The 72,089-nt window shown below is 44.2% G+C and overlaps 1 protein-coding gene and 1 long non-coding RNA gene across 2 annotated transcripts in view; both read left to right on the forward strand.

Moving 5' to 3' along the window:
* The first annotated feature begins 21,422 nt into the window (after positions 1-21,422).
* Positions 21,423-38,132, forward strand: LOC128340126 (uncharacterized). Its single transcript, XR_008313479.1, has 4 exons — positions 21,423-21,505; positions 29,584-29,717; positions 31,295-31,346; positions 38,105-38,132. It is a non-coding gene; the product is annotated as an uncharacterized LOC128340126 (long non-coding RNA).
* A 31,995-nt stretch (positions 38,133-70,127) lies between these two features.
* The window catches only part of LOC128345967 (uncharacterized), a 6,777-nt gene continuing 4,815 nt past the window's right edge, over positions 70,128-72,089 (forward strand). The window contains exon 1 of the mRNA XM_053298755.1: positions 70,128-71,225. Within this exon, the coding sequence (XP_053154730.1) occupies positions 70,781-71,225 (445 nt within the window). The 5' untranslated portion in view covers positions 70,128-70,780. The remainder of the gene's footprint in view (positions 71,226-72,089) is intronic.

A 72,089-nucleotide genomic window follows, 5' to 3' on the forward strand; every position in this document is an offset into this window, starting at 1 on the left:
AACCCTGTGGAATTGGCCTGTATCTCAAACAACAGAATTATGATGCAATGATGATACACACCACAGTATACTTAGGTTTTTCCTCACAAGCAACAACCCTGTGGAGTTGGCCTGTATCTCAAACAACAGAATTATGATGCAATGATTGATGATACACACCACATTATACTTAGGTTTTTCCTCACAAGCAAGAGACAATCTCCAAAGGTCCTGGCATATAACCCCCTCCCCCATTTTTCTTGCCAAACTTTGTGTCTTTAGCAGGATACCACAGGCACTTGTTAAAGCTAACACTGCAGGTTTTTCTGAGATGGAGCTGTTATAGGAGCACTTCAGCGTAAACTGAGATCACAAGGCAAGCTTTCACAGTGCAAAAACGAGCATGCCAGCAAGCAGAACTCATGGTAAAACTCTCTTGAAACACCTTGTAACAATGCACAGGCAGCTATGTTACACTGCTTGAGTCAACTCACACTGCTGTACTACCCAGGCTGTGGGAATTGACTCTCAGTTCCATATACATGCATGCATTTAAGATTGAGTGCCAAAGAATCTTTATGATTGTTTTTCTTTCTTTTGGGGCGGAGAGAGGAGCGTATAATGCAAACATTAACACCTGTTAGGCACCTGAGACCATAGTTGGGCAGCTAAAAAGCCTGATTCTTTAATATGTTTTTTTTCCACATGTGGCTTCTGTAGTTTTTGCAACTCATTCTCACCCTGACACTTGGTCTGCTGCTTCCACCTGCCCGCCGCCGAATCCTTTCTTCCGTGCCGGGTGTCCGTGTGTGTCCTTGTCATCCTGCCTGCGCCTGCTGCAGTGCAGCCCTAGCCCCAGCAATGACGCTTTCCTCCGTGACGGCAACCGCGCCACCACGTGCAGGCGAACAGAGGAGGATGGATGCACCGCACGCATGCGCAGCGCGACTCAGCACGCTGGCCGAGTCGCGCGTGCGTGCGTCACTGACTAGAGACCCTCTGGCTGGCAAGCCACTAGAGGGCCTCTTTCTGGCTGTTCCAGACTAAGCGAGCGACAGAGCGAGTGAGCCTCAGCCAAGGGCAGGCGCAGTGAGCAGCATGAAAGGCGCCTGCCACAGCGCCTGCTGCCAAGCCAGGCCACTGACTGGCCGCAAGCAAAGCAATGGGGGGGCACGGGCGGGCAGGCGCAGTGAGCAGCATTAAAGGTGCCCGCCACGCCGCACGCCGCCGCCAAGCCAGGCCACTGACTGGCCACCAGCAAAGCAATGGGGGGGGGGGGTGCGCGGGCGGTGCGGAAGGGGCCGCTCATGGGGGAGGGGGTGCCGACGTGCTCCCTTGACTGCTGCAGCGCTGCTGCACTGAGCAGGAGAAATTTGTATTAATTTTTTTAAAAAAAAAAAATTGGTCATGGTGGCGCCCCCCACGTGACCCGAAAAGATGGCGCCCGGGGCACGTGCCCCCCCTGCCCCCCTATAGTTACGCCTCTGGACTACAGCATGCTGACATCATAGAACCTGTTCATTCTTCAAAATGAGTCTCTCCCATTGTTCTTTTATGAAAATAAAACAGGATTATTTGGAACTCCAAAATGTTAGTGAATTGTCACCCATTAGCCAATATCAATGAAATGCTGCTTACTCTGAAAGAGGCCTCTGTGTTCACAAGTTTGGACTTGTCTTTGGCTTATCATAAATTCCCTCTGCTCAAAGATTCTCGCAAATAAGAACAGCCTGGCTGGATCAGCCCCAAGGTCTATCTAGTCCATTATCCTGTTTCACATAGAGGCCCACCAGATGCCCCCAAGAAAGCCGACAGGCAGGGGGTGAGGGCTTGCCCTCGTGCTGTTGCAACTGGTATTTAGCGGCAACTTGCCTCAGGCTGGAGGTGGCCTATAGCCACCAGACTAGTAGCCATTATACAAGACCTGTTCTTGTAGACCTGCTCTCCATGACTTTGCCTAAACACCTTTTAAAGTCATTCAAGCTAGTGGTCATTAGGGGTGTGCACGGAACCGGCTAGTTCGGTTTGGTTCGAGTCTGAACTGGACCCAAACTGGACCGGGCCAGTTCAGTCCAGCACGCCCCTCAACCCCTGCCCTGCGGTTTGGTTTGGTTGAGAGTGGGTTCATGAATTATTATTTTTTTAAAAAAATGTTTACACTTATCCCCTCTGGGGGAGTTGTCCAAGGCGGTGGGGGTGGGGGTGTCCACAGAGGTTCCCCCTCTCCCGCTGGCCTCCCTTATTCCATTAATCGGTCGTTCGGCTGCTCCTTGGCTGGTTTTCGGGCTTCCGCCCTGTGCAATAGGTCTCTGCATGGCCTGGGTCCATGTGTGGTGGTTCAGTTCAATCCTAAACAGTTGAACCAAACTGGTTGAATGTTGAACACATTCGACGTTGAACCTGTTTGCACATCCCTGTTTACATATCCTAGTGGCCATCACCACATCCTGTGGCAGAGAATTCCATTATGCACTGTGTGAAAAAGTACTTACTTTTGTAGGTTCTGAATTTCCCAACCTTCAGTTTCATGGGATGACCCCTGGTTCTAGTGTTGTGAGAGAGGGTGAAAAGTTCCTCTCTGTCCACTCTTTCTATTCCATGCATAATTTTATACACCGCTATCATTTCTCCCCATAGTCGCCTCTTTTCCAAACTAATGAGCCCCAGATGCTATAGCCTTGCCTCATAAGGATGATGCTTCAGGCCCTGATCATCTTCATTGCCCTTTTCTGCACCTTTTATAGTTCTACAAAGATATGGAGACCAGAACTGTACATAGTACTCCAAATGTGGTTGCACCATAGATTTGTATAAGGATATTATAATACTAGCATTTTTATTTTCATTCCCCTTCCTAATGATCCCTAGCATGGAATATGCCTTTTTTATAGCTACCACGCACTGTCCTGACACTTTCAACAAACTGTGCAGCACAACTCCAAGATCTCTCTCCTGGTCAGTCACCAACAGCTCAGATCCTATCAGCATATATGTGAAGTTGGGGTTCCCCCCACCAAAAGCTCTTTACACTTGCTTACATTGAACCACATTTGCCATTTCAATGAAATACTGCATACTATGAAAGAGGCCTTTGTGTTCACAACTTTGAACTTGTCTTCATCCTATCAAATTCCTGTGTTCAAAAGTTTCTTGTAAATATACAGCCTTCATTACCCTGAGGGTCTTTTTTCAATTAAAAAGACTGCCCTTTGGATTAGCTTCTGCAGCTTTGGTATTTCAAAGAATGATGCACGCAATTTTTGGGACTACAGATGGCATCACTTACTTTCAGGATGACATTTTAGTGTATGGCAAAAGCATTGAGGAGCATGATGCTAAGCTGACAGAAGTTTTCGGAAAACTCGGACAACATGGACTTACTATCTCTGCAGGAAAATGTCAATTTTGCATATACTCAGTAATGTACTTGGGACACACAGAGTGGCATACATCCCAAAACAGACTCAGTGAAAGCTATTCAGGAAGCACCAGAGCCACACAGAAGAATGCACTTCACTCATTTTTAGGACTCTGTGAATATTACTCTAAATTGGATAGACAATTTGCCTCCACAATTGCTCTGTTGCATGTTCTTTTTAAAAAAGAATGTAGCATTTAACTGAGATGCATCCTGCATGGCTAGTTTTCAGACTATCAAACCAGCCATTGCTGAAATACCTGCTCTCTCTTCTTCTTCTTCTTCTTCTTCTTCTTCTTCTTCTTCTTCTTAACATTTATATCCCTCTCTTCCTCCAAGGAACCCAGAGCGGTGTACTACATACTTGAGTTTCTGCTCACAACAACCCTGTGAAGTAGGTTATGCTGAGAGAGAAGTAACTGGCCCAGAGTCACCCAGCTAGTATCATGGCTGAATGGGGATTTGAACTCGGGTCTCCCTGGTCCTAGTCCACCACTCTTTTGACACCAACAGGTGCACTAGTAACCACTGATGCTTCTGTATATGGTTTGGGTGCTGTCTTGACCCAGCAAGAAGGGGACAGTTGCTTTTCCTTCCAGAGTGCTCATTGCATCTGATGATATGTATTCTCTCATTGAAAAAGAAGATCTAGCATGTTTCTGGGTGGTGAGACATTTCAGGAATTATTTGTGGGGCAGGAAATTCACTTTATGGTCAGACCATAAATCCTTTTCTGCTTTATTTACTACTTGGGAATCGAGTCGAGTGACCCGAAGAATAGCCAAATAGATCACCAGACTTATGTACTTTAATTTCCAGATGGAATATTTGCCAGATATTCAGAATACAACTGCAGATTGTTTAGCTCAAATTCCAGGCCAAGAGGAGATCCCAGAAGAACAGGATGAAGGAGTCATAATTGCACAAATAGCTTCATCTACTCATGGAATGATCACGTCTTCTGAATAGAAAGTAGCCCCCATTGCTAATCAAGAGCTTACTGAACTTAAATCTTACATAACTAATGGATGCCCCTGAAAAACCAGGGTATCTGGCCAGATATTACCTGGAACCATTAAAGGCGGTTGTTCAAAGTACCTGGCTAAGCCTCAGAGAAAAGGGGAGGGGGTTAATGGCACCCATGTCCTCCTTCTTTGGAAGGCTCTAGTCATGAGCTGGCTTCTCCCCGGGAGACCACAGCCCACTCTCTCTTTTGTTCTGCCCCTCATCATGGGCTGGGCCAGTTCAAGGCGGCTTCGCAAGCCAGGTACCCCAACCCCATCCTTCCTGCTTTTGCCTCCATCCTCTTTATTAAGCCCCTCAATTCAGCTCCCTCCCTTCCTTTTCCTTTCTCTCCTCTCCTTACTGCTCCCAACTCCCCCTCTTGGGCAACCACCACTTCCGTTAGCTGCGTTGCCCTGCTGATCTAATCAGCAGGCCCTGCCTGGCCTGTTGGGCTGTTTGCTAGAGTCCGGCCACCCCTGCTGCTCCTGACTGGCCCAGGGATGCCACCGGGTCCATCTGGCCTCTTGTCTGGCTTCCCGTCCAGCCTCCCTATGCTTGCTCCATCTCCTCCTCGCATTTGGTAAGCTGGGGTGGTGGTATCGGAACACAGGGTACCTGGACATCTTCAACCACACATGCACATAGAGAGTGAGATGCCCCTTCCCAATGAGCTGGTGCTGAGAACTGATGGTTTGGTGGTGCCAACCTCCTTACTATCAAAAGTGATCAAAATTGCCCATGAACATCACCTAGGCATGAGTTTGACTAAAAGGCAAATCAGAGAAGGTTTTGGGTGGCCAGGTATGTACAAACACATTGAAAATGTAACCAGGCACTGTATGGCTTGTGTGGTATGTGACAAACCACAGAAGACTTTTACTACCTCTTTGACTCCAGTAGAGTATCTCAATGGTCCCTGGGAAAAACTTGCTCTGGATTTTATGGGGCCTATTAATAACCAACTCACAAAACAAAGGTTTGTTATAGTGATGGTGGATTACTATTCCAGGTGGCCAGAAGTTTCATTTGCTGACAACATTACTACAAACAAGGTGATACAGTTCATGGCTGCAGTTTTTGCAAGAGGAAGTCTTCTTAAAGAACTAGTGACTGACAATGGAACACAGATTACCTCATTTGAAATGGAGCAATATTTGCATAACCATGGGATAAAACACAAGACCCTCCCCCCAAGGAAGGACTGAAGCCACTCCAAAGCAGTGCCTCCAATCCCTATTCTCGAGAGGTCATCTAGGAGGATACCTTGGTCAATGGTACTGAATGCTGCTGAGGAGTCCAGCAGAATCAACAAGGACACATTCCTCTTGTCAAGCTCTTGGTCTAGGTCATCCACTAGACCTATCAAGGCAGTTTCAGTCCCATATCCAAGATGGAAGCCAGGTTGAAAAGGGTCTAGATAATCTGTATCATCCAAAACCCTCTGCAGCTGGGATGCCACCACATGCTCTATCACCTTGCCCAAAAAGGAAAGGTTAGAAACTAGTCTATAGTTGTCTAGGTTGGGGGAACCAAGAGAGAGCTTGGTTCTCATAATGGTCTCACAATCTCCTCGTCAGTAAAGAGGCACCTCTTTAACTAGGCAAAGAGGCACCTTTTAACCGTGGTGATTCTCTTTATTTAGCAGGGGGAGAATAACTGGCCTCATCCACCCCAGTACAGTACTTCCAGTGACTGTTGCTGGTGTCTGTCTTATGTTTCTGTTTAGATTGTAAGCCGTTTTGAGCCATCTTATTTATTATTTTTCTATGAAAACTGCTTTGGAAATTTTTGTTGAAAAGTGGTATATAAATATTTGTTGTTATTGTTATCAAAACCCTGGAGTCCAGATCAGCATGGATGCAAGCATGATCTGCAAAGTGACATGCAAACTGATCACAATGGACTGTAGATGGTTCCTCCCCAATTACCTGGGGGGATATGTGGAGTAATTCCTTTGCTACACAGTTCTGTTGGTCTGCAATGAGCAGCTGTAATGGAGGTAGATAAAAAGCATTTCTTCGCCGCCCCCACTGCCACAGAGTAGTCCATAAAATGTGCTCTAGCCCGTGTTTGGTCAGATTCATCATGACTCTTCTTCCAGTGTTGTTCCAGCCATTGTCCAAGTTGACGCCCTAAACTCCGAGGAAAAACAAGGAGCAGAATGGGCTTCACCAAGCTGGAGAGGTCATTTAGGAGAGACTGTGTCAATAGCCCGGGCTGCCTCCACATTCCAGAGATTCACCAGGGCCTTGACAGAGTCACCAGCTCTGGACACTGGAAACTCCCTGAGGGCTGCCTGGAAACTGAGCGGATCCATAAGCCTCTGGGGGCAGACCATTTTAATTGGTCCACCACCCCTGCAGAGGGTAGATGAAGCAGTCAAATTAAACCCCACCAGATGATGGGGACCAAGACTATAAGCTTGGGGAAACCCAAATCCACCTCCGAGACCATCCCCTCCAGCTCAGGTTGGGAGACTGAAGTGCAGAGGCGTGGTCAGTACACCAACAGAATCCTCAGTTCATCTTGGTGGCCTACCCTCAAGGACAAACACTCAACATTCTGAGATTGCCTAACCAGGCACCTGGAAAGGAGAAAGGTCTCATGATAGATGACTGCAATGTCCCCTCTTCGACCCTCAAGGCGGGGCTGCTGCAGGATCAGGAAACCTGGAGGACAAAGCTGAGAAAGACCAACCCCACCCAGCTCACCCAACCAGGTCTCCATCACACATCCCAAGTAAGCATGCTCATCCACAATCAGATCATATAATCCACAAACATAAGATTACTTTGTTTTTATGAGAGAAGAAGCTATAAAACACTAAGGTTTTTCACATGACCAGGCGGGGCGGTGGATGGGTGGGGGAGAACGCTGGTTAAACTTACCTTCCCACCCCCCACCCCCCGACGAGTGCTGGTTTGTTGCTGGGAGCATGGACCACACTCCCAGATGATCAGCACCGCATCTTGGCCTCCAGATATTCCACAGTGCACCGTGTGACATGTGTGATGCATTCAGGGATTCCCACAGGAGATGGGCACTCTAGGCGCCTGTCTCTGTGTCTGCTGGGGCTGAACATAGCCCCAGCAAGCACACAATACTTGCTTGAGCCCTTAACCCCAGCTAAGAGTGGGTTTAAAAGTGGGGCTAGGCTGTGCTGCCCCGATCCTGACGGTTCTCGCACACAGCCTAACCCAGGCTGTGCTTGCCTAGCCTGGGTTACGGTGTACATCATGAGAATAGCCTCACTATCTTTTACTCTCTCATCCATTTTATTTCTGTAGAAGTAAGTCTTAAGTGAGAAGTAAGTAGTAAGTAAGTAAGTGTAGAAGTAAGAAGTAACCATGGCCACAGTTACATGTTTATGGTCCATAGCTGAGTCCCCACACACAATTGCTTCCCCAGACTGCAGTGACCCATGGCAGAAGATGGCGGAATACATATCTCAAGGATTTTCTTTATTCTTCATTAGATGAATTAGCAAGGAAGTTCCATTCTAGTCAGGCGGGCAGGGAGGCTGGCGACGGCCTGTTTTTGACTGCCGCTTCAGCCCCCTGGCCCCGCCCCTATGTCTGCCATCAGACGCAGGGGGCCGGCTGGCCATGCCCCCACGTCTGACAGACGCGGGTGTGTGGTCTCCCTCCCTAATGGGGCCATGTGGCCCTGATTGGGAGGGAGATCAGCCCCGCTGTGTTGGCAGCAAGGCCAGGAGCAGCTCTCCCTGCCTTTAAAAACTCCCCCTGACATCACACTTGCGAGGGGTGTCTGGGTCCATGCCTGCGGCCCCTGGGGGCAGCAGCGTGGGTTCTTTGAACCTGTTCACCCAATGATGGCTGCGCCCCTGGTTCTAGTAATCCACAACATCTGATCTCTAGAGAGCCCCTCTGACAAAGAAGAGTACTGGAACAGCCCTGAAGGGTCAAGTGAAGAATCCAGGACACTGTTTCCCATGGATCAGTGTACTGGATTCTAGTGGGCGCTACTGTATAACATGGAACAGGAATACTAATTCTACAAACATGGGTCTGTGTATGGCAACAAAGCAGATTACTGTGTGGTGGAATGGAACGACTTTCCAGTATATTTGCTTTTTGTGTGCTCCAAGCTTGGCCTACTACAAAATCCTTTCTTGCCCTTTGATTTGGCAACCTTTTTGTGTGTGTGTGTGTGTGAAACGCACAGACCTAATGGCAGCAGTGAGAAAGCACCCCCCTCATATATATGTGTGTATGTGTATGTGTCTCTGTGTGTCTGTATGTCACTTCTCATTGTTCTCATGAGAAACCTATACACAGGATAGGAAGCCACAGCTAGGGATGTGCACGAATTGATTTTTTTGTTTCAATTTGTACCCAAATTTAATCACCCTGATTTGTTTTGGGTCTGAATCTGCCACCCACCGAATCACCCCAGATTTGATTTGTACCCAAATTTTCCGAATCCAAATCCAAATCAATTTTGGGGGGGGGAGGGTCCTGGGGCAAAAGAGTGAGGTGGGTGATAGTGCCCAATGGGTGCCCCCCCACCAGGGAGTTATAACTAAGGCCACTGAAATCCCCAATATTCCATATGGGGCAAAGCTTAAAGATGTGTAAACTTCAAAAATCATTTTAAAATCATCCCTTTGCCCAATTTCTTTGAAATATGGGTGGTAGCTTCCTTGCACTCATTGGGCACTACCACTCACCACAACCCACAAAGGGCCACCATGGTGCCTCCCCACCTGGTGGAGCTATAAGGCTGCTGAAATCCCCATTATTCCCTATGGGAAAAAGCTATTCCCTATGGGAAAAGTGTACCCACTTAAAAAATTCTTTAAAAATTACCCCTTTGCCCAATTTCTTTGAAATTTGGATGGTAGCTTCCACCCATTGGGCACTACCACCTAACCCACTTTGGCCACAAAATGGAGGTCCGAATCTCTGAATTATTTGGGTCTGAATCTGGGGTGATTTGTTTTGAACCTGAATCTGGGCAATTGAGTACAGGGGTGATTTGTTTTGTCTACAAATCACCTGAATTGGCCAGATTCAGGTACAAATCATTTTGTACCTGAATTGTTTTGCACATCTCTAGCCACAGTCCAGATGAAACATGGTGAAACAGACTGGTTCTAGATCGGCAAAGGAGTTGTATACTTTATCCATATTTATTCAATTTATATGCTGAACATATACTGAGAGAAGCTGGATTGGAAGATGATGAGCGTGGTTTTAAAGTTGGAGGAAGAAACATCAATAACCTGCGCTGTGCTGATGACACCACTCTGATAGCGGAGAATGCGGATGATCCGCAAGCTCTAGTAATGAAAGTCAAAGAGCAGAGTGAAAAATGGGACTACGACTAAATGTAAAGAAGACTAAACTAATGACAACGGGTACAGGAACCAGCCTCAGAACTGATAATGAAGACATTGATGTGGTGGAAAGCTTCTGCCTTTTAGGATCGACCATCAACAGTAAAGGATCCAGCAGTCAAGAAATATGTCACAGACTAGCACTTGGTAGGGTTGAAATGAAGGCCTTGGAAAAGATATTTAGATGCCGTGACATGTCTATACCTACGAAGATTAGAATTGTTCAGACAATGGTTTTCCCTGTGACACTCTATGGATGCAAAAGCTATGGATGCAAAAAACTTTGAAGAAGGAAGATAGAAAGAGTATTGACGCTTTTGAACTTTGGTGCTGGAGAAGACTTTTGAGGATACCATGGACAGCCAGGAAAACAAACAAATGGATCCTAGAACAAATCAATCCAGAATTTTCACTCGAGACACAAATCACCAGCCTCAAACTATCATACTTTGGACACATTATGCAAAAACCCAGCTCCCTTGAGAAGTCCATAATGCTGGGAAAAGTTGAAGGAAAGAGAAGAAGAGAATGACCACTAAGCACTAAGGTGGACGGACTCAATTACGACAGCAATGAATGCCCCACTGAGATACCTTAAAGGCCAAGTTGAAGACAGATCATCCTGGAGTGAATCTATCTATGTGGTCGCTAAGAGTCAACACCGACTTGATGTCACTTAATCAATCAATCAGGTATGCAGAGCTTAAATATGGCTTATTCCACACAATGGGGGACGTTATGAAAAGTGCTTTCAGTATTGCAAAATGCAGTATATACATTCAAAAAGGCAAGCAATAAACAAACTCCATCAAGGATTCTTGCAAGGGTGAGCAATTTAACAGTCATACATGCTCTGGAGAATTCAAGACAGCAGCAACAAAGCTATTTGCTCCAGCCGAGATTGCAATCCAACCTCTGCAAGGAAACAAATAATCCACATGGTGGTCTGGAATGTGTCTGAAACCATCAGTGAGATTTTTGCCTTGTAGCTTGGGCCTGTCTCTAACTATTACTGTTTCCGAAAGATCCTGGAGTAATTGCAGATTGCGCTTAGAAAATGTCAGCTCAATATGCTGTAGCCACCCAAACAACAAACAAAATGATTATTTTCAGGAGAAAACAGAAGAATGCCTCTGAATACCGAGTACTTTACTGAGGGCAATTTTGGGAACTCTGGTCTCAAAAAGAATGCAATTAAACTGGAAAAGTCCTAGAGAGGAGCAATAACAATAATCAAGAGGGCAGAGGCGTATCTAGGGAAAATAGCACCTAGGGCAAACATTGAAATTGCGCCCCCTGTCCAAACATCTGACACCCATCTTCCAGATAACTTTACCATAATATCAGCTCAAAAATACAAGTCAAGCTCATTAACCTTTTAATATTTCAAAAACTATTTAGCAGTGGATGTAGCCAGACCAAAAAAAACCACCACGCTTGAAAATGACAACTTTCAGTATGCTGGGGCTCATGAAATACCCAAATACTATGGCAGGTGTACTTGGAAAAATAAACAGAAGTGCCTGTCTAATTCTCTACTATGCATTGTAGCATCACTATTACATAAGTTTTAAAAATAAATGGAGAATTTGACTTTTCCCAGATACTCTGAAAATAATTAAAAGATATGCAGAGTAAACTGTGTCACTGCTTGGAATATATTCTAGTATTTCAGAAAGACAGTTAAAATGAGAGAAAGAGAGTAAGAAACTCCCAGTGGGTCTTAATACTAAGGATTTCACACTGATTCAAAGACAAACTCACCACTAATAGCCATATTATTAAGACATCACATTTAACTCACTTATCACAAGAAGCAAAGTAAGAACAAATGAATACAATCCTAGCTCATAAGCTTCAGCTCAGTATTCACAAGCCCTGATTCTCTGTACATAGTGCCAAACTGAATATGTACACAGTGACTTATATTATTATTATTATTTTTTTAAAAAAAAATTACCTGTAGCCTCTTCAGGGGGCTTCCTAAAGGCTGTGTGTGTGGGGGGGTCTGCAAATGTTCTGCCTCCCCCTGCTGGCCTTTAGGGCCTCACAGGGACCATTTGAGCATGTGTGGTGGTCATTTTGTTTTTGGTGGCCATTAAAAAAAAAAATTAAAAAATTGCGCCCCCCTTCAAGTGGCGCCCAGGGCATGTCCCCTGCCTGCCCTACCCTAGATATGCCCCTGCAAGAGGGGTCTTCTTTATGAAGAAGTGAGGAGCTTCTGTTTTGAAAGATAAGGACTAGAAAGTGATTTAGTTACAATTTTAACTCACCATGCCAGTGAAATAATGCTCAAAGACAACATATTACAATATATGTGATGTGGCTGTAGTCTGTAGTATCACAAGGATATTATTTAAAAGTTAACAGCTGAAATCCAGTGGACAATCTATTGGACTTGGGAATCTATGGAATCTATGTTCCAACTTCAGCTCAGCCTGTTTAACTTTAAGCTTGCAGTCCTCAGGAGTAAGCGCCATTGAACACAATGTGACTTACTTCTGAGTAAGTATGTATAATATCAATTTTCCAATCATAGCACACCCCATGTATTACATGCAGTGCTAACTTTAAAAATAAAATCAAGGGAAATCATTGTTTCCATTTGTTATATGCATCACCACACTTGGGCTTGTTTCTTTCCCCTTTATTTGCCCCTCAGCCAGCGGTGCACTAACCCCCAGACCTTGTGGACCCAGTCCAGTCCTCCAAAGTCTGGGGGAGCCTCCAAATGGCTGGGGCCAGCAGCCTCCGGCAGTTTAGAGACCATCTCAAGCCCATGATGTCATGGGCTTGCGATGATCTCAACTGCGTAGGCGCACCTTGCAGTTGCTTCAAGACACTGGCCTGAATGGATGGGCTCAGCATCATTCCTGTTCACACCCCACTGCCACCAGGGAAAGGGGAAAGGACTGCTCTGCCCCCCCCCACAGCCACCCCTCAGCTGAGGTAAGAGTTTTTAAACAAACAAAAAATGGAGCTTTTGCCAGGTGCCCCCCCCAGGTAGTTTTGGGGGATCTCGCACGGGGGGGGGGGGCTCGTGGCTGGGCCAAGTTACCTTGGTTACCTTACCCAGTTACCTTGGTTACCTTACCCAAGTTACCTTGGTGCACCCCGTCCTCAGCCACTCATGCCAGGTAGAGGGGTACACGCAATATCTTGCTCCTCATTGAAGTCCCTCTTACTGCTTCCCCCAAGCTGACTGGCAGCATCTTCTTCTTCACTGGCTCCAATCCACCTCCCCATCTCTTGTTGCTGCATCTGCATTTAACTTATCACATGCCATAGAATATAAGCAACATGGCAAACTACCATACATTTGCTGTACCTTTAGAGCATAGAATGGTGGTCCTACTGTTTTCACCACCCTTCTCTCCCTCCAAAAGAAAATGACAGCAGGACCATACATGTGAAGGCTGTTGTGCCCCTTATTCCCCTTGCTCCCGTTGAGTGGCCTGGACAAAGAGAGCTACTGCTAGTTAGCACAAATTCTATCCCTTGCCTTGGCAGGAAGCAGGAAACAGTTTTCTTGCAGGCAAGGGTAGGCACTGCTTGCTCTTATATTCTACAGGACTTGGTATAATCAATCACTCAATCAATAATATAAATAATTAATAACCTCTATTTGTTAGCCACCTCATAATAAATTGTTCTCTGGGCGGCTCACAACACAACACATTAAATCATAACCGGCCAAAAGGCGGGAGGTGGTGGAATACAAACTACAATACAAAGCAATTTTAAAACTCTTTTAAAAATCAGTTATTTATTTGTTTGTTTGTTTATTTATTTGATTTTTTATACCTTCCAAAATGGTTCAGTTAAAAATGAAATTTAAAAACCAGAATATAAAAGGCCAAAATTTAAAAGGCCTGAGTGAACAAAAAGGTATTTACCTGGTATCTAATAGAACAAAGGGATGAAGAGAGGTGAATCTCACGGGGAAGGCTATTCCATAAATGGGGTGCAACCACCAAAAAGGCCCTCTCCCTAGAAGCCACTTGCCTCACCTCGTTTGGCCGGGGCACTCAGAGGGGGGCCTTTGAAGAAGATCTTAAGGTCTGGGTTTGGACATATGGGGCAAGGTGCTTTCTCAGGGAACCTGATCCCAATCCATTTAGGGCTTTAAAGGTTAACACTAGCACTTTGAATTGGGCCGGGAAAAAGACTGGGAGCCAGTGCAGCTGACGAAGCACTGGTGTAATATGCTCAAAATGTCCAGTCCCAGTTAATAATCTTGCAGCCTTAGTTTGTACCAGCTGCAGTTTCCAGACCATTTTCAAAGGCAGCCCCACATACAATGCAGTGCAGTAATCCAAGCGAGAGGTTACCAGAGTGTGAGTAACTATGGCCAAGCTATCTCTGGCCAGGTCAGGTCAAAGTTGGCAAATCAGCCAAAAGTGATAAAAGGTGCTCTGAGTTACAGGGACCACTTGAGCCTCTAGTGACTGCCGGATCAGTGAGCTCCCCCAAACTGCAAACCTGGTCCTTCAGGGGGGTGCAACCCCATCTAGAACAGGCTGAACATCATTCACCTGGGCAGAGGAACCTGAAACCAACAGTACTTCTGTTTTGTCTGGGTTGAGTTTCAGCTTGTTCACCCTCATCCAGTCCATTACTGCATCCAGGCACTGATTCAGGACAGTCACTGTCTCACCTGCAACTAATGAAAAAGAGAGACACAGCTGGGTGTCATCTGCATATTGATGACATCTTGGGCCAAATCTCCAGATGACCTCTGTTAATGGAACTGCTCCCAGGAAATTGGCAGGAACTGTGAACTATGTTTTAGGCTTGTGTGGGGGAATTAGCTAGCTTGAAATGGAGCAGTCCTACTTCAGAATAAATTTGTGCAGAGCTTTGGTCGCAGAAAGAACTGAACAAAGAGGTTAAAGTTTAAAAATAAAATGAGGTTTATTGAAAGGATTCTGGGATACATGAATAGAAAATAATGGTTACTGAGCAACAATATTAAACTAACAAGACTAGCAGATCAATAAGTTACAAAAGACTGTGTAACAGCTCACAAAGAGGCAATTTGCCTTGAGTTTCCACATTAAGTTCACTCAAGGCTGACAAGAGAGAAACAGACAGTTTTGGATTTTAGAAGGAATTAGGAGGAAAGATGTTTGAGAGCAGAAAGGAGGAAAGAGGTTTTGAGAGAGGTTTGAGTACTACCTCCAGGGGCGTAACTATAATAGGGCAAGGGGAGACAGTTGTCTGGGGGCCCATTGCCTTGAGGGCCCCCCCCAGAGGCAAGTCACATGACTGACTCCCCCAGCTGTGCACTGACCCGGGTTTCCTTCACTTGTATTCATCCTCCAAAATTGATGTGGGTGACCTGGAGCTACCAGAACAGCATGTCTTTCTCAAGTACCATTAAATGACTTGCATTGTCCACAATTTACAAAACCATTTTTGTTACCACTATTCAGCCTCATTTAAGATTTCTTTACTTCATGAGCTGAGCTTCAGTGAGGGGGGCCATTTTAAAATCTTGTCTCTGGGTCCACTCCAACCTTGCTACGTCCCTGACTACCTTGCTCCTTCCCAGTGGAATGCTCTGAATCCTTGAATAGGTTGAGTAAATAAGGAGAAAGTAGACCACCTTGCCTTAATCCTTTGCCGATCTGGAACCAGCCTGTTTCACCATGTTCTGCCTGGACTGTGGCTTCCTGTCCCGTGTATAGGTTTTCTCATGAGAACAATGAGGTTTTCTGAGACACCCATTTTCCTAAGGATATTCCACAACTTGACATGGTCGACATAATCAAAGTCTTTTCTGTAGTCAGTAAAGCACATATTGAAAAGTCAAACAGAAGGAACTTGTTATGTGATTCTTGATCTTGAAGCCCCCAATGCCCCGCTTCCACAGTTTGACATGTTAGGAAAGTAAAGCCAAGCAAACCAGTGTAGATATTTTAGTGCTTGCCTAGTACACATTTAGGTGATAATTCTAGTTGTATGGAAAACAACAAAATTCCTAAAATATGACTGAACAACAGATTTAAGACCCAGCTCCTTTGCAGAGGAGGTGAACTGTGCTTTAAGGTGCTAATTGGAGGTTATTTGCATGATTGGTCCCCTACTCCCCCCTTATCCAGTCCTGAAAGTGGGGATGTACCAAAATACAATTCAGTCACCCAAATTGTGGGAACATCCCTTTAAAAATAAAGGCTCATACAGCCCCTTTAAAGCAGAGGAGAGCAAGTCCATAGCTCCTCCTCCTCCACTGGTTGCCATTGGTGTAATCCCAGCATTTCCCCCAGCCATCCCCGTGCACTGGCAGGGCATCTCCCAGCTGTCCCTGTGCAATACCTGTTGTAATTTTGTGATTGTTTAGCAAAGCACCAAGAAGAAGCTGCCCACTCCAGTTACGAAGTAGTGCAGAGCCTTATTGCTGCAGTTAGTCAAGAACAAACATCGAAATTGTAGTGCAGTATAAAGTAAATAAGATTTATTAGGTTACGTACATTTGAAATAGGAAAGAGCTATCCTAACAATGAGCTACATAGTGAATAGGAGGGGAGAGAGAGGTGCTCCCATCTGCTCTTCCAAGGAGGAGAGAAGTAGAACTGACTCACTACAGGAAATACCTGAGGAGTCAAAGCAGGGGTCATAGAATAGAGGCAGGTAAGGGGACCCTCACTAACCACTTCTACTCCCAATGCCCCTAGTGGTAATTAGGATAGTTGGTGCAAAAGGTTGATGCAATGGAAGTCCATCTCCAACTATGCCAGCACACAGGGGCAGCTGGGAGATGCCCCGCTGGTGCATGGGCATAGCTGGGGGGAGCACCGGGATTACGGCAATGGAAGCAGGTATGGACCTGCTCTCCTCCACTTTAAAGGGACTGTGTAAGCCCTCATTTTTAAAGGGATGTGCCCATGATTTGGATGCCCATGTCATGTTTTGGCACATCCCTACCTGAAAGTGTATTAGCACATTCAGAACTGGAAGCCCTGTGTGCAGTTCTTGGGTAAATCAATCATCCCACTAGGTTCTAAACAAATTTCAGTTCTCTAAATAATCCGTTCATTTGGGAAAACTCTTCCTTCATGAAACCTTACCAAATGGGTTAACTTAGTAAGAAAAGGTGCACCAAGAACCAGACTGAGAGGGCAGCATGGATATGAGTAATTTGGAGGGGGGTGGTTAGGAAAGGGTTAAATACTCCCCTCAGCCATTGTCACTTTTTTGCTGCTTTGCTAAACAATGCAAGCAAGCGTTGGGGTGCTCTTATATGCATTTATGCAATGCACATGATGTGCAGTTAGCTCCCCAACTGGCTTTCCAAAATACTATATATTATTATTTTTTAAAATGTGAAAAACTAAAAAAAAAAAAAAAAGTACTACTAAAATAAAGCTGGGTGTTTTTTTTTTTGGGGGGGGGGTGTAGTATCTGCCAATCTGACCTGTCTCAACAATTTCCCCATCTGCTTGCAATGGGGCAACTGAGCTGGTGGGGTGAGTTGGTGGTGGTGAGATTCCTCAGTCAGCTTTTCTTCTATCAAGATTGTAACTGCAAACATTGCAATGGTAGTATGCTTTTTAAGAAAGAAAGATTGGAGGTCTGAAAGCCTTTGCAGACAAATGAAGACACCCAAGAAGCTGAGTGCTCTTCCATAAATGAATTGCCAATATCAGTGTCCCATCTGTTAAGAATGAGCGACTAGATCCAGACAATGAATGCATTCACGTAAACTGGACCTTACAGCTGTGTACTTCAAAATGTCTCACAAAAGGGTGCCATATATTGAAAAATGCATGCAGCATCCCTGAACATCATAAGTTAGTCACTCCATATCCATTATCCTCCAATCCTGTCTGAGTCACTGGGGGTGGGGATTGTTGTTCCAGGAGAAAATCCATCAGCTTCTGCTCCTCAAGGAAACATTCCTCTTTCTAATGCATCTCTTAGGTTTTTTGAAGACATCTTTGGTGGGAAACATCTTCAAAAGCTTTCCAAAATCCTGTTACACATTCCCAGCTTTTCAGAGCGGTGAGGTCCCAGGGGTAGCATTGCTAGATTTAGGCTGCACTCCTAAACCCACATACTACACAGTAAGTCCCAGCGGGACTTACTTCTTAGTGAACATGCATAGTATTATGCTATTAGCTTCCTTTGGCTCAGAACCCTAGAGACCTAAGGTGGTGTGTCTAACTTGTATATTTGTAAATCAAGCAGTTTAGTGAGAATAAGTGGAGGCAAACAGGCAATCCTACAAAACAAAAAATTCCCCAAAGAGCAACCTGGACAGGCCCCCAGGAAGCACCCCTAGGTTCAGCTAACTCTCAGCTATAATATAAACTCTCAGCATTTTCCGTGGCTCTGCATCATCTAAGACTGTCAGCTGCAATCTCTCTCCTTCCACCACCCCACACACCCTCCCCTCAACTAGAGGGGTGTTACCTTCCCCCAAATGTGATGGGCATGTCATTCAAAACTACAGAGATTCTTCACTTAGCAAGTGAAATCGTCTCATCTTTAGCTTCTGTTTCTGAAACCAACTGATATTAACTAGACATTGGCCTAGCAAAAGAATGGTCAGCCAGCAACCATAACAATACTATATGCAGTTCATCAACACAATCATCCAAATGCCGGCTGGCATTCTAAAAGGAGAAGGAGGAGAGAGAAAGAGAGCACACACCCTCTGTTAGACACAGGAGGAATAATTTTCCTTTACCAAGTCCCTACTGACTTTTCTTTAAAATTTGTTCATCCACACATTTCGCCAGTCAGTTTCTAAAGGTTGTCATTACATTAAGCTACTTTCCAGTCCATTAGTACAGAAGGTGATTTCAGAGAAGGGTTATATACTGTGGGAGCAATCCACCCCCTCAATGGAGTCAGATTCAGCATTTCCATTGGTTAGAGTGCTGCTTGATTGCATCCCCAACTCAGCAATTGCATATCTGCTTTGATTAATGTCATCAGGTCCCAATGATGTGTTACGTTCTCAATTATTAATTTGTGCCAAACGTTCTTTACAGACAGCTCTGCATGTCACTTAACCTGACTTGAGAAACCCTAAGAAATTATTAAGTATGCATATCTCTCAGATATTTCGTTTGTAAAGCAGGCTGAATATTCAAACACCTTCACTGCAACCATTCGGTACAAATTATCCTGTATCTTTTCTCCCTCAGGTCAAAAACATGATAGATTTTAAGCAGAAAAAACAGTGGAAGGGGTAACGCCATTAAGGAGCCTTCCTCTGCTTAAACAGGCAGCCTCCTATGATAGCTTTTCATTAAAAAAATACGATTACTACTTTATTATTTTTAAAATTTATTATTTACTACTTATAAAGTGCTTTTCAACAAAAGTTCTCAAAGCGGTTTGCATAGAAAAATAAATAATAAATAAGTAAAGATGGTTCCCTGTCCCCAAAGGGCTCACAGTCTAAAAAAGAAACATACCCTAGACATCAGCAGCCACCACTGGAAGGATGCTGTGCTGGGGTTGGATAGGGCCAGTTGCTCTCCTCCTGCTTAGTATAAGAGATCCACCACTTTTAAAAGCTTCATTAGCATACCCATGCATCTCCTGTCCTATGGAAGATTTACCTTGGCCCTGTCGGCTTGCTATAATGCCATTGCCTGCAAGACTGCTAGATCTATGCCCTCAAACTGTGCATAGTGTCTTATAGTCAATATGCATTAAAATTAATTTCACAGTACATCCCCTGGGCAAATTCATAGCAAATAAGCCTATCAGTGGCTGTTGGTCATGCTAGCTAGATGAATCCTCCAAATCCAGAGGCAGTATATCTTTGAATACCAGTTGCTGGGAAGCAAACAAAATGGGAAAGAGCTGTGGGATTCCCAGAATCATCTGGCTGGCCATGGTTGAAAATGAGATGCTTGATCAGATAAAGTTTTAGTCTTTCCTAGCTGAGAAGACTTATTTAATCTTTATATAGAATTAAATAAATGATTGGCACACATATGTATCGATAGCTATTGGCCATACTAGCTATAAGAAAGCTTCAAACTCAGATGCAGTAGACATCTGAATGCCAGATGCTGAAGACAATGAAGCTCTTCTCACAATCAGTGAGAAGAGCTTCTGGCAGGTCTGCGGGGAGAGCGGGCTTAGCCTGCTCCCCACAGCCTCCAAGCCCTGGGTGGCCGGATTGGCCATCCACGTGACTGCCAGCTCTGTCATGGAGCTGGTGGAACCTGTGGGGATTGGGAGCCGCCCAGCCTCTGGAAGTTCCAGGAGGCCCCGCGTGAGCACCTGGGGCATTCTGGAGAGACCCCTGAGGCTGGGAGGCTGGCTGCAGCCTCCCAGTCGGGGGTCTACTCATGTGTCACCGCATGCTGTGGTGGCATACAAGCAAAAAACTGAGGTTAACGGAGGACTCGCTCAGTTAACCTCATATAAGGGGAGAGGGAATTAGGTGGACTAGCTGCCTTGGAACCACTGGGCTTGCCTGTGAGCCCGGTGGTTCTGACCATCAGTAGAAAGCGGTCTAGGTTCCCTTAGCCCTCTTTCTACTGATCATGGGAATAGCTTCAATGAATGAGAGCAGGGCCATTGCCTTCATGCCTTCGTTATGAACTTTCCCTGAAGAATCTGGTTCAATGCAATCGAAGGCTTTTCTGTAGTCAATGAAGCACATATTGCCTTCTTTCTGGTATTCTTTGGTTCTCTCAATTATCCAGCGTGCATCAGCAATGATGTCTCTTGTTCCTCGGCCTTTTCTGAAACCAGCGTGAACATCTGGCATTTCCCTTTCCACGTAGGGCTCTAATCTGCATTGTATGATCCTGAGTATTATTTTACTAGCATGTGAAATTAAGGATATTGTGCGATGGTTTGCGCAATCTGTTAAGTCTCCTTTTTTTGGTATGGGTATATAGACTGACCTCTTCTAATCTGTTGGCCACTGTGTCATTCTCCAAATTTGCTGGCATAGTTTGGTTAAAGCCTTGACTGATTCTTCTTCTGTTGCCTGCCATATTTCTGTAGCATTTTTTAAACCTGTAACTAAAAGCTGTGAGAGCCTCAGACCGAAGCTGTCTGTAGTATTTTGAATAAAGTTTATTTTTCCTTTTGTTCTTTGCAATTTTAACAAGCCTCTTTGAGTGGATTTTTAACTTAGGAAATAGGGGCCGGGGAGGGTTTTTTCTGGTGCAAAATACATCTCAGATTGTTCAGCAACCTACCACTTTTCTCACCACGTGTAAGCTTGCACATGGAAGGCTTTTGCACTTTTCCAATAGCACAGGAGAGAGTTTCCCTGAGAATTTCACCCAGGCCTGGGGGGTGGGGGTCAAACTCTGTTGATAATTTGGGGGTGGTGGTTGTGGCAGCGAATACTACAGGAAGGTTTTGGGGGAGAAGCCTTTGTCCTGGAAGTATGGAGGGGATGATTCAGCATTTTTCTTCCTCTCACATGGGCTTGCTCTAAGACAAAGGCTAGATGAATCTGCTACAGCCTGGTTTTGAATGCATGTATGAATAGCCTCGATGTCTGAATGGGGCTTCTCCTAGCACCTGAGACTTTCCCTTTCATTTATCTCCCCTATTTTTCAAACTCAGCCATGCTTTTACTGCCTTTCCTTCTCTCAGGCAGAATATCCTAAAGCAGTTTACCAGGAAGGGCTTGGTCCTTTTGTTGATAATTTCCACCATCTACCCAAATCCCAGCAATGCCTGGAGGAAGCCATCTTGACTGCCTGAACTAGCTCTGAGACAGATATGTGTCAAGCAGTTTATCAGCAGAGGAGGTGAGTCACTTGCTTGCAAACGACTGGATTCTGCCTAAGTCCCGGTGGTATGCCTAGAGGGAATCATCTTGACTGGCTGGAACGGAGGCAGATGCACCAAGCAATTTATATCAGCAAAAGGGATGAACTACTTGTTCATAAGCCAGTTAGTACATTTTGCTGAAGTCCAAAGTTCCAGCCGGCAGCTGAGACAAGTGGCATAGATAGGAACTGTGCTCTGCCAGCCAAGGTTGGGCAAAACATGTTTCAGGGGAAGCAAATTTGCCCACCCATGCTCCTCTCTGACACCATCTGTGTTTGTGTTAGCTGCCATGGGCTTTTCTTTTGAAAGAGCAGCAAGTGAGATTTTAACATAAAACCCAAACAAAAACAAAACAAAAATTAAATGTACACCCTCATATTGATTAATCAGTGAGGCTAGGGCACACAGGTATTCCTCGACACCATTCTAGTCACGGTACAATAATGCAACATGGAAGTATTAGAGCCAGTTTTTCTGTTAACAGTGAGTATTAGCTTTTGTGTAGTTGTCTCATTTTAAGGGCCCTAAGGAAGCACTATACTGCAAGTACGGTGATCTAAAAAGCAGATTATAAATCCACTGAAAACCGAATCTGAACTGGTTGTCAAGCATAGTAGTGTTTAATGGTAGTGGAGGGGTGTGTGTGTGTGTGTGTGTGTGTGTGTGAGAGAGAGAGAGAGAGAGAGAGAGAGAGAGAGAGAGAGAGAGAGAGAGAGAGAGAGACTCCGACATGGATTAAACTCTGAGGCCAAGTGGTGGAAGGCCACAATGGGACCATGAGGCAAAGCAAGCAAACCGTTGACCCATTTCCTCTAGCCAGACAGATGCTGCCCTGAGAACATGGCCCCAGTTTATCTCTTCAGTAGCATTCTGCAGCCTCTGTAACAAATGGATTCAGAACTTCATTAGTCAAGGAGGGCTTATTTTCTTGGCACATATGATCTCCATTCTAGAACACTGCTGTTCTTTTATATTCAGGAGAGCCATCAAAGGAAAGTGGAAGGGAAACCTAATTAGTAGGTTCTTACATTTGTGACCTGCACACAGTGATACAGCCTGTCCCTATATATGCTTCTGCCCCAGCTCTGAGTGCCTTAGGCAAAACAGAAACTTATGAGAGGAAATGACAGAAGACAGAATCATGTCCTTGTTCATAAAAGATCCCAGGAAAAATACGGGGAAAGAGAAAAAGGCTTTAAAAATAAATGTGAAAGATATAAAAGCTTGCGATAAATAATAGAAGTCAGCTTTATTACTTTTTATCTTATGTAGGAACAATTTTATGGAACCGCAGCTGTAGCAGAATGCTAATCGGTGAGATTTAAGAAAATTATCTCATCATTCTTGACCCGCTGAAGAGTTGGCATGGGAGACAGGGGAGGATATTTTCATCAACATTGTTCTTATGGATGTATAAGCATTCATTTGTCTCCTCAGGCCTCAACATCACTCAGCCCAGCCATGCTTCTTAGGGTTCCCCGAAAAGACATTCCATTTGTTCTTTTGATAAAATTATCAGCAATACTAGAAGTAACGGGGCCAAGTGCCCATCATTTACTGGGAGACATTTGGGTGTCATGGCCGAGCCTGCCACAGCCCCTGCTCACAGCAGTGACTTTGAGTTAGACCCTAAGGAGGCAGGACCAGCACCAGATCTTGGCAGTGGACCAGAACCTGAGAGAGCCCTGCAGCTGAAGACTCCCAAGGGGGCTCCTTTAGGTCCTGAACTCTCTGAGGCAGCCCTCTCAGACCCAAGTCCACCGCAGAGCCAGCCTCTCCCACACCATGTGAGAAAGCACAAAAGAAGGTAGCAAGGCTATATGCCCTAGTTCTGAGAGAAATAGAGGAGATATGCACTTCTCCATTTTACCCTTTAACATTTCCACTTATGTGTAAAAAAAAAAAGATGATAAACACATTATTTTGTACCAGGAGCTTATGAAGACAAATCATTACGAGTGTGCCCTTCTGTTCAGGTTTGCTTTCCTAGTGCTATTACAACAACTTCTGAAGCATCCAAATTTGGTCATTACTGAAAACAGAGCACTTGGCAAGAAATCATATTGGATTGATTCTGGTTGGTTGTCAGTTCTGTGTGTAATAGAAAATCTTCTCTTTCTCTTCCGACATTGCTCTTTGACAGGGAGGAATAGACTTGATTGATCTCTTTTTCTATCGTGAGAGAGATACAGCTTTGTACAGTGGAGCAGTGACTGTAAGGGCAACAGCCTGCCACACTGGTGGAGGGAGTGGGAAGGAGAAAGCCCTAAGGACCGCTCAGTTGGCCACCAGTCACTGCTTTCCGACTCCATATGTCAAGGTCAATGATGGGGGTCATATACTTTGCCCAGCAAGCTATTTGTAAGACATGTTTGATCTTCCCAGTGGCAGTGCAGCTGGAAGACAATGTGAGCAAATCACTTACAGGGTTCTAACTGAGAGTATTACAAGCGTGTACCAGAAGCAAAGCATTTCACAGGCCTCGTAAACACGAGCAAGAGTTAGCACACCAATGGCATACCATCCAAGCTAGGCCTGGTCTGTCTGTGCAACAGAACGAGGCAGTAGAGTGAATTACACTATTTCATTCGGTAAGAAGGGAGGGAGGGGAAGGAAGGAAGGAGGCTCCCTGTCCCCAAAGGGCTCACAATCTAAAAAAGAAACATGATAGACACCAACAACAGCCACGGGTGTGTGTGTGTGTGTGTGTGTGTTGTGCTGGGGATGGATAGGGGCAGTTGCTCTCCCCCAGCTAAATAAAGAGGATCACTACTTTTAAAAAGTGTTTGTTTGATCAGTTAGCAGGCCAAAAAGAACATGTTTGGCCTTCTTTGTTGTTATCTTCTGTTTGCAGGGAAGTGTTTTTTTTTGTGTGTGTGTGTGTGTGTGGTTTTTTAAAAAACATACGGACATTAAAAATGTTACCATCTGCGGTCTGGAGTGGTACAGTCCATTCCACCACCTCAGGATTCTAGCATTCTTGTCACACGCTCTGTTGATGTGTGCAGGACACCATCTGACCGCTACATGAGTTTCAGTTATTAAGAACTGAGGGTGCTGACAAGGCATCTGAAGTGATGAACCCACCTTTCTACAATGGACTGGGCCAGCTATTGTCTGGTTCCCACTACAGCCTTTTTGGGCAAGGCACTCAAGCAGGTGGTAGGTGGGCAACTCTGGACATTCTTGGATGGCATGGATTATTTAGATCCATGTCAGGCACGGGTTTGGTATGGAAACAGCCTTGGTCTCTCAGTAAGATGACCTATGCTGAGAAGACACAGGGCAGGAGGAATGTAAACTAAAAGTAACTTAGTGGCGCAAAGCAGCTTTCACTAACTGAGAACCTTCCTAGGCAGCCTGACCACAGATACACTGCCTGTAGCCCTCTCTTCAAAAATAAGTGCACCTGGCACCAGGGATGTAGCTACAATTGAACAAAGGGAGAGAGACAAATGTCCCCAGGACCCTGAGGAGGGAGGAATTCCACCAGCTGGATGACAGCTTGCTCTTTGCTTTCCCCCTCATGTCTCTATGAGGAAGAAGGGGTGTGTGTGTGTGTGCGCGCGCGCGCGCAGACAGGGGCCCGATCTCTCTTTTTGCACCAGGGCCCATTCCAACCTTGCTATGCATCTACCTGACACCTTCCCTATATTCTCTTTGGTGCTAGGTGAAAACATTTTTATTTGACAAGGCAACCCCTAGTTTTAATTTTTGAAAATATAAGTGGAATATTGCTGGAGCCATAAGGGATTGAAGGGGCACATTAAGTCCTATTAAAATGGGCTACTTTTATTTATTTTGCTTTTGTGGTTTTGCAGGCAGCTTCCTGCTACACAAATTTAGTTATTGTGGGGGTAGTTTTGATCTGGATTTAAAAATTAAAGGGAAAGCCTTTTTTAATTTTTAATACCCAGTCCTGCAAATGAGCAGCCTGTGGTGCTTCTGAGCTGAGTAGCAGCTATGGGCTTGGGGAATTTCAGCATTAAAAGAGGTTATCCTGAAAACCTGCAGTCACTTCTACGCTGTGAAGTGGCATGGGCTGCTCATTCACAGGACTGGGGATTAAAAAGTTAAGGGAGGGGTGTTTATGTAATTAATTAATTAATTAATTAATTAATACATTTCTATACCACCCCAAACCAAAATCTCGGGGCAGTTAACAATCAAAAGAGAAACCACCTCTCAGCTGAGAAGTGGCTTGGATTTGCCCAGTTTGGACTAAGAAGTTAACCCCCCTTACTTTTTAAATCCCCAGTTCTGTAAATGAGCAGCCCATGCCACTTCTCAGCTGTGTGGTTGGGGATTTAAAAGTTAGAGGAACTTAGCCCAGGAACCGAACCCCATTTTTTAGGTTAGATTTATGTATTGAATGTTGTGGGTTTTAACTTTAATGGTACTTACCCCTGTGATAGTCAAGAGATTCAGTAGAGGTTTTATCTTGTTTATCAGGTTACATTATGCAATCAATTTTAAAATTGCTACTACAAAGTCTTTTGAAGAATTAGGTGTGTTAAAGTGGTGCACCTTTTTTCATCATATCACTGCAAGTATTGTCTAGTATTTTAGAGTTCAAAACACCTATAATAATCTAGCCCAAAGCTTTCTAGCCCACTTAGCTCAAAGCACCTATATAAAAGAAACTTTTTTTAAAAAAAACCTTACACCCCAAATTATCATTTTTTAAGTTCTAACATGGGGTCAAAAAGAATATTTTCTCTTAATACAAAACTGTTGACATGAGCACTAAATCTGAACATTTTGTAGAGGCTGTGTTCCAATTGATTTCATATGAGCTCTAAACTGAACTTTCCAGCTGCATTATTGTATGGCTAATATACGGTTGCCAGAAGCCCTCCTGGTGGAATTCCTGTGTCCTTAATCACAACAGGGAGAACTGAGAATTAGTATCCACCCACTTACCCTCTGGCACATGTTGTGGCTGTTTCTTCATTGCACTTCCCCACCTGTTCTGCTGTAGCACCAAAACTTCATCCAAAAACGAATTACTCCATTATGAATGCAACTAACTATTAAAAGTGTAGATTAAGAGAGCATTTTGAATTCAAATGTCATTTCATAAGAGGGGACACACAAGGAATTGTGTGTGGGGGGGGAGAAACAATGACGGGAAGAAGAAACTAAGTATTTTGGCCTTTTCTTCCCCTTCCCTCTCTGTCTTCTGCTCTCCTCTTCTTCCCTCAGTCCCTCCTCGCCCTCTCCTCATTACTCTCCTGTTATTTTCTTCTCTACCTCCCACCTTCCCTCCCTATTATGGTTGGGGAAACCCAGAAAAACTAACAGCACCCTTCAAGAGCCAAGCACTTTCTTATCCCAGGCCCAATGGAGGGTCTCTAGCCCATTCAGCCATGTCAACAGCTGCATCTGAATTCACGCCAAAAGCAATGGTTGGAGCTTATGTTGGGCTCCAGCCCTTGCAGTTGAGTACTAAGGACAGGGATTCTGTTCAGGTCTGGCCCAAGCCTGCTGGGCAGCTTGGAAAGCTGCTGCCGCACCACCATCCTCATGGTGCACTGAGTGTACCATGCAACACTCTCCCTTTCCCTATCCATGCCACAGCCTTGGCCTCTTCTCCCCCTCCCTGACCCACAGCTCGTTCAGGTGCACTATGCACACCATGGAACAACTGCCTCCCTCCCCAGCACAATCCCACCAATTTCATTCTCATGACCTCTGTTTACCTGATGGTGGTGGTGGACCCTCTGCCACTGCTCACACTGCTGCGGAGGTTACTCATCTTCAGCTCTCCTTGGTTCCCTGCTGCCACCACCTCCACCAATCCACTGCCTGAGGGGGCTGCTTCACTGGTCTTCATTGGTGAGCCAGCCCTGGCTTCCCCAGTGGCTGCACTCAAGCTGTGGCATTCCATCCCTGGGAGGTCTGCCTGACCAGTTTGCTTACCACCTTTAGGAAGGTGGTGAGGATCATTCTCTTCCAAAGGACTTTTAACCTGGTATGAGCTGCTGATGTGGATCTCTGATGTATGTCTGCTGCTTTAAGATTGGTTGTTGTTGTTGTTGTTTTTTATTGTTTAATTTTTAAAATAATGTTAAGCATCCTGAGGACCATTATACAGTGGGAAGGCAACATTGTAACATTTTAGGCAGATAGATCCTATTTCCCCTTTATCTTTAAAATAACTAAAGGATAAAGGATTGGGTTCAGACTGCAGGGCACACTTCCTCTGAAGCCAAATAGATCCCTGATGAATGGCTGAGCATGCTCACCTGACCTCATCACCTGAACCAATATCCACATGGCTTGTCCTAGGCTGAGGTGAAGTGAGCAGCAGGCCATCCAAATTCCCTGGCCCAGTTTGTTTATTTATTTAACATATTTTTATACCATCCAAAACTTACATCTATGGGCGGTTTACACCCAGATAAAAATGAGATGACCCAGAGACCAACCTGGCTGCCGCAATCTGGACCAACTGTAGTTTCCAGACTACATACAAGGGCAGCCCCACATAGAGCGCATTGCAGTCCGGAGGTTACCAGCAGATGTACCACTGTTTTGAGGTCGTTCATCTCAAGAAACTGACACATGTCACTTCCTCAGCCTGGGACACCAGGGAGAGGCTTGGATCCAAAAGCACTCCTAAACTGCATACCTGTTTCTTCTGGGGAAGTATGACCCCATCCAGAATAGGCAGATCAAAATTGTCTCTCAAGTTCCGACCCCACACAATGAGTACCTCCATCTTATCTGGATTCAGTCTCAGTTTGTTATCCCTCATCCAGCCCATCACCAACTCCAGGCAGGCATTTAGGGAGGTTATGCCTTCTCCTGATGATGTTGACATGGAGAAATAGATTTGGGTGTCATCAGCATACTGGTAGCACCCTGCAACAAATCTCCTGATGATCTCTCCCAGCGGTTTCATGTAGATGTTAAACAACATTGGAGACAATATGGAACCTTGAGGGACACCATACAAAAGTTCAGATTTTGAAGAACAGCAGTCTCCAAGCGACACCATCTGGAACCTTCCCGAGAGGTAGGAGCGGAACCACCACAAGGCAGTGCCTCCAACTCCTAACCACCTCAGATGCTCCAGAAGGATACTATGGTCGATAGTATTGAAAGCCACTGAGAGGTCCAAAAGGACCAACAGAGTTACACTTCCTCTGTCCATTCCCAATTGGAGATCATCCATCAGGTTGACCAAGGCAGTCTCCAGCCTATAGCCCGCCCGAAAGCCAGTTGAAATGGGTCAAGATAATCAGTTTCCTCCAAGACTGTCTGGAACTGGGAGGCCACCACCCTCTCAATTACCTTGCCCAGCCACTGAAAGTTGGCTGAGGAGGACTAATGCCTGTGAAGTGCTCTCTAAGGCTCTAGTGATTCCCAGCAGGCATGAGTGCGGTGAAACCTCAGCCTAACATGGGCTTTCGTACCATGTTACTGGAGATGAAAGAGTCACTGTTCACACCCCAGTATGTTTCTGCAGGGGAAGGAGAACTCCTATAAGTCGAGACGACCTACTTCTCTGTCCACTCTCCAATCCCAATTTTTCAACTGACACCTGGGATTGGCCAGGAGATAAGTACCCAATAGGCAGTTTTATCCAGTTGTAGCTACATTATTTTCCTTTTCCCTAGTGGTGGAAAGTGAATAAAAGAAAAACAACAAAACCAACCAAAACTATATTCAAAGAATGTGCTTCTAACATCCATGCTAACCCCCTCCAACAAACCTTTAGTTTCTCCACATCAGAATAGATTTTCAGCTGTATTATATCCTTTATGAAATAGCTTTGTTCTTCTGTTTCAATCTTCAGAGTAACATATTCTGACGTTCTTGGCGTATATTGTTAGAGCAGCTACAATGCTTTACGTGACAGGTGGCGAACATGTTTGCTTTGGAGGCACTGGTGTTCTATCCATGTTTGTAATGTCAATGACAGATATACATCCTTGAACACACATCAGTGTACCCCGATTTGGCCACAGTTCCTCAGTAAATTTAACTTATTTAAGACATCTTTTTTAAGACGTCTGTCTGTCACTCAAACTTCATGTCTTTGCTGCAGGAAATGAGATTGCCATGTATAGTGTGAAGCCACTCTTGTTGAAATTTGGATCTACAAATGGTTTTTGAACACCTGCACAATTCACTCACTGGAGTGATCTACAGTTCACTTTGCAGCAAACCAGATCTTATTAAGTAAGTGTGCCTCTACCAAATTCAGTGTTGTTAAACAAGCTTCTGTTAGAGTGGGTTCTGATTTGAATACTTCTGTTGACTTAAAGAAGGCATTCACATAATCAAAAGCTGTGTTCTACCCACATTTGGAAGCTGTGTGTGCTCCCAATATTCAGTTGTGTGGAAGCAAGGTAGGAGGAAAATCTGGATAGACGTGATTGTGTAGAAGCAAGCTACCCAGTTTTGACTCCTACCTTGCTTCCATACAATCAGTTCTACCCAGGTTTTCCTCCACACAACCGAAAATAGGGAGCACACTCAGTTCCCAAAGGTGGGTAGAACACAGCTTTTAATTGTGTGAAAGACCTCGATATATTATAACAGTTGTTCACAGGTCACCTTTATAAAGCTGATCCTTAGCTAGGTGTTTGCAGGGAAGTGATGTTTTATCAATGGGAGCTAATGGCAACAGATGGTCTCCTGATAGCTGGAAATCACTCTCCTTCTTATAGAATGAAACACCCATCAGAGCATGGAGAAAGCAGCTGAGAGGAAGGGGTAAAGAAACAGCAAAATAAGTTTGCAGTTTCATTTGAGAGAGTGAGAGTTCCTACCTCCACTTAGAGGGAACTGGCAAAGCAGCCTACTGAGGGAGAGTCTGTTTGCTTTTAGTCTGCTCTTCTTGTATATTTATAAATAAAGCAAATATTACAAAGACATTATAAGTCTGCAGCGCTCTTTCATCCAAAGGCAACTAAAGCCTGCAGTACTACTCTTGGAACCTCTCACTGCTGGGGGAAATGGAGTGAGCACATAATGTAATTATGGAAGATGAAAGGGGGGGGGGAAGAATCGTCCCAGCAATCAGTCCTGCTTCCTTCAGCCCCTTTATGCTTGTCTTTGGGTTGAGTCACATAAACAAACGTTTCTGCTGAGGATTACGGCAAGATTGCTAAAGCATGATTCAGCAGGGTGCCGTGGTTGCATTGATGGCTGGACATGGGAAATCTAGACTCAAATGCCTGCTCAGCCATGGAGCTCAGAGTTGCTATGCTTGCCCTACTTAAGTAAAAGAAGCAGCTATGAACATTGGAGTGTACTGTCCCGTGCAAAGCTCTGGCCACTGTCTATTTTTGAGGATTTATACTAGTTGAGAAGCCATGATTGGTAGCAGCTTCCAAAGGAGGCTTGATCTCTCTCTCTCTCTCCCCCTCCCCAGGTTCTTACAATCACCAGAGCTAAGATGGAGGCATCCTGAGTTTGTCATGCTAAGTTTAAATCTTGATTAATGATGTTAGTTTGTATCCCAAGATAAATCTGAGATTCCTGCCTTGGCACAGGTTGTCACATGCACGCTAATGTTGGTAACCAGCATTAAATTAAGATTATAGCAATTGTATGTTTGGGTGGGTGGAGGGAAATCCCAATAACATATTGTATGTACTGTATTGACATGTCTACAGGAAAAAATTACAAAATTAGATGTCGATATTAATCAAAACCAAAACAACGTAGAAAAATGAATAATCAAACCACATACCAAAATTTAGTACAATGAAATACAGTCATATTGAGAGCTTCATGTTTTTTCTTTTCAGGTGTTTCCAGATAGAAAGAGAAGGGAAGCCAGAAAGTCGTTTGCGCTCTCAGGTGTGAACTCTTTGGAACCTGCTGTCTTTTATGACTGGTATAATCTTCACACCTCTCTCTCCTTCCCAACATATGAAGTACTTCTGCAGCATCAGACCACTGGTCTATCTAAGTCAATATGTAGCAGCAGTAGCAGCCGGTGAGGGCACCGGTGGAGGGGTGTTGAGAGGCAAGAGTAAAAGAATTGGTGCTTACCTCCACTCTCGCCGCACCTGAACGCTGCTTGGAGAAGCAGTGTGCCACCCAGCACCCCCTGCAACTGGTGATCACCTCCACCACTCACCTGGCTTCCACGGAGCCGATCCCTCACCCGTGGCCAGGTGAGTGGTGGAGGCGATCCCCCGCCGCAGGGGGTGCTGGGTGGCATGCTGCTTCTCCTAGCAGCATAAAACAGGTGCTTTAACACTGAACTGCTTCTCCTCCCCTATCCCAGTATGTGACCTTGGAGAGAAGACATCTCACAAGGTCTCTGGACAGGTTATTATCCTTCAAGCCTCACAGAATTTCTGGAAGCTAAAATGCAGTTACAAGAAGGCAACTTTCTGAGCTTTTTGGCAGAAGAATGAGACACAAAGTGGGCTGTGCAGGGATGCAACAAGTATAGGTGGTCTGATGAAGCAAACCTATTTGGCTGTATGAATTGGTCCATAACTGCCAATGCCAAGGTGACCTTGAAGATGACGAGTAACTCAGACCTACTTAATCCGTGCCTTTCTAATAACCTTAGCTTATCACAATGTTTTTCTTCTGCCATCAGACTACAAATTTTGCTTGATTTTGGCTGCTTATTCCAAGGACACTTTCACAAACCATGCTTCAATTATATTTTGCATCACCCACTGAATCACAAAGCTACATTGACTAGATTGTACCATCAATTTGAAACGGTGTCTGCCCTGTTTTCTGTCTTGCCTTAACATTAACAAGTGACACATGCTAGAAGAAATGCTGCTGTGATGGTGTGACTTGTGAAAACACTGCAAGACAGGACACACATACTATAAAAGTAGCCTTTGTGCCAGAAGGTGTAAACACAACCAGTTCACAGACATGCAAAGTCCTCTTTGTTGTACAAACATTGCAGGTTATGTTTTCTTAAGCATTTGCAGAGTGAAATGTCTGAATTCATTGGAGGAAACACTGAAGAACAAGAACAATTTGTCTATTCTGTCCCACATGCAAAGCACAATGTTGCAGGTAACTAACCAAGCCAAGAGAGACAATATGAGTAAAATTCTCATAGGCTGTATGGATCGCAGGACTCATCAACAGTTGTGAAAGTGTGAATGAATATTAACTGCAGTGTGAAAAGGCCCAGTCAATTTAAATTGTACGAAAGGCAGGCCATCCTATTAAAATTCCCTACCCATTATCCTTCATTCCTAGGGCAAAGGGCCATTACTCAGTCTATGGGGAAGATGGTTCATTGCTACAGTACTTTGTCATTAGGCTTCAGAATGAAGAATGTGTGCAGTAAAAGATAAATTAGTGCGGTTAATAAAACTAACACAACCAAACTAACATTTTTTAAAGAAATCGACAATGAAAGGAAAATTGGCCATTGCTATCACTCAACAGCCTGGAACACAAGCTGCTCCAATAAACAGGATCTGCTTTAAAGATTTAGCTACCTGTTTTCCAGCTGGTATTATCTGATTAACTGAAATAGGAATGCAATGCTCACCATTTTGACTGATAAATGCCATTAATATATTTCAGTGATGGACATCGCTCCGCAGGACAAGGCTGTGAGGATGCTAGAAGGAAAATAGCATCAGAATGTTGAAGGCAGAGGGCCTTAATTTGAAACTGCTCTAGCAAAATATAAATGATAAACAGTTTAAGCAGGATTGTCAAACAACTAGGATGTCAGCCCAGTTAGCCTATCCTAGATTGCAAAATAAATCAATACAAAGTGGAAACAAAAGAAACCAAACATTTCCAACTTTTAATATAATATGAATTGGCTATATAGCCCAAACCAGAACATATGTACTATCTTGGCTGTAAGCAAGACCCCAAAGGAACATATGTACTATCTTGGCTGTAAGCAAGACCCCAAAGGACAAGAGAAGGTTCTGGGTAGAGGGAAGGGGAGATGACCCAGCTGTGGTCAGTCAGTCAAGGTAGCAGGTAAGGTCAAGCAGTACCTTGGACAGCTCCATGGAGAGAATTTGCTCCAATGAGATTTGGAGTCAGCTGAGCTCTTACTGGTCCCCGATGCTGGCTTCCGCTCCCAGGCTCCATTCCTTATTGGGAATTGAGATCTTTAAAGGGACAGCCCATCCCGTCACTTGACTGTTCATTCTTGCCATGCACATTTTCTGCATTAGTGAGCTGGCTCTGGAGTGCAAGGCCCTTGGTGACAAGGATGCTGACCTCTCAGTGGAATCTGACACAGAGACTACAGTCTGGGAGTCCTGGCTCAGGGGATTCACCAAGGTGTCACTGGTGTTTGGGCATGGTGTTAGGACCTAGGCCTAGTGCCTTTGCAGTCTGTGCCCTTGGCCCTCCTGATACAGCTGACCGCTCACCCTTTGTGTCAGGGGCAAGGTCATGATAGACAAGGAAAGCCTGCAAATGTTTTCCAGGTTCATGGCACACAAAAGTCAGCATCATGGATGGAGAGCCTTTTGCAAACAAATCCCATACTCCAATTAAGGGAAGTAAGTAAGAGTGTGGCGGGGAGGGGGAAACTGGCAAATATTGGCCACCAAAGGTATGCAGAAAGTAGCAGATGAGAGTAGAAATGAATCTGGAGGAACAATTCTCACATTTTCAAATTTTGTGTTTGTGTGTGTGTGTGTCCTGTGTCCCCCCTATAACATACCAAAGCAGCATACAAGTCTATAAAAACAGTACAAGTACCATATGAAAGGCATAGAAATATAGTAAAATGTGTGTGCAAATCAACTGCATCAAATGCACATTTGGATGTGCTGATGGGAGACTTGTCCATTAGCAAATCCTTGCCCTTCAAACATTGAGTTCCAGACATATTTAAAAATTAAATTTCAGGTTTTGATATTCATTTTAAATTTAGTGCTAAGAAAATCATGTCCCTTTATACGGAAGCCCTAGAGAAATGATTTTCCTCAGAAGAAGGACTTTCTAGTTCAAAGGGCCATCTAGTCCAACATTCTGGTTCTAACTGTAGCCAGTCGGATGCTTTCAGGAAGCATCCCCAACCTCCAGTTTGTCATCCAGCAACTGATACTCAGAGGCATTCTGCCTCTGGACATGAGGTTCCATATAGCCATTATAACAAAGAGCTGCTGCTAGACTTATCCACCTCCATGAATGTGCCCAAGTCCCTTTTAAGGCCATCCGAAGTTCCAGAAGTATTCAAGCTACTCAGGCTCAAGACTCTATACGAGACTCACAATGTTCACAGATGCTCAAAAGCTTTGCTTGTTTCTAACAGATCTGGACAAAGAAGTCACTTACAGGATAGAACTGTTTTTGCTGTAGCAGCCATTGATAAAATTAGATATAAATATATCCCATCAATTGCTGTTCTGTGCCATAAAGAGCATGTAACATAAGCTGATAAATTCTTTATCCTCTTGATAAGCCTTTGTTCTATTTGTTTGCATAATGATTCCCTGGCATTTATAATTCTACTAATGACAACTGTGTTGTATCGGTTGTTTCTATGCAATTTGCTCTTCCTGTGCACTATGTTATAGGGCTTTATTTTGCTTTGCAAAGATCTTTGGCTTTACACACAAAAAATTCACTAACTAATCTCTGGCAAGCTAGGCAAAACTGGCCAGTTGCCCTTCTAGCCACGAACAGGCTCATTTACCATGTGCACCAATGTGGCACAGCATTGTGGCACAGCAGCTAAACCGTAGTGCAGCTAGGGAATGCAATTGTGTTACATTTTTCAGTTCTTCCCAGTCTTCCCATATGATGCCTTTAGGGCATGATTTTCAATCTACGAAATTCAAAACTATCAGTAGAAATGAAGTTCTAGCAGCAGGTGTGTGCGTGTGCACATACACACACGTGTGTGCATGCAGATTTTTTGTTTACATTCTGAGAAATCTACATCTCCAAATCTGTCTCTGAGAACGGAAAGTTCAGCAGATTTTGAAATTTCATATCGGCCCTAGGAAAAGTGCTGTCAAGCACTGGTTACTAAACTTGCACTTGTGGATAGCCGAAAATCCATGATGTCACCCTCCACAAGCTATTAATTAGTTTATTTGATGTCTGTGCAGGTCTTTAGGTTTTAAAATGTAAGCCCTATTTAAAATTCTTTGGGGAACTATCCTTTCACTCTTTGTAAAGTTCCATGTACATGGATAGTGGTTGTGCAATATAGTTAAATAATAAATACCCCATCTCCCAACTGGAGGATGAAGTGGACAGTTCAGGAGATTAAAAAGGGTGGGAAGACCACATGACTCAGGCCCTGGATGATGCCATGCCACCGAGACCCCCAGGGGGAATTTGAGGCAGCATCTCCACTACCATCCAAGGTCACAGCCCTGCCTTCATCATCTGATGTAGGAGTCCCCTGAGGACCTGCCAGCTCTAGCAGAGACCTTCCCATTTGCCATTGGAGCTAGCACTTGGAAAATCAGGCAAGGCCTCTTTAAGAAACAAGTCCTTCCCTAAGGAAGGGGTCAGGGTCAGTGTTCCCCCAGATGTTCACTACAACTCCTAGCATCCCTAGCTGCAATGGTCTTTGGCTGGGGATTATGGGAGTTGTAGTCAACAACATGTGGGAATCCCTGCTAGAGGGAACACTGGTCAGGGTAATTTACTTTGTCAGGGCAGCACCCATAAAAATGGGCAGTGTGCTCCAAGCAGCTGCTGGAACAACATCCCACCTGAGTTACTAAGCCCAGGTCTTGAGGGACTGTGTTAAAATCCCGAGAATCCCAGCCTTAATTTAAAAGTAAAAATAAAATAGAAAAAAGGCTATCTTCACCTCTATGACTGCAGCCAAAAATCTGAAAATGGCAATATCCCAAAGGACTGGAAACAACACTGTTCAAAGTACCACTCCTTTTACTTAAGATTTACATGATTTCTGATCATAAAACCACATTTTTCAAGAACCAACTCAAGTTCCAGATTTTTGTATTATAAGGTTTAACAGATTGATAGCTAGAATAAATGCAACACATCCAACAGGACTAATTTCTCACCATCCATGTTTATATACTTTAAACACCAATAATATGAATCACATGCCCCCCCCCGCAATTAACCACGTGGCCTTCGGGCTTATTATGCTTGGGATGGGGCCCTTGTACTGAATTTGCCTGTGATCATGCAATAGAAAGAGAGGTAAAGTGAAATAAAAAGAGAGGGATGTATAGAATGACATTTGCTGTGAATTCTCCTCTAGTCTTGATCAGATTCAGTTGCATCTTGTTAAGGTAATATTTAATTAGCATGGATTATGGAAGAAAGGCCAGCGGGGAGACCCCAAGATGTGTCAATGAGCAACATTTTCAATTGTCCCAATAGCAGAATATGCCATCCATCTCAGCTATGCTGCCAGACCAGGCATAGAAGACTTTGCTCATTTTACTGCCTCATTTCAGCTCCCGTGTGACATTCCCTACCCTTGACATATTCCATCCTGGAAATCAGTTATGACCGACATTAGCTCCTTTTTGCTTCACTCTTCTTGCATATCAGCGCTGTGAAAATCAAGTATTTGCTTTTATGCTTTATGTCTGCTCCTCTCAAAACTACTTGTTTCACCTGCTGCTAAAGAATAGGTGTTGCCTTTAAATGTCACACACATCCCCATTTCCCATTTCCCATTCAGCATTATTACGATGATTGCTGTTGCTTTTTTACAATTTTGGAAGGTTTCCCCTGGAAACTTTGATGGCCCTTTGTGTTCATGCTAGGGTAAAAAAGAATGTTCCATAATATAATGCCTTTTAAAGGGGAGCAAGGCCCACTAACCACCTCTGGTTTTGACTATGTTTAAGGAATTGTGTCCAAACACACACACCCCTCCCATTTTAAATTTATAGATTGTTATTCTAGGAAATAATTCTGGACACTTTAAAACCAGTAAAAGCTGCAAGCTGTGATGGAACAGCCAGGCAGAAAGTGCTGGGTGGAGGTTGTGGTGTCACTGGCAGGAATATGAAAGAAGTGCAACAGATTAAAACACTCCTATGCTAAGCAAGTCATTTTGACAGATGTAGGACAAAGCTAAGGACGGGAGGATAGTTAATGAAATTATAGGGAGAAGAAGGTTATGTGGAGGATGGAGTCAGGAAGATGAGAATTCTGTTCTGATCTTCTGTATTGACAGTGATCACCAGGAACCCAGCAGCCCAACTGCATCATTTCTGAAGACTGAAGATCAGAGCCAAATCAAAGGCCCAAAGACTAGAGTTAAGCAAAAAAGGGGTTACTATTAAAAACATACATTTATTTATTTATTTATTTATTTATTTATTTATTTACAAGCTGAGTACATCTCTTCATGATCTTGCTATTCAAGACAGGAGCAAATGTCTCGTCATAATCTTCCCCATATTTATTTTATTTAACATATTTTTATACTGCCCAAAACTCACATCGCTGGCAGTACAAGCAATATATTTGCAAAAATTCCTTTGCCACCAGTCTCGCTTTGTAACAATGGACATCTCCTTCTGCATTTTGCTTAGTTTTAAAAATCCACTTGCACCCCACAGTCTTTCTTCCCTCAGGTAGCTCTGTGAGTATCCATATGTTATTTTTGTGCAATGATTTCATTTCTTCTTTTGCAGCTTCCTTCCAGTTTTGTGCTTCAGCTGCAGGTAAGTTATCAATTTCTTTCCACATGCTTGGTTCTTGAAACCTTTCTCTCTTTGCAATGTAGGAAAGTTTCTTAGGCAGAACTCCTTTATTCTGTTGTGTCAAATGCCATACCCTTTGCTTGCCATCAGCATTCTCTTCTGCTGAATTGCTGCTAGATGTAAAATTTACAGTGGAACCTTCCTTTTGGTCATATTGCCTTGATTCTTTCTCCAACTGAAAATTGGGCTCCAAGTTTGGCAATTCACTAGTGGTTGGTTTTTCATTTTCATTGAAGTATGTATGCTCCATGGCACAGTAACAATTTTAATTTTAATTGTTACTGTGGCAAGATCTAAAATCCTATGCCCTTTACATCTTATGGAATAGCCAACAAGTATTCCTTCCTCAGATCTACAGTTGAGTTTGGTCCTTTTGGCTTCTGGTATATAGGTGTATGCTTTTAGATCCAAACACTCTTATATGACTCAAAGTAGGCTTGTTGCTGTGCCATAACTATGGCATTGTTCCTGTGGGCAGGCAATCTGTTTTGCAGGTAAGTAGCAGTCATCACTCTCTCCCCCCCCACCCCGATTTAGTAGCCAAACCAGCATCTACAAGCATGCATCTCGTCATTTCCATAAGAGAATGGTTCTTTCTTTCCGCCATTCCATTTTGCTCCGGAGTATAAGGAACAGTCTTTTGGTGTTCATTGCCCTTCTCCTTTAGGAATCTTATGACATCATTCCCAGTGTATTCACCACCATTGTCAGTGCAGAGGATCTGTGGCTTTCACCCAAACTTGTTGCTCACTCTTGCAACATATTCTTTCAGTCTTTCTAGTACTTATCTCTTTTCAATTAACAGGTATGTATATGTGTATCTAGAATAGTCATCAATGAAAGTAAGAACATATTTATTCCCTCCTGATGTAATAATTTGCATAGGTCCACAAAAATCACTATGAATCAAATCCAAAGGATGCTGTGTTTCTCTTTCTTTGTGTGGAAGAAAAGCAGGTCACATTTCCTTTGCTCTTATACAGCATGCACACTTTGATTCAGTGCTGCGAGGGACTATTCTTAGACCAAATCCAACTTTTCAGCCTGACATATCACTTTGGCACCTCTATGGCCTAACCTTCTGTGCCACAAATTCAGACATCTTTTGTGGATGCATTCCTTTACAGTTTTGGCCTTTTCAGGCACACATTCTACTTCAGTCTCTTCAGTCCTTTTTACAAGTAATGAAACAGTGCCTGCCTTTGAATTTTACTTCATAGCCCCTTTCTGTAGCATATTTTACAGACATTAGACTTGTTTCTAGAGTAGGCACATACAAAGCTTCTTCAATTGTTAATCCAATGGTTTCTCCTTTCTCCAGTTTGCAGAACAACTGTGCAGATCCATTCCCTTTTGCATACATCAGTTTTCCATTGGCCATATATATAGGGATTTTACAACTTCTATCTAGGCTTATAAATCTCTCCCTTTCTCTAATCAGGTTGCTTGTAGTAGAGAATGCAATTGCCACTGCTGCATTTCTCAGACTTAGTTCCCAAAACTTTATCTGTTCTGTACTCTGTGTTCCCAGATTACTCATTCTCTTTGCAACTTTGTTTTGCTTGCCTTTTGTCTGCAAACTCTTTATTCTTGGGACACTTACTCTTCAAGTGTTTGAAGCTTCCACAAATAAAGCATTTCTTAATTCTTTGCAAGGTTCTAAATGCATTTCCTTCACTTTCCTTTGGTTGCCTATCATCTTATGCACAAATCAAAGTCCTCTGGGTGGTTAATTACAGTTTCCCACATATTCTTTGCATTTTCTTTGTCTCTTAGATGTACTAAGATTGGGTCACTCACAGCCAAGGAAATCATTCCTGATGCCTTTTCATCTGCTCTGTCCCATTCTTTCTGCTCCTTTCCTGCATCTGCAGGATGCTGGGTGTGCAGAACACTGCCAAGTCCATGACTCTTTGAGGAGTATCTCCATCTTGAAAGACCAGAGCTCATACTCAGGACCTTGAAACTTTTCAGTCATCTGGAATCTTTGTGCTGTCTCCATTTTCAAAGCTTTTCTCTTTACTTTGCTTCCTATTTAACTCTGTAGGCTTTTCTTTTTTATTTACTGGGTTCTGGGCCTCATAACCCTTTGTAGGGGAAGAATGGCAGTTCAGTCTCCAACTAGCAAAGCAAAACCAGTTTGATGAGAAAGCAGCAAAGCACCAGGTTTTGAGACAGTTCTTTAGTACTGAAGAACTACAAGGATTTATTTAACGAAAAGGTTATAAACAAATGTGAAAAAGCCTGCAGCTTAATTTCAGCTGTAGCTCATGACTGAAAAGAGAGACCAAAAACAAACAGCCATCTCTGGAGAGACAAAACAGAAATAACACTGGACCTAAGGGGAGGAGTCCAGCACTTTTATCCACGATCCTAACCTCCCCCACCCCCGGTCACTAGGAGACATTGCAGCTGAAAACTGCTGCTGCCAGGGGCCTAACTCCAACAGCGGGGTGCCCTCAACTCTGCACACCCAAATGTTCAGCCTTGGTCCCCTGGCTTGCAGATACCCCAGACCAGAACATTACCATGCACCAGATTGTAGAGGAAGCAGGGCCCAGCCAGGGGCATTGCTAGGGGATAGAGGGCCTGTGTTCACCCCTCTCTCTGGCAGTCCCTTGGAGTGAGGCAGATAATGAAGAAGATAGGGATGGATGGAGCTGAGGAGCCCTCAAGAGCTAGGGGGCCTGGGTTCTTTGAACCCATATGCTCAATTATAGCCACACCCCTGGGCCCAGCCTCTTCCCCTTCCAAAAATGGTTCAGGGCAGTTTACACAAAGAAACAAACAAACAAATAAATAAGATGGCTCCCTGCCCCCAAAGGGCTCACAATCTAAAAAAAACCCTTAAGATAGATACCAGCAAGAGTCACTGGAAGTACTGTGCTGGGGGTGGAGAGGGCCAGTTACTCTCCCCCTGCTAAATAAAGAGAATTACCACATTAAAAAGGTGCCTCTTTGCCCAGTTAGCAGGGGTTATGAGCCAAAGAGCATCCTTTGTCACAGTGGGCCAAACTCCAGGCTCCTTTGCCTGCCCTCATATACATATTCCCTCTTAGGAAGTCATCATGATCCCTTCCATGAGTAATAGAACACTGTGCCCCTCTTCATCCCCTGGTACCAGTAATTGTGCTTGTGCAAAATGGTATGGCTGCAGGGGTCTTGCAAGGGCAGTGGTGCAGAGGTGTGAGGAAGGGGTTTAAATGCCTTTTTTCTGCTGAGGGCGGGCGATCAATGCCAAAAAGGCACGATCATCACACTGGGCACGCCCCACTCGAAGATCGTGGCCAATGGTTGCCAATCTGACATCTTGCCTGCATTCTGGTGATGCGAGTGGTACAGAGCTTGCTGGCATGCAGCCTTGGCAGAGCAGGAAAAGGGAAGGGTCCCTCTGCCCAGAAGCCAGTAATTGTGAAACAGCAGCTGGATGATCGTCTGCAGGATTATCCCGGCTTCATACATTAACCACAGGTTCATCTATCTGAGGTTTCACGCTATATCCAAAGGTGCCCTTTGTCTTTGGGGTACTTCACAATGAAGACATTCATATGACCGGGGTGGGGTGGGGGAAAAGCTGTATTTCACTTACCTTACCCCAGATGATCATTTTGGAAGTCTTCAGCGCACCGTCGCACACCCCGATGTTCTGCGCTGCTCTGCTGCTGTGTAGATAGTTCAAGGCTGGGACTCGTTGTCCTGGCCTCCAGGTATCCCCCAAGGCATTGTGCGATGAGTGCAGTACATTAGGGGATAGCCCCATGAAACAGGCACTGTCGTCACCTGTCTGTCTCCTTGGGCTGCAGGCAGCCCGAGGAGACACACAATCCCAGCAGCCAGGTTAAGGGTGTACTCACACCTTCAGCTAAAAGCCAGGCTTGAAAGCAGGGTTAGGTGGGCAGGCAGCATCAAGATCCGCACGGATCCTAGCACTTCACGCAACCAGTTTAGCCCAGGCAGGGTTAGTCTGGGTTAGGCTAGTCATGAGAATAGCCTTATAGTTGCCCTTCCGTTAAGCAGAATAGCAACCTTCTCAGGAAATATACAATAGGATTTATGTTAGCACAAGACTAGTCTGAATGGCTTAATTAAAGGCCCGCTTACAACAGGAAGGTTTTCAGCTGGTGATGGAAAGCCAAAAGAGAGTGTATGAGATGAACCTCTTAGAACGTTCCACACAAATGGCCACTGAGAAGGCTTTGTGACCTGTTTCAGGCAGACACCATCAAATGCTGGTGGAACACGCAGAAGGGCCTCCTTTGCTACCTTTATCTCCCATACGACTCCAGCAAAGATGGGATGCCAGCCCAGCTCTCTGGTTCATCCCCTCTCTCCATAATTTCCCTTTGTTTTCTTTTCTCCCCAAGGTTTGTTGAAGGACTTTGGTTCCAGCCAACTGGCCATGGAGAGGAAATTTCTGGATGAAGCTTTAAGTATAATTTTGGCTCTCTGCTTATGTCTAGTAGAGGTATAAAATATTACAAGAAATTCAGATTTATCAATCCAGGCAGACTGACCTCTTTTACCACAACTATAAAAGCCATGAACAATGCAATCCATCAATGGGCAAACACAATGTGCTTTGACAGCAGACCAGGCAATTCTGCACAAATGACCCAGAGTGCCAATTCCTTAAGTAATCTACCCGTTTCATTAAAAAGACAGCCCAGAGAGGACATTTCTTCAGATTCTTTTTTTTTGAGACAGCTGGAGGATATATTACAAATAATGTAGAACCGATGGCAGGTTACTCATTTAAAATTAATTATGGCCATAATTAAGAATATGCAAGGGAAGGCTATAGGGAAAAATTGCCTATAGAAAGATACTTTCTATATCAACGTATTAGATGGAACCAGAAATGAAATGCAACTGTTTCACTAATTTAAATGATCTGATTATTGCTTTCCATTCTATATTTTATGAGGCTGTTTGGACTTGGGGAGAAATGGATAGAAAAGAAAATTAAGCGAGAATGAAATAGCTAGAGAAGAAAATAAGCCCCCCCCCGGGTTTCTCAGGATAATATTAATACAATCCTTAATTAATAAGGAAAGCATTTAGGATAACGGTTTTCTCATAATGCAGCCAAAGCGGGGGGGACGGGACTCCCCAACTCCAATTGCTAGCTCCTTTAGGCATAACAAAATTGTTTCCATTTATTAAATATTTATTATGATTTATTCTGCTTCCCAAACACACTCAGTAATAATAGTTTGAATTTGTATCGCCCTTCTCGCATGTTCAAAGGGCTGAGCATACATTGAGGCTGTTCACACGAGCAGCCCTATCCAGGCTTGTGCAGCCCTAACTGGGTAGGGCGGCTTGCGTGAAGCATGAGGTTTGAAACTGATCCCAGCACTGCCTCCTTGGGTAGCCCGGGAATATTACCCAACACCTCTCCTGAGTGTGAAAGGGTTTGAGTCAGTGTGCCCTTTTATCCAGGTATGTGGTCATGTGAATGCTTGGGCTGCATTAGGGATGTGCAGAAAATTGGGTCATGAAATTGGCCAGTGCGCATGTGTAGAGGTCAAAGAAATGGTCTCCACACACATGCAGAGGCCTGGAACAGGCTGAAGAAGGCCCAAACCAGGCCCAAATCAAGCCAGAGCCAGCCCCAGACACTGAGGGAGGGAGGCCGGTGGGGGTCAGGGGAACTGCCCCCCTTGGCCTCCAAAGCCGCCACTGGCATGCTTAGTGAGTAATTTCCTTTAATTTTTCTCTTCTTATAAAAACATTTTTAGAAGCTTGCTGCTCCTGCTTTCCCTTACTGGCAAAGTAGGGGTGTGCACAAAACCAGTTTTCCCAGTTCATTTTAAGTTCACACCTAAAAGTGGGGGGCAGAAATAAGAGAAATAAAGGACTGTACCTTGCTCTCCAGGTCTCCATCTTTCCAGAAATGCCCCCCAAACCCACAAGCCCTCCAATTTTTCACAAAAAAAATCTACATGATTTTTTAAAAAGAGCCACAAAATGGCTCCATGCTGCCTCCAGACCATAAATGACACTGAAAATGAATCTCCGGAAGTCATTTCCAGTGGCCTTGAAACCGTGGATAGGCGAAAATTGCCTATTTTTGCACTTGCCATTTTGGAAACCAGGTCTCTAGGACATCACCATGGATACACAAAACCATGGTTGCTGAAACCGTGGATAACGAAGGCCACCTGTATTTCACAAAGGCCTGGTTTGGACAATACTTTCCAGCTAGTCTTACTCCCACTTGACTAATATGTGAGTACACCAATAGTGTTCACGCTTCCCCTCCAACGTGCCATTTCTTAATCATTCAGTGATGGTTTTTCCAAACTAACCCTGCTCCAAAGTAATGCTGCTTCATTACTTTGAAGTAGAGAGGTGGTTTGGAAAGATTGTGCCTGCACACAAGATTAAGGAATAGCATACTGGAAGGAGATTGCACACTTACCACAAACTTACATCATAATCATGTGGGATCAGGGTCAGTCAGAATGTATCATCCTGTTAAGTCCACCTTGCACATTAGCACTCCTATTCTGGCTGTGGGCTGAGACAGTTTGCAGGGAGCATCTTATCGCAATCTTGGTCAGCTTGCACTGGCAACTCATGGGCTTCTGGGCCCAATTCAAGGTGCTGGTTCCTATCTTTGAAGCTCTAATTGCCTTGGAACCAGATACTTCAAGGACCAGCTTCTCCCACATGTACGTCTCTGTATTCTCAAATCACCATCTGGGGCCTTGCTTTAGGTGCCTGGCCTGTCTGAGACCTGCAACCACAAGAAGCAGGGCTTTGTTGGTGGTGACTCTTTGGAATGGCATCCCTGTGAAGTCAGCCTAGTCCCCATGTTGAACATTTATGGATGCATGGTTAAGACCACGCCTTTTGGAACAGCTTTGGGTGTTGAGCGAGCTCTCTGAAGTTGGGTTTGTGGGCTATGATTTTCAGTTTTGCTGCTGTATTATTATGGTTTGATTTTGATTTTATTTTGATTTGATGGTTGTTTTTGTTTGGAATTTGTATTATTTTAATTCCTACTGCAAGCTGTTTAGAGCCTGCAGGGGAATGGTGGTATATGAGGTTTTAAGAATAATAAATAAAATAAATCCTAAACATAACTGGAAGAGGGCCCAAGGGGAACTCTTCTTCTCATATATATTGAATGATGATTAAATAAAGTTCAAGTATGTGAAAAGTGTCTTTCATTCAAGGCACTCTAAAGAAGACCATTCTTCTCTGGGGATCCCTTCCTTCCCCTGACTGTCCACCCCCCGCCCCCACCAAGTGAGTTCATGGCACAAGTGAGATATAACTAAGGGAGTCTGGCATAATCTCATTGGTATTATGTCACACCAGCTCACTTGGAAGCAGTCTTCAAGCACCTTGCTCTGCTGTTACCCTGTGCTTCAGAGGAATCATGGGGCTGCATCTAACATTCTCCATGGCCTGAGAATAAGGTTCTGCCCTGGTCCTCCAATTTGGAGGATCCCTTTGAAGGCCTAACAGGTGAAGAGAAACCGAAAGTTTCAACAGCTGAGGGAAGTGGAGGTGGTCAGGCAACCCAAACAATCAAAACAAAAAATAACCCCTCCCAAAAGGGAGTGAGTCAGAGGGAGCCTGGGCAGGCTGGACAGCAGACAGAAATCACAGCACACGAGCCTGAAAAATATAAAATAAAATAATAGAATAAAATAAAAATAAAAATTCAGTCCAGCAGTAGCAAAGAAGAGATACAGCTTGGGGCAACAAGAGGGGAAAAAACTCTAACAGCACAGCACCCCTATTATTATAGCCACTGAGGGCTAGCTACCACAAACAATATGCGTTTTGGGGTGGAGGGGGTGGAATCCAAACACAATAAGTGTGTGTGTGTGTGTGTGTGTGTGTGTGTGTGTGTGTGTGTGTGTGTGTTGGGAAGACACCACACAAGGAAAAAAAATTGCAACAGCACCCAGAAGCCATTGGGGCTGCTGGTACAATTAACAAAAAAATAGAAGGAAAAAAGCAAAGCAGTCATTGGCACTGAAATTAAAAGGTTAAAAAAATAGAGCAGGCCCTCTCTCTCTCTCTATCTCTCTCTCTCTCTCTCCACTCACTGCTGGGCCAGGCAGGCAGGGCAGGTAGGCCCAGACCTCAGTCTCTGCTCACTTCTTAGTGCTGCTGCAGTCTCTGTCTGTCTCTGATCTTTCTCTCCTCTCAAAAGCAATGGCTCTCTCTGTCTCCAGACAAACCCTTAAATACATTTTGAAAACCCCTCCTTTGGTCTCCCCCTCCCTGTTCCCTTTCCCCAGCCAATGGGGGCACAGTTGCCCATGACAACACTTGATTTGAAAGACAATAAGTCAACTAAGAAGTAAGGAGATCTCAAGCCAATTGGAAGCCAGTGCCAGAAAACCAATCAGCAACTGAAAAAACACGGAGACAAAATGGCATCCACAATGCAAATAATGCAAATCAATTTGTGATGAATTGGGGTGATTCAATTTGTGGTCGAATCAGCCCCTTCATTTAAGGGGTTATTAGATTCATGGTTGCAACCACGAATCACCTCCGATTTGCTGTGAATTGATTTGTGGGCAAATCAAATTATGCATTCCTACCACAATCTATGTAATCCTGCATGAGTTTCCACTCCAGACCTTGCTGCTTGGGTGTTACTCTCCAGTTCAGCCTCCATTTCAGCTTGGAGCTGCATCATGTGCACTTGCCTGGTTCTTGCTCTCCCTTGGAGCTGTCCAAGGTCTGAATTCCTCCAGATACTCTTGCCTTTACCCAGACCTCTTCTTTGGCTGAAACCCCATCTCAGCCAAAAACTGCTCTAGAAACAGGATAGAAACATTGATTGAAATGCTTCATGTTCAATTTGAAAAAGGCAAATAATGGAAGTGGAGATGAAATTTGGTTATCTACCAAAGGCTCTTGGCTCAGTGTGACCTAGTGGCATTCCTGATGGTATCTGAAGAACTGCCTTCTCCCATACATGTCTCCCCATTTGCTCCATTCTGCATCTGAGGCTCTGCTCTAAGAGCCTTTGTGTTTTTGAGATGTGGTAGGCAAATATTGAGCAGGGCCTTTCAGGGGCGTAGCAAGGTTGGAGTGGGCCCAGAGACAAGAATATATATAACCTATGTGCCACAATAGAACAACATCCTAAATTATTTTTAAAAAAGGTTTTGTAAATTGTGGATGATGCAAGTCATTTAATGGTACTAGAGAAAGACATGCTGTTCTGGTAGCTCCAGGTCTCAACACTCACATCAATTTTGGAGGATGACTACAACTGAAGGAAGCCCGGGCGGGTGCGCGACTGGGGGAGTCAGTCATATGACTTGCCTCTGGGGGGCCCCCCAAGGCAGTGGGCCCCCAGACAACTGTCTCCCCTTGCCCTATATATATATATATATATATATATATATATATATATATATATATATATATACACAGACACACACACACCCCTGGGACCTTTTCAGTTGTTGTGTCAACTTAGTGGAATGTTGTCCCTAAAGAGAACAGACTGGCTACTATAGTGTATTCCCTCAAGCACAAAGCAAAGACTTTAAATATTAAAGTAGTAGTACGCAAAAGAACACCCCAAATACACTTTTCACTATTTCTGGTTAGCACACACAATCACTCCTCATTCCACTGACCTAGTAATAAGGCCTGTACAGCTTTCTGTTTCAGCAGAAATATCTCCCCCTCCCCAAACACTTGGGTAATCCACAAGTTCCAAGGCCTTTGAAAGTATGACAGGCAAATGGGAAGGGTCCATATCTTAGCCATCAGAAAAAGTCTGAGATTTGCATGTAATCAAATGGGAAGGGTCCATATCTAATTTGCATGTAATTTGCATGTTACATTTGCATGCAATTTGCATGTTGATTTGCCATCCGAAAAAGTCTGAGATTTGCATGTAATAAAATGAGAGCACATGTTGTACATGTGGAAGGTCCCAAGTCCAGTCTCTGAGGGTCTAGAAAGACTCTCGTTTCTGCCTGAGACCTTGAAAAGCTGTTGCTAGTTAGAGCAAACTGTACTGAACTAGACGGGCCTCTGACTCAGTAGGCAGCATCAGGTTTATGGATCCACTTTGCCTGCTTTGTTGCAGTGAGTTATAGGGAGTGTAATCAACTGGAAGAAACAAATGTAAGCAGGAAATAAGGAAGGACAGGCAGCCTGAAAAGAGGCAGAGGCTGAAATCGATATAGATGAAGGATGGTCAGAAAAGTATTAAATTGGCACTGGGGTACAGGAGGTTGGAAACCTGAGAGGCAGAACAGAGAGTTGAAGAGGGGTATTTCCAGAAAGGTGAAGATTCCAAAATTGTTATTGGAATAGTGCTGTACCAGAGACCAATGGCATAGGGCAGTGAGAAGATGCCCTTCACTGGGGCAACTGGGCATGATAGGCCATGAAATGCAGTGACTAGCTTAAAGGTAAAGTGTGCCGTCAAGTCAATTTTGATTCCTGGCACCCACAGAGCCCTGTGGTTTTCTTTGGTAGAATACAGAAGGGGTTTACCATTGCCTCCTCCCGTGCAGTATGAGATGATGCCTTTCAGCATCTTCCTATATCACTGCTTCCCAATATAAGTGTTCTCCATAGTCTGGGAAACATACCAGCGGGGATTTGAACCGGCAATCTTCTGCTTATTAGTCAAGCATTTCCCTGCTGCGCCACTTAAGGTGGCTAGTGACTAGCTTACTTGCATTCTTATTTGTTCTACTGCATTTCAAGGCCTTAATGACCCTAACCAGACCATGCTATTGAACACTTCCTGCCTTGTTCTTCCATATGAGGCTGAGAGTGAATCCTACTTGGTGGCTGACATACTGTGCAGCATTCCTTCTGCCATGTAATGGAACACGTGGACAATTGCTCAAGAGTGCATTTGTGCAAAATGCAAGAACTGCATAGACAGAGTTGCCCAATGGACTGCCATGATTCCCAGTGACCGTCCATCACATGGCTACGTTTGTACGATTCTTGCATCTTGTGCAAGAGCACTTTTGTGCAACTGTGCACACACTCCATTGCAGGGCAGATGGAATACTGCACAGTATGTCAGCCATTGCCTATTGTGCTGCCTACATGGTATCCCCAAAGCTCCAGGATGTAAGTTGTGGGACAGCTCTTGCTTGAAGAGACTGTGTAAAACCAGAATCCTTCCTGCCTCCTTCCTGCATAAAGAAATGGAGCAGAAAAATCAAATTTGTCCTATAAATAACACAGATGGCACTGCACATGTAAGTGTCTATACAAAGCTAGAGAACAGAACTATAAAAGGAAGAAAAAGCAAGTCCGGTAACTAATTGGAACGAGCTGGAAAGTCACACTCAGCTCTTTTAAGATTTTTGTAGCATAATTAAGTCAGACTCGTCAAAGAAATCCCGTCTCAATTATCACACAGAAAATCTAAGTTGGCACATTATTAGGAGGCACTATTTTTAAATGTCATAACATAACATGGTAGACTATTATCATGGGGGAACAATAGCTCAGGGGGAATCTTCTGACTCTCCGACCACATGCCAAGAGTCTCCTGTAGCCAAACAGGGACAACTTCACTGAAGCGATAAGGAGAAATCAGAGAGTCTGTAACTCTCTTTCATCAAGAGAGTGTCAGGGACAGCATGGCTATCTCATCTCAGCCAACCACGTCCTGGGGATTGTTTTAATAAGCAATCATCCATCTCTCTGAGGGCTAGCAAGCTGGGAATTGCAGCACAGATTCCACACATGGGCATGTGAGGCAAGATGAAAGTGATGAATGAGAGGCCTCTCTTCTAGAGATTTGCTTCAATTCATTTTGATATTTTTGCTGTTAAGAGCAGTGCCCAACACAGTGATCCAGTGTGATTTGCTATGCCATTCACTTCAAGGGAGGGGACTGCACATTTGCAACCTTTTGTGCACATGGAGCTGCCCTCTGAATTGGTGAATGGGGAAGCTTGTCCAGCAGCTCCCTATGTGCTCATTGGAGCCCTTGTGCCACACCTTGTTAAATAGGTCATTGTGTACCAGGAGCTCCATGTACTAGAGCACACAAGGAGCTCTGGATCAGAGATTAAAATTGTACCCCCACCCCCAGAACTGCTTTTAGCAAGGGCGAGGGAGGAAAAGGCAAATACCCATGTTATTCTTCTCTTGTCCCCTCCCTAATAATAGTGGGTATGGAGGAATCTAAAATGGGTGGGTTCTCACAATCCCCATGATGCCAGCTAAGTGGGAAATCAGAGATTAATGTGGCATGCAGTCATGGAGTGGGCACAACCACAGATGGGTCTGCACCACCCTCTCTAAGATAACAGTTCCAGATTATGGTCCGGTTATGGTGGCATCCACGTTCGGACCTAACGCTGCCGCCAAAAAACCTCAGGTTGCGGTGGTGAAACTTCTGGCCTGCCAGAAGAACCTAAGGTTCAAATAGGAGTTTGGTGAGGCAAACCATAGGTTGCTTTTGCTGTGAAACTGCGGTTGCACATATTCAGACGTCCACAAATTCAAACCTCTGCCCCATTTAACTGCTGTTATGTGTGAATGTGGCCACTCACTGTCTTCTCTCTTGCATTCTAAGCTGGGTTTCTCTGTCCTTCCTGCAGGGGTCTCTGCTGCAGCAGCTGCTGCTGTCATTAAATCTCCAGCACGTACACATTTCTATACACATAACTTTTAAACATGTCTTTATAACTGTAAACACATATAAATAACTCTTTTAGAAATACAATTCATCACAGGTCCTGAGAGCCTTTTAAAAATACTGAATTTTCATTTTTTTGCAATTTACAGAATACAAGAACATTGACATTACCAGAGAGAACTAGGGAGGTGTGTCAAAATACATTTAAAAGAAAGAAAGGAATAACAAATGTCATGTTATCATGCTTTTTCAAAACCTGGAGATGCCAGAGTTTGAACCTAGGTCCTTCTGTATACAAAACATATGCTCCACCCACGGAACTATTATCTCTCCCTTCACCTGGCTTCTTTTCTCTAGGACCAAGCATTAATTGACTGCCCCTGGATGTTTTTCTATGATTTCTTACTGCAGACCGAGCAAACTGCTTACATTTTCTAAATGATTCTCCTTGGTCCCCCACCCCGCCTCCTTTCAGTGAAGAGCCAAATCTTAAAGCTCATTGAGGCAAAAATCAGTAAGGGGCTGGAAACTGAATCTCATTGTGACACTTGCAATTCTGCTCCCTTAACTCTCTGGTTTCTGATTCCAAAGGTTCTATACAGAAGCTGCCTATCTGGATTATGTTTAAATACAAGCATTTGCTGCTGATGCACACGTTTGTTTCTGTTAAGTAAGGGCAGGCCTGTGCAATTCGTGACCCAAGAGGTTGCCAAACCCTTGGCAGGCCAGAAGACATGGCTGGAGGGCTGTGTTTGACTTGGGAGTCATAAATTGTATAAATAGGAAGGAAGGAAGCAGGGGCGGTGCAGCTGATGTTGATTAAAGAGTGGATCCCGATGTGTTTCGAGTAAAGATTCTTCTTCAAGGGTGGTTGTTTACAAAACAGAATACTCAATTTGTAAGCTGTAGTGCTTACAAATTGCATATTCTGCTTTGTAAACCCCTCCCTGGAAGAAGAGTCTTTACTCGAAACACATCGGGATCTACTCTTTAATAAATAGTTACTGCACTGATCTTCCTTCCTATGGTTGCCATGGTGCTTTCCCCTCCTGTGTGCTTCTTTCATAAATTGTATAAGCCTGATCTAGGAGTTTCAATGGTGAATACCCTGAAGCATCCCTGTGCTGATGAGAGGGTCTTCTCAGGGTAGTTCCTGAGGCCTCAGTTGGATTGTTTTGTCTCAGGATTAGACCTGAAGTTTCAGCGGGTTAGCTACTTCTCAGGGTCTCCAAGGAAAGGAGGATGGGTTCCTCTTTTTAGACAAATTCCTGATTTTAGTAGTGTTGTTAATTTTATATTGTTTTATATTATTTGTTTTGTCTTTTTAATTTTGTGAGCCACTTCGAGCAGTATTAAATAGGAACATAGGAAGCTGCCATATACAGAGTCAGACCATTGGTCTATCTAGCTCAGTATTGTCTACACAGACTGGCAGAGGCTTCTCCAAGGTTGCAGGCAGGAATCTCTTTCAGTAGGGGTGTGCATTTTGGAAATTTCTTGTTTTTATTTGTATCCGAATCGAAACACCCCCGTTTTGTTTTGTACCCAGATTTTCTGAATCCGAATCAGCCCTGTTTTGTTTTGTAGCCAAATTTTCCGAATCCGAATCGATTTGGATTTTTAAAAAGGGTCCCAGGGCAAAAAGAGTGGGTGGTGGTGGTAGTGTCCAATGGGTGGAAGCTACCACCCAAATTTCAAAGGAATTAGGCAAAGGGCTGATTTTTGTTGTGATTTTTTTTTTAAGTTTACACATCTTTAAGAATTTTCCCATAGGGAATAATGGGGATTCCAGCAAATGTATCACTTCAAATCAAGGGGAAAGGGATGACCCAGAGCAGAGTGTGGTGGGTGGTAGTGCCCAATGGGGGCAAGGAAACTTCCAGAATTATTTCAAAGGAATTGGGCAAAGGGCTGCTCTTTTGTGATTTGTTGAAGTTTACGTGTCTTTAAGATTTCTCCCATAGGGAATAATGGAGGTTTCAGCAGCCCCATAATTCCACTTGGGGGGGGCGAGGGGTTGTGTAGTGCACATAGGGTGCCAACCACACCCACAAGCCTGTGGTTTACTGGGTTTTGTTGTTTCTGAGGTGTTCATTGTAGATTCTCTGGTAGCATATGAGATTTTCAGTGAAAAACAAGAATCCACTCTCATATGCTACCAGAGAATCTACACTCAGAACACCACAGAAACAGCAGAACCCAGCACCCCATGAGTTAGCAACCCTTCCCCTGGCCAATGTGGGGTCAGTAAAGAGTGGGAAGAAGCAAAAGAGCCAATGCGGAACAAGGAGGGAATTGTCAGCAGCACAGCCCATGATTTAGGTCACCGATCAGAAGGCTGGAAGGGTGGGAAATTCAAAGAGATGTCAAACACAAAATGGAGGTCCAAAACAACAAAACATTTTGTAGCTGAAACAGGGACGTTTTGTTTTGTATACAAAACTTTTGGATCTGGAAAATGGGTGTTTTGTTTTGTCTACAAAACACCCGAAACAGGCTGTTTGGGGTACAAAACGTTTTGTATCCGAAATGTTTCGCACATCCCTATCTCTCAGTCCTGTCTTGGTGATGCTTCCAGGGAGGGAACTTGGAACCTATATGCTCTTCCCAGAGCAGCTCCATCCCCAGAAGGGAATATCTTACAGTGCTCACACATCAGGTATTTTAGGGGAGGGGTAATAGTAACAAGAAGAAGAAGAAGAAGAAGAAGAAGAAGAAGAAGAAGAAGAAGAAGAAGAAGAAGAAGAAGAAGAAGAAGAAGAAGAAGAAGAAGAAGAAGAATTAGTATTAGTAAATATATATATAAAACATCAAGGTGAGATCTTAAATCAAGGAAGCTGGCTATTTTCTGCTTGTCTTGTGAACTTCTATTATTAGCTCTGCCCCCATGTTCATCCGGCACCACCTCTGAGCCCCTAAACATAGCTGGGTATCTCCCCTGATGCAACACAATGGCCCAACTCCTAACCTATCATACTCTACCCCTTCATTTGACAAGTACCACCCCTTATCTCCCATCCTCTGCTTCCTGAGCCTCAAGGTCTGAGCCGTAGAAGATTCAGCAGTTCTCAGTGATTTGGGCAAGGTGTGTGTGTGTGTGTGTGTGGCAGTGGTGGGGATATAAGATTCCCTCTGAACCAGCTAGCCAGTCTCACTGAGCTCAGAGCTTGATGGTTTGGGGTGCTGATATGTTCTGGCCTCCTCTTGGCTCATCTTTGGCATATATGGGCAAGGAGGAACAGTCCTCATGATGGCTTTGAGCCTCAGACTTCTTAGACGGGATGGGGTGGTAGCTCAGAGCATCTGCTTTTCATGCAGAAGGTCCCAGGTTCAATCCCTGGCAGCAGCTCCAGGTAGGGCTGGGAAAGACTCCTGCCTGAAAGCTTGGAGAGCCGCTGCCAGTCAGTCTAGACATGGCTGAGCTAATGGATGCAGCTGCCTCCACCCCGCCCTGAAGAACCTTGCTGCTGTACTGCAATAGGGATGAACAATAGGCGAGTCCTGCTAGTTACATCCTTTGTCTCTTCAATAACACTGTGCCCTGCATTACATCCCAATCCAGTCTGTCATGCCAGCCTTCCAGGGTATGTCGGCAATACTGGTGGTACCACTCTCATTATTTCCCATTTCTGTCACCAGATACACCCGCGCAGAGCAGTTTCTTCAAACCAATCTGAGATAATCCGGCAGCAAAGCCCTGGACCACATCAGGCCATTAATCTGATTATGTAACTGCTTTTACACAAGTGAAAATGCTATTGGCATCAGGAGACCTACTTTGTAATGTAAGCCCCCCTCCCTCCACTCCATGAGTACTGAGATATCACGATGCATCTTGGAGCGTACTTCTTACGACATAATTCTCTGTTTGAACACCAGTTCAAACCCTTCCCCTGATTGTACAGGGGAGTGCCGGGTGGTGGGGGGGAGCAAAATACAATTGTCATCCAATACCTGAAGGGAAGCCCCATAAACATTATGAGTTACTAGTAAAATGAGGCTTAATACGCGGCCAATGCCGGCCCCTAATCAGACCGTTTTTTAAAAAAGTCAAACGATATCTTGTGGCGTCATCCCTCTTCCCATGATCAGAACCATATAATGTGTACAACAACAGGAGAGCTTTTGCACGTGCCAACCCTGCAGGGTTAGCCAAACTGCTAAGCAGCTGCCTGTGTGCACAGAACAGCCCTATTTAGACCTTACATTGTACATGTGTGAAGGTGTCTGTACACATGTACAGGTTTTTGGGGTGAATGACTGTACACTCATTCATTTTTAAAGTGAACCTGGGCACAGCCCCCCTCAAATATAGGGTACCAATAGGAAGTGTACTGCTGTATGTGCATTCAGTGTAATGTGCGAATAACTGTATCTGTATGTGTGGACACAAATGGTATGTGCACTAACATGTGAGCAGGGATAATACTGCCGTCATAACCAGTCACTATTTCGATGGACCCAGCCCCGGAGAAGGGGAGCATGCATTGCTGTTGCTAAGCAACCACAATTCATTGCATCTTGGAGCCCGGCAGAAGACTCAGATAGTCTGAGAGAAAGCTGAGGAACTCAGGAAGTATAGCAATCTAAAGGAGGCATTGGTTCATATGTGCTTCTGTGTGCCTGTCAACATTACACATGTGTCTCTGGTAGGAACATCACGGTTGAACCATGTGATATATGTAGCTCCACTGAAAATGAGAGGAAACAACCAGACATTAAAGCTTCTGTTTGTTACCTAAACTTCGTTTAAGCTTTGTACACTAAAGAACAGGCCATTCATTACTGTCAAGGTATGTACATTTCCCTCCCTCCCACCCCCAACATTGCTTCCTATTATTATAGTTTTTAGAGAGGAAGCAGGAAATAAGAGCCAAATTAAGGTACAAATGCAAAGGTGCAGTACATAATATCGTGCATGAATGTGTTCCTATCACAACACTCCAATAGGTAGGGCTAGCCAGAATCATAGAGTTGGCGGGGGCTAGTCCACCCACTGCTGGATGTATGAAACCCAGAGCTAGAACATCCCCAACAAATGGCTGTCCAGTCACTGCCTGAAGGCCTCCCTTGTTGGTTCCATTGCCCAATTGCTCTTACCATTAAGAAGTGTCTCTCGAGTCTCTCAGCCAAGACATTCAACCAACATCTATCCTGCTGGAAGGTAAACCTCTTATATCTAGTCCTGTCCTCTGGGGCAGGAGAGCACAAGTCTTTGCCTTCTTCTACGCAACTATATGAAAAATGCTCTCATGTCTCCCCTCAGTCTTCTCTTCACCAAAGCACATCTATCCAGTTCCTTCGACTTTTGCTCACAGGGCTTGTTTTTCAACCCCTTGGCCATCTTTGTTGCCCTCTTTTGGTTCCATTCCAGTTTGTCTGCATCCTTCTAAAAGTGCAGCTCTCAGAACTGGACACCATGGCTACAGCCAGAGCAACAGCTTATTTGCAGAGTGAACAAAGTTGTGCTAGGCAAGACAATTGCTTAGTAGTAGTGCTAAACTGGGGATTTGCAGAGTTGAACTCTGCAATTTGTGCAAATTGCAACTCTCCCATTAAAACAAATGCGGATTGCTGCAGTTGCACAACTGATGCACATGTGCAAGCATGCTTGTGATAGCATAACACTAGCAACGGCGCAACTGCTAGCATAATGTCCTCCTGCAAGTGCGCCATTGCTCTTTATATCAGCCAATATCCACATGAAGTCTGACTAGTGCAAAGTGGAAGTATTACTGCCCATGATTTGGAAACTACCAGTATAGTTCTGCTAATGCATCCAAAAATCATATTTGTCTTTTTTGCAGCTGCATCACACTGCTGAACACTCATGTTCACTTTGTGACTGACTGTAATCCAAGGATCCTTTTCATATCTCCTATTACCAAGAAAGGTATGAACCATCCTATACCTTTGCATTTTTCCTTTCCTTTCCTTTCCTTTCCTTTCTTTGTCTCTGTGAGCTTTTGATGATCTCTGGCATCTTCAGCAAAGGCTCCTGGGAGAATATACAGATGAATCTGCCACTTTCCCAGATTGCCAGACTGCTGAAGAGAGTGTGGGGTAGTATGAAGCCCAAAGCCTGGTAAGCTTGCAAATCCTTGTATTACAGGAATTGTATTACAGTCTTGGAATTCCTTGTATTAATCTGGGGGAAGAGAAGTTCCAGTTACTTCATTAAAAGAAATTATGTGTGCTCTTTTCTTAAAATTGCCTGTGGGCTTCAGTTAATCCTGGCTTTCAATCCTCCTTCTTTTCATTGCTTGTGTTAGGACCAAAAGCTGCCTGGTTTTCCGTACTGCTCTCCCATGGGGTGGAGAGCCAATCTTGCAGCAGTAAGCACGAATTGGCCTCTTTGTTAAGCAGGGCTTGTCTTGGTTTGCATTTGGATGTGTGACTACATTTGAGCCTTGTAGCTCAGTGGTAGAGCATCTCCTTTGCATGCAGAAGGTCCCAGGTTCAATCCCTGGCGGCATCTCCAGCTCGGGCTTCGAATAACCTGCCCCAAACCTTGGAGAGCTTCTGCCGGTCAATAGTAGGCCATACCGGGCTAGATGGACCCATGGTCTGGCTTGGTATAAGGCAGCTCCTATGTTACTATCCCATATGGTGAAGCACCGGAGCTGCAGGTTGGATTTTTCTCCTGGGCAGCAAAATGTCCTCGTGCTCTGGGCTATCCCCACTTGTTTAGGTTGGCCATTGAGTCTATCTAGAAAGGGGCCTGGCACTTTGCTTGAGCAATGCTTGAGCAATAGTGATCTCCCTGGCTCTGCTGTGTTCCTCATCTTCAACTGAGAGGCGTAGATAAAAGAGAGAGGACCCGTGTTCACTCCTCTCCCCGATGGCCCCTTGGAGTGAGAGAGATAAAGGAGAAAATAGGGAGGGGTGGAGCTGGGGAGCCCTCAGGAGCTGGGGCCCCTGGGTTCTTAGAACCCATCCACTCAATTATAGCTACACCCCTGCTTCTCTTGGCACAGTCCCTAACTCCCCTCTGAAAGTTACCTGTGGCTCAGCCCGATCATTCTGAATTCCCAGAAAAGAGTAATAGGAAACGGTAGCATATACAATATGAAATCCTTTTTTTCAATTAAGGTTGAAAACAATTGCAACAGCAGATTGACATCCTCTTTGAGCCAGCCAGCCCAGAAGACAGTTCTCCAGGACACAGTGCCAGGCGTCTGAACTGCAGATGCTGCTCGGGAAGCCGTTTTAAGCTCCTGGCCTTAAAATGCTCTGGGCAAATATTCCAAGGTCAGTGGTTCTTCTGCAGCATGTTTGGGAAGAAAACTTCACCACACACCATACCGCAGGACTTGATGCTACCATGTCTGTGAGGGAAGTGGTGTGGCTGAGGTTTTCCTGAGCACAGCTGGAAGGGAGTGTTCTCCTTTCTTGCTGGTGTGATCCACATCATCTTGGTTAAGTTCAGCTATTATATTGCATCAGAAGAAATTGTAATTACATTACACTATCCTGCTCAGAGCACAATGTAAAAGGTCATCTCTCCCCAGTGCACCTCCCCCTGAACTTTAAAATGGGTTACTTGCAGACATCACTTTGCCCTTTACAGAGCAAGATGGCACAAAGACACAAGCACCATTTTACTCTGTTCCAGGACTTAGTTTTGCCTGGCAAGTAAGTAAAAACACACCGGCTTCTTCAGTCTCAGAGATTCGTGGGAACTGCTGCAGAGTACCGAAGTGCCATGTTTTCCATGGTGTAACAGATGAAATTAATTCAAGCAATTATGCTCCTAACATGATGGATCATATTTTGGATAATGGGATTAAAAAAAAAGTATACCCAGGCCCCTCACAGAAAGGCCAAGAGTATTACGTGGGGAATTGTAACAATCTCAATTGTAATCAGAATTTCTGTCGCAAATCTAATTGAGTGCAGTAAGAAAATATCAGATTGGGGTTGCTGAAGGCAGCTTCTCCGCCCCGCCCTTGTCCTGTACCTTTGATAGTTAAAGAAAGAAGATAATGTTCCCATGTGAAGTTTTTCCTATCACAGGTTGCTTCCGCACCAGCCCGTTTCTCTGGAATTGCCCTCCTCTGTTCACTCTGGAACAGAGAATCCAGATGACATTGTTGCCTCTTTTTACATTCCATCATTTCCTGTTTTGGGAGTTTTGTTTTTTTTAAAAAGAAAAATAGCACAATGTATGGCCATTTTTCTGACTTGGAATGTGACTGTGTTGCCAGGGTGTCCACTCTGGGCTGGAAAAGCGCTCCTATCATACCAGGCAGGAAGTGTGGTCTGTGAGATTATTGTGCCATGTCTGGTGATTATGAATATTTATATGCCGCTTTGCAACAAAAGTTCCCAAAGCAGCTTACATAGAGAAATAATAAATGAATAAAGATGGATCCCTGTCCCCAAAGGGCTCACAATCTAAAAATAAGCATAAGATAAGACACCAGCAGCCACCACTGGAGGGATGCTGTGCCGGGGCTAGATATGGCCAGTTGCTCTCCCCGCTGCTCAGTAAAGAGAATTGCCACTTTAAAAAGGTGCCTCCTTGCTCAGTTAGCGCAGAGGAACTACCACTACTCATTCACTGAAGACAGGACCAGTGGTTGGTGGTCATGCATGTACTTGATATGCAGAAGGTCCCAGGGTCAGTGTCTGGCACCTCCAGGTAGGGCTACGGAAGATCCCTGGGCGCAGGGCTGTCCTTGGTGGGAGCCACTACCAGTTAGTGAAGACAACACTGAGCTAGATTGCCTGACTTGGTACAAGGCAGCTCCCTGTGTTTCTAATGGTTGAACTCTGCTTACGGCAGCTTCCTAAATACTACTCTCTATTTCAAACAGATCTCTTGGCCAATAGTGCTTACGCTTTCTTGGCCTCTTTATCTTTTCTGCCAACTTGGGTTGGAGCAGAGTAGAGCCTGCCAGCTCTTGCAGGAGCAAGGGTGTAGCTATAATTGAGCCGATGGGTTCAAAGAACCCAGGGCCCCAAGTTTCTGAGGGCCCCCCCAGCTCCACTCCTCCCTATTTTCTTCATTATCTACCTCACTTCAAGAGACCACTGGGGAGAGGGGTGAACACAGGCCCTCTCTCCCCTAGCTATGCCCCTGATAAGGAGATAGGTTTGAGAAGGCATTGCTTAAAGTCCTTGCGGTCTTGGCCATACAGGGAGCAAATGAGGTACCTGCATTGCCACAACAAAACCCAGAGGCGCTCTAACCCCCGGACCTTGGGGATCCAGTCAGGTCCTCCAAGGTCTGGGGGGGGGGCTCCAAATAGTTGGGGCCGGGGGCCTCTGGAAGTGTGCCCGCCCCACCAAACCTCCATTGGTTTGTTTTTTAATCATTACCACGGCCGAGGGATGACTGTATGGGTGGTGGTGCAATCCTTCTCTCCTCTCCCCCCCTCCCCCAGTGGTGGGCGCCGGAGCGATGCTAGGCCAGTCCGTTCGGGCCAGCATCTTCTTCCAACTGCGAGGCGTGCCTGTGCAGTTGAGATTGTCGCAAGCCCGTGATGTTACAGGGGAGAGGGGGGAGGACTGCTCCACTCCCCCCTCAGCCACCCCTCCCCTCAGCAGCAATAATGATTTTAAAACAAAAACAAAACAAAAAACAAAAATGGAGGTTTGACGATCCTCCAAGGAGGTTTTTTGGGAGGGGGGGCTCGTGCGGGGGCGGGCTCACAGTTGGGCGGTTCAGGTGCCCAAATTACCTAGGTGCAGCCCTGACAAAACCCAGCGGCTTGTTGATTGACTAATTGATTAGTTAATTTTAAATTTGTATGTCCTACCTTTCCATTCCAATTATGAGATGCTCAAATTTTTAATGTGATTTTAATCACATAGAGAACAATAAACTTATATAAAGTTATAGCATGAAATAAATAAAACACAATATAGCATCTACAACAAAGACCAGGTCAATCTTTAAAAAGCAGGTTTAGGTCCTAGACAGATCAAAAGCTTTTCAAAAGAAAAAAGAAAGAAGGAAATGTTTTCAGCAGGGAATGGAACTCAAGAACTGATGGAGCTTGCCTAATATTTACTTATTTTGATGAAGTAAGTGCTGTCTGGGGGGAGCACAACCTATTGTGCAGGTGGAGTGCGGAGGTGGAGTTGTATGTCTTGCTGAATAGGTTCCAGATAGGAGTCAAACCCCTTTCCAAAAAGAAACCATCCTTTTCAATATATATGCTCCTTCTTAGGTTTAAATCTTTCAGCTTTGCTTCTGCCTTGCTTTAGATTTTGCCTTGTTTTGTATTTAAATGTGAAATGTAAGAAAGTAAAAATCCAATTTTATAAATAGAATAGAATTGTAAAATACACTTCCTTCCTTCCATGTTTATGGAGTGTGTCCACACAAATGCACACATGTGTGTTGTATATCTATAGTGCCACATAATCATGCACATGTGTGCACACTGCCTTGATATTGCTACCCAGAACAAAACTCATTCAGCTCACTGAATGAGCCCACTCCTGCCTGTGGGCTTCCCAGCAGCATCTGGTGGGCCACTGTGTGAAACAGGATGCTGGACTAGATGGGTCTCCTTGGGCCTGATCCAGCAGGGCTGTTCTTATGTTCTTATGTAATGGCAAGGCAGCTTCATAAGCTAAGTGCCAAAAAAGGCCTTTTCATGTGTCACTATCAACAGCACCACCAAAGGCTGTGCCAGATAACTTCAGGGGCTGGGCAGGAATGTATAGTTAGATCCATGTATGAGCAGACGCAGCATCCAGCTTTGGGTTCAATACAACTCCAACAGGACTAAATGTGAAGATTTATATAAGATGGACTAGTTGTGGTGTGAAACTGTGATATAGGAACATCGAAGCTACCATATACCGAGTCAGACCATTGGTTCATCTAGCTCAGTATTGTCTACACAGACTGACAGCGGTTTCTCCAAGGTTGCAGGCAGGAATCTCAGTCCTCTCTTGGAGATGCCAGGGATGGAACTTGGAACCTTCTGCATAACTTTTGAAGATTACTTGGGTCATAGTTGGCTGTTCCAGATACAGCTGAAGAAAGACTCAAATGGGGGTGGCACAAAAATCCATGTCTAGGTTGGTGTGGACACTTCAGCTGTAATGTCATAAGCAATGAGACTAATCTACATAGGCTCGGTCCGGTCACAATACTTTGCTCAGCCTTTCATTTCTGAAACCTCAAATTAATCCCGTTGTGGGTTCAAATGACCAAAGGATACATCAGCTCTTAGCCCTCATATCATAATCGTCCACATCCCATGAATTGATATTTTTATGCACATGCATGTATGTCCTTTGAACAGTAACCTGAAGGTTTAAGAGCCACATGCCTATCTGGTATCTTTTGCCTGGCTCTCAATTCCAAAAGAGGGATTTTTTTTTTTAAGAAGCACTATATGCTGTTATTAAATAGGAACAGGGTGAGCTTTTGTCAGACCGGGACAACTCAGACTGCACTAACAGTTCAGTGGATCCAAAATGCATGAGCCATCATCATATCGGAGAAGCCAGCTGGCTCCCGACAGCCCCTGGCAATTATACAGGCAAAGGTACGATGCACTAGAATGGCTTGTGTTGATCAGCATGAGTCATCTGGGCACTCAGGAGTTTCATCAAAGAGCCAGCCAGGCACAAAACTCATACAAGAGCCAAGCTATAAGCAATTTCAGGGAAGAGCACTTTTTTTGCAGTGTGCTTGTACAGTCCCCTTGCATCCATTGACAGAGGTTCCCAGGGATGGATCACACTATATTTTTAGCATTGTGTCTTGGCATTGATTTTTAGGAGCTATTGTGTGAGCAAATTGCACTAGCTCCGGCATTCATGATGCATTTTCAAAAAAAGAGAGGAAACAAATAAAAAATCCCATGGTGCAACTCTGGATTCCTCCAATATTAGTTTGGGGGTGGGGGAGGGAGGGAGACAATGTAAGTGGAGGACAGGATAGAGGTTGAAAAAATTATGTATGCTGCGGAGAAAGTATTGTTCTGTGGAGAGAACAATGTGTTTTTCTTTAGGACACTGGAACTCTGTTGCCAGATTTGGCTTTTTTAAAGCCAAATTTTGGGTTATGGCCCATTTGACTCACGAGTATACCCCTTAGGTTCTGGCCACCCTGTGGAACTCCGGGAGTTACCCCATCAGTAAACTGTGTGGTCAAATCAATTTTGACTCCTGGTGCCCACAGAGCCCTGTGGTTTTCTTTGGTAGAATACAGGAGGGGCTTAGCATTGCAGTAGAATGAGAATAACAACCAAAGAAGGGGGAGGAACCAACAAGAACAAAATGGGAAGCACTAGAAATCCACCCCTCAAGAAAAATATGCTGGGAAGCAAAGACAATTACCACTAACCATAACAACAAATGTTCATGTTGCACTGACACTGTGGATCCTAAGTATTTCTTCTGTGAACAGAAGGTGTTTCCATTCCACTGTGAAAAGAACAGTTTTCACAAATCCCTCCTTCCTTCTTCAGCCCCCAAATCTGCTCCTGAGAACTGGAGGACCTTCCAGAAAAGGATGTCATGAAATACTGTGGTGGGGAGGGGGGAGAGAGTTGAGGCTGTAGCAGAGAGAAGAAATGGGCAAAAACTGGCCCTTCCACCAGTGAACATGGAAGGAATTCTTAGGATCCAATCCAATATAAGTAGCAAAATGCACTACAGTGATAATGCACAGTATACCTAACACGTTACAGAAACTAAAGATAAGTCACTGAAGATACAAATGTCAAATTTTTACATTATTATTATTTATTTACTCAGTCAGACAGGTGTTATTGACTGGTTTGTTTTATCCAGACATTGAGTCCTTCCCAAGGACCTGGGATGGCCGAATTTTATTGTCAATGTTGTTGCTGTTGTTATAGATATCGTCACAGAATATAGGCTGTTCCCAGTAAAGTTGCTTTTTGTAATTGGCTGATGGTGATTTCTGTGGCCCCTATGGTGTTGAGATGCTCTTCAAGGTCTTTTCGAACTGCACCCAGGGCGCCAATTACCACTGGGATTATTTGGGTCTTTTTCTGCCACAGCCTTTCCATTTCAATTTGTATATCTTTGTATTTGGTGATTTTTTCTATTTCTTTTTCTTCTATTCTGCTATCCCCTGGTATTGCTATGTCGATTATTTTAACTTGTTTTTCTTTCTTCTCTATATAACTTCTACAGTTATATCTGGTGTATTGTGTGGCAGATGTTTGTCTGTTTGTAGTCGGAAGTCCCATAATATTTTTGCATCTTCATTTTCTTCAACTTTTTCAGTTTTATGGTCCCACCAATGTTTGGCTAGAGGTAGCTTGTATTTTTTTGCAGATGTTCCAGTGTATCATCCCTGCTTCCTTGTCATGCCTTTGTTTGTAGTCAGTCTGTGCGATCTTTTTACAACAGCTGATTAGGTGGTCCACTGTTTCATCTGCTTCTTTACAAAGGCGGCACTTGCTGTTTGTTGTTTATTTTTCTACTTTCCTTCTTATTGCATTTATTCTTAGTGCCTGTTCTTGTGCAGCCAGTATTAAACCCTCTGTTTCTTTCTTCAAGTTGCCATTCTTAAGCCATTGCCAGGTCTTGGTAATGTCTGATTTTCCATATTTTTCTATATTGTGGAAATACTGACCATGCAGGGGCTTATTTTTCCACTTTTCTGCTCGGTTCTTGACTTGTTCTTTCTTGTAGGCCTGCTTTGTTTCACTGGTGTTGAATAGTTTCTCATTATTAACCATTTGAAGTGCATCTTCTTCACTACCCTTTATATATTCTTCAAGGCCTCTTTTCTCCTCCTCTACTGTTTGATGGACTTGCAGCATTCCTCTTCCACCTGAGCTGCGAGGGAGGTATAGCCTATTGACATCACTGCGGGGGTGCAGAGCATGACTGATGGTCATGATTTTCCTGGTCTTACAATCTAGCATCTCTAGCTCTGCCTGGGTCCAGTCTATTATTCCTGCAGTGTATCTGATAACAGGTATAGCCCAGGTGTTTATGGCTTGTATGGTGTTCCCACCATTGAGTTTGGACTTGAGGATTTTTCTAACTCTCCTGATGTATTCACTTCCAATTTTTCTTTTAACTTCAGTGTGTGCGATGTTATCAGCCTGGAGAATGCCCAAGTATTTGTAAGGTTCTTTCTCTTCCAGGTTCTTGATCTTGCTTCCATTGGGCAGTTCTGTTCCTTCTGTTTTTGTTATTTTCTCTCTGTTCATTATTAATGCCGCACACTTGTCTAGTCCAAACTCCATTGCTATATCGCTACTGAATATACGGACAGTGTTTAGCAGTGATTCAATTTCTGATTGGGACTTTCCATACAACTTCAGATTGTCCATGTACAGCAGATGGTTGATTTTACTGGATGTTTTAGATGTCTGGTATCCGAGGCCTGTTTTGTTTAGTATTTGTGAAAGTGGGGTCATGGCGATTACAAACAACAGAGGGGATAGTGAGTCCCCTTGGAAAATGCCTCTTCTAATGCTAACCTGTCCAAGTGTCTCGCCATTGATTGTTAACTGTGTACTCCACATGCTCATTGCTTTTTAAAATAAATATCTGAATGTTTTTGCTGACACCAGTTGTTCTAAACATTTTAGTATCCATGTGTGAGGCAATGAATCGAAGGCTTTCTTGTAGTCAATCCATGCAACACTTAGATTTGTTTTTCTTCTCTTGCAATTTTCTAAAATCATTTTGTCAATCAGCAGCTGGTCTTTTGTGCCTCTGGTGTTTGGAAAATTTCCTTTCTGTTCAACTGGAAGCTGTTTGTTAGTTAATAAGTGTTGCATCACTTCATCTGCTATTATTCCAGTTAATAATTTGAACATGGTTGGCAGGCAGGTTATCGGTCTATAATTACTTGGAACTGCACCTTTTGCTGGGTCTTTCATGATGAGATGAGTTTTCCCAGTTGTTAGTCATTGTTCAATATCACCTCCTTGCAAAATGTGATTGAACTGTTTTGATAGTTGTTTATGAAGGCTTGTTAGGTGTTTAAGCCAAAAGCCATGCACTTCATCGTTGCCTGGCGCAGTCCAATTTTAAATTTTCTTTGCACTTTCACTTATTAATTCTGGTGTTATTATTAGATCTTTCATTGGTTGGTTACATTTTTTGACCTCTTTCATCCAGCCTGCTTTTTTATTATAATCTATTGGATTGTCCCATAATTTTCCCCAGAATTGCACTGTTTCTTCTTTATTTGGTGTTTCTAGGTTTCTTGCAGTTTCTCCTTCTATACTTTGGTAGAAATGTCTCTGATTTGACTGGAATTGGAGATTCTGCCTGTGTTGTGTAATTCTGGCTTCATATCTGCTAATCTTCTTTGACACTGCTGTTATTTGCTGCTTTATTATTTCCAGGACTTCTCTAATTTTCCTTGAATCTAGGTGGTATTTTTGGATCAGATACTGTTTGGTGTTTTCATTCTTCAACTTCTTGTCTTTCATATCTTTCAGTTTACTCGCATCTGATCTAAGCCTGGAGATTTTATTTTCTAATCTAATCTTCCATTTAGGTTATGTACTACTTCCTTTTTTTACAGGTCCATTGATCTTATATCCGAGCTCTTGTGTTGTTATTGTTGCTGCACTGTACATTAGTTGGTTTGTTTCTTGCAAATTCTTGGTTGTTATTTCTGCAAGTGCAGCATTGACATCTTTTAATGCCTGAGCAAGTTGTTTTTTGGCAACTGTTTTTGGAGCTGGAAGTCGAACCCTGGCGGTTGTTTGGTTCATGTGCTCAGTTATTTTTTGCTTTAGTTCTTGTTGCTTTTCTGTTAAACGGCATTCGGGTTTTTGAGGTGATGGCAAAGGGGAGGTTGCCTGGTTTTGATTTTGAAACAGCTCAACAACAGTGGCATCCTCTATTTCCGACACCTCCTCCACCTGCGCCTGAGCAACTTCTTCAGTTGGTGGTAATTCTTCTTCCATATCTTGAGCCTGTGTTGCTCTTTGCAGTTCTTCCAGCTCAACTCCTGTGAATACTTTATTTCTTATTATGAATCTTCTCTGGTCTGCTAGCCTTTGTTCTGTTATTTCTGTATCTGGATGCTTCTCTTTCCAAATTTGGCACATTCTTTTTAAATAACCTCTTCTAGTTGGACTAGACTTGTAATAGCAGATCATTATTTCCTTGTTGGCATTAATAATAATAATAATAATAATAATAATTCAATTTCTTTCTTTCATGCATATTACGATATGGTCCTGAAAAAAAACAACACCCCAATTTTTAGAAACACTTTTATAAAAATATTGGTCATCAGCATAATAAACCAGTCCTTTGTCTCAAAATCCAATTTAATTGTCTGTTTCAAGATCCACCATTTTTGATATAACATTGACAGTGTGATTCAATACATCTTTATGGAAGTGAGTCTCACTGGATTCAGTGGGGTTTACTCTGAGGTAAGTGTGCATAAGATTGCAGTCTAAGAGTGGCAAAGTATATTAAAACTGATCAAACTCCAGAGTGAAAGAGAAAATGTGTTACACGAAATAGGGTGTGTGGACGGCTGGAAAGAGGCATAGCAGCACTGAATCTTGCTATACGATAATGCTATACCATCATGCATCTAAGCTAATATTGATCTTGGATGACAAATGGTGATCAATCTGTATGTAATACTTCTTGGTCAGTTTTCAGCACTACTTTAACGAATATGTTGTAGTCTTCCATTCTACCGGTTGATGTAGTTAAAATAAATAATAGGAAGTATTATGTAAGTAGTAACTTAATTAAAAAACAACATTAGGAATCTGAAATATTCATTCATTCATTCATTCGATTTCTATACCGCCCTTCCAAAAATGGCTCTAATGGCTCAAAAATGGCACTAATTATATTGTATGTAATTAGTGCCAGAAAGTCACCTTTTGCATCAGTAATATAAAATGAGTAGTTTAACTTTGATCAGTGTTACATTGTGGGAAGTATACAAGATTGATAGCTATAAATATTTGATTTCTATCACATTTAACTAACAAGGTCAAATCATAATCTGAAATTGTACAGCTATTACTTCACTAACAGATTTGATTTTATTGGTAATTCAAGATAAGAAATGTTCTTAACCAGGAAAGAAGTTTTAATCTCTCAGATTTTGAAAAGTTATAATTGCCTCTAACAAAAAAAAATATGATCCAAATATCACTTTATGTTAGTAATGAATGACTAAGATTTGGTATAATCGCTGTTTGACACAATGAAGACGAGACCTCAGTAGTGCAGTAACGAATGCAACGTGGACCTTTCTTTTATGAAAGGTTCACAAAGTATATTACCTTTAAGCCTTAAAAATACTTCAAGATGTTTCCTCAGGTGGCATTTACCCTGCTGGAAAATGTGTAAAATTTACATTTCAGGCAATAGAAGAAACGGCTGCCTCTTGTCAGAGTGTTGAAAGCATTTATACCATGTTTGGAGCTCAATGAGAGTACAAAGATTTTGGAGTATGGTTTCAAATAAAGTTTTTGAAATGTTTCACTTCACTCCAGCTTATCCATGGATTCATTAACATTTCTTTTAATTATGTAAAATTATGTAAAATGTCATCCCCATAGGGTATGGAGCTTTATGTCTGTCAACATCCACTAAGGCTACTTCCAGACAGAGATCTATTCCGGCTTTTTCACCACTTCTTTCTGTGGTGGTTGCTGGTTGTCCAGATGATGCACATCCCTCCTGAATTTTTAACTTCACTGCCCCTATTTGTCAACAAGCAGTAGTTTTTTGAGCACTATTTTCTTGGCGACTTGAAGATGGAAGTTGTTTATTGCAAAAGGATGACAGCTGCAGTGTAGACAGCAACTTCCAATGAGGCCACTCCTCAGCTTAGGAACAGAGGAAGCTGGCTTCTGCTGAGTCAAACCACTGGTCCATCTAGTTCAGACTGGCAACAGCTCTCCAAGGTTTCAGACAGGAGTCTCAGTCTCAGCCCTATCTGGAGATGCTGCCAGGGAGGGAACTTGGAACCTTCAGCATGCAAGCAGGCAGATGCTTTTTCCAAAGTGGCTCTATCCCCTAAGGCAGGGCTGCTCAGCTTGGGCCCTCCTGCAGATGGCCTACAACTCCCATATTCCCTGGCTATTGGCCACTGTGGCTGGGGATTATGGGAGTTAAAGTCCAAAAACAGGCTGGGGGCCCAAAGTTGAGCAGGCCTGCCCTAAGGGGAATATCTTACAATGCTCACGTGGGAGACTGTGTAGTCTCCCATTCAAATGTAAACTTGGACAGACCCTGCTTAGCAAGGAGGACAATTCATGCTTGCTACCACAAGATCAGCTCTCTTCCCCTAGAGGGTTCCATGTGAGTGGGATTACCAACAGGATAGGCACCAATGCAGTGTCCCATACCTGCCCATTCTCAACTTCCTGACTTGTGCTCCTGGCTCACTTCACCTCTGGTTCTCATGCTGCACTGTGGGTTTTTGTGCTGTGGGTTTTTACAATTAATTTCCCTCCAAAATACACCTTTGCAGTACAATGAGTCTCTGTGACCCCTGCAGAGACAGAACAACTGGGCTACCTGTCTCCTTACAGCAAGTTTGGCTGAAGAAGAGCCATCTTACTTTGGTGTGGGGTTGTTGTTGTTTTTTAAAAAGTCTGCTTTCTAGTAGGCTTATGAGATCACCTGGCATCCTGTGTGTGTCTGTCTGTCTGTGTGTCCGTGTGTGTGTGTGTGTCTCCCCACATCGACTCCTTAATGCCTCGTCCAATATGAACCAAATCAGGTACAGTTGTAAGGACATATAGGGACACCTAAGTGGCATAGTCTGTGGTGATGTCATCCAACCCAGTTGAGATGGCAGATGCATAAACCTTTGAGGCACAAGTGGCCTAACTTGTGGACTGCCAAACTGATTTGAACCAAATTTGGTACAGCTGTAGTGAGTGACACACAGGGACACCTCAACGGCGTGGTTTGTGATGACGTCACCCACCCCAATTCAAGATGGTGGACACATGAACATTTGAGATGCAAGTAGGCTAACTTGTGAACTGCCTAACCAATTTTAACCAAATTTAATCCAGTTGTAGGGATAGTGACAGACAAGTAAGCTAGAACAACTTGTTTAATTTGCTATTATTGTTCAGAGTTCCTCTGCTGCAGAACTCTGAAGCAGAATTCTGGGGAGCTCTGCCATTTTAAAGTTTTATTGATTTTTACAATATCTTAGCAATCAAGTTATACTTAAGTAAATAATGACTTCCCGCTTACAAGTCTGCGCGGTTCTTGTTAACTATACAGATAAGCCATTGCTATAATATTACAAATCCCCCACCCCTTGCCTCGTGCAGGTGGGAGGGTGCTTGTCCCAGCCCGGGTCACGAGGCCCAAGGAGCAGCCTTCATTGGCTGGCTGGCCCGTGGTGGGCGGGGCTCCGTGAGAGGCTGAGCGTTTCTTCGCTTCAGCCTCTCAGTCGCTTTCTGGCTTCCGTGGTGGAAGGAGCTCGCTTGCAGAGCTCCTTCCTTGGAGGCTAGGTGGGGGGAGCGCCCGACAAGCGGGCGGGGTGCAATTTCGGCAGTGAGCTGTCGTGGGGGCTACAGCGTCGGCGGCGGCAGTGGTCCCCCTAGTTGTTGGGGAGCTCCTTGGGAGTCTTTCGGCCTGGTCGCGGCTGCAGCGTTTCGGGGCCTAGCGGGCCCGCGGCGGCACATCTTGGGCGCTTCTCCACCAGGGCTTTTGCCCTTCGGTTTGTTGGGCATTGGGGGGTTGCTTGGGCGGTTGGGGCTGCTGTTTCTCCCCCAAGGCAGCCTATTTTCCTTCAAGGGTCTCGTGCCACTGCGATTTGGTTTTCTTTTCTTTTGGGGCTTATCGGGCCTGCTTAGGAGTGGGCGTGGGGTTGGCCTTCCAACCCTGTTCTGAGTGGGCTTGTAGGCCTGGGTGGTGACTAAGGGTCTTTTTGTTCTCCGTTATATATTTCTATCTATAATTTTACAAATTATTTTTTTTTAAAAAAAGGTGGTGGTTTTGTGCTGGTTTTCTGTGGGTGGTTTGTTGTGGGGTCTATCCTTGTGGGTGCACCTTTATTCAAGAAGATGCCGGGGAAGGCCAAGGGTAAAAAAGGGGGGCGCCCTGTCAAACAGCCCAAGAGGCCTGCTCCCCCACAATCGTCTTCGGATGAAGAGGATGAAGAGATGACTCTCATCTGTGGGTTAATTGCTAGAATGGAGGCTTTGGAAAAGGCCAAGGCAGCCCCTTCCGATAAGGGTGCTGGTCCTTCGGGTGGGGGTGGCGTGCCTCCTCCTAAGGTTCCACGTCGGACTAGGGGTTCTGTGAAAAGCCAGCTGCTAACATCTCTTTCTAGTAGGTTGGCCGCACTTGAGGAGGGGCTAAGCCCTGCCGGACCGGGCCCTGCTACACCACCATTACCGCCTCCTGCACCTGAGGTCCCAGCGCCTGAGCAGCCTTCACCATTGCTACCTCCGCCTGCAGCACCGGCTGGCCAGCTGCCAACGGATCCGGCTAATCCTTTGCCCCCGGGTGAGCCAGTTGCACCTACACCACCCGGCGGCACCGGCCAGTGGCCTTCCTTTCCCTGGCCGATGCCTGCCATGGGTGGATGGGGCCCAGCTTCCTACTGGCCCCCTAATAATAATAATAATAATAATAATAATAATAATAATAATAATAATTCAATTTCTATACCGCCATTCCAAAAATGGCTCAGGGCGGTTTACATAGAGAAATAATAAATAAATAAGATGGATCCCTGTCCCCAAAGGGCTCACAATCTAAAAGAAACATAAGATAGACACCAACAACAGTCACTGGAAGTACTGTGCTGGGGGTCGATAGAGCCAGTTACTCTCCCCCTTCTAAATAAAGACAATCACCATGGTAAAAGGTGCCTCTTAGCCAAGTTAGATATACACAATCTTGGGGTGCGGGTTCCCCGCTGGTTTTTCCCGGGGTTATGGCAGGCTTACAAGGTGCTGCGGAGCAGGTTTGGTCAGGTAATTGGCCTCCCAGTGGGTTGCTCCTGCCCCCGGGGGTGGCTCCTGCTTCAGTTACCACTATGGGGTCCCAGCCAGGTTTTTACCCAATGGGTATTGTGCCGTCTCCACAACATGCGCCCTATGGGGGTATGGGGCTCCCGCTAGGCGATCACTTGCTCCCTTCTACGAAGGAAAAAATTCTGAAGGGGGAATATGTAGACATATTTAGTTTATTGTTTAGGGAACCCGAGGTTAAGCACAAGGAGGGGGAATCCTGTAAGGAGCATGAAGCCACCAAGAGGAAACCAGTTGAGAAAACTTGGAACAACTGGCTTTCCGGCTTCACGATTTATATGGGGGTTATTGTTCAGGCCCAAGCTGCAAGGGGTCCTGCCCTTCTTAAATACAT

This window comes from Hemicordylus capensis, chromosome 1, assembly GCF_027244095.1.
Source record: "Hemicordylus capensis ecotype Gifberg chromosome 1, rHemCap1.1.pri, whole genome shotgun sequence".
In the NCBI taxonomy this organism is placed as follows: Eukaryota; Metazoa; Chordata; class Lepidosauria; order Squamata; family Cordylidae; genus Hemicordylus; species Hemicordylus capensis.